At 29.6% G+C, this 72,089-nt stretch overlaps 3 protein-coding genes and 1 pseudogene across 3 annotated transcripts in view; all 4 read left to right on the top strand.

Moving 5' to 3' along the window:
- Positions 1-14,399: 14,399 nt before the first annotated feature.
- On the top strand, positions 14,400-21,157 carry LOC111301209 (MLO-like protein 6). Its single transcript, XM_089744685.1, has 15 exons — positions 14,400-14,658; positions 14,748-14,805; positions 14,941-15,176; positions 15,886-16,002; positions 16,212-16,272; positions 16,756-16,844; positions 18,717-18,791; positions 18,925-19,019; positions 19,222-19,271; positions 19,367-19,407; positions 19,516-19,689; positions 19,764-19,799; positions 20,124-20,191; positions 20,289-20,349; positions 20,522-21,157. Exons 1-15 carry the CDS (start codon positions 14,536-14,538, stop codon positions 20,963-20,965), a joined length of 1,728 nt encoding a protein of 575 aa, XP_089600811.1. The 5' UTR covers positions 14,400-14,535; the 3' UTR covers positions 20,966-21,157.
- Positions 21,158-21,398: 241 nt separating this feature from the next.
- LOC111302040 (protein transport protein Sec61 subunit beta-like) lies at positions 21,399-22,382 on the top strand. The gene has a single exon (XM_022897977.2). The coding sequence runs from the start codon at positions 21,681-21,683 to the stop codon at positions 22,002-22,004; it is 324 nt and encodes a 107-aa protein (XP_022753712.2). The 5' UTR covers positions 21,399-21,680; the 3' UTR covers positions 22,005-22,382.
- Positions 22,383-24,413: 2,031 nt separating this feature from the next.
- On the top strand, positions 24,414-27,447 carry LOC111302038 (syntaxin-72-like; annotated as a pseudogene).
- A 41,394-nt stretch (positions 27,448-68,841) lies between these two features.
- Positions 68,842-72,089, top strand: part of LOC149514742 (uncharacterized) — a 16,142-nt gene continuing 12,894 nt past the window's right edge. Inside the window, 3 exon segments of the mRNA XM_089744246.1 lie at positions 68,842-69,354; positions 69,356-70,291; positions 70,919-71,773. Of these exon segments, the coding sequence (XP_089600372.1) occupies positions 68,842-69,354; positions 69,356-70,291; positions 70,919-71,773 (2,304 nt within the window).

Here is a 72,089-nt window from a genome sequence, read left to right as displayed (position 1 = left end):
TATCTTTTTATGATAATCCTTAGTTTTTGGAATTCAAATGATTTGAAATTTTTTCGATTTTGGTCTTATAAATAGACTTGCAATCGACAGAACAAGGATACAAAAAATAAAAAAGGAATCAAAAGAGGAGAATCGAGTAGAAAATCAGGAAGTAGTCTCTAAATGGTAGTTGAAAGTAAAAATAATAGAGAATTTCGAATTTGGCTGAAATTTTATTCTAAAAGGTAGTTTTTTTAAAAAATTTGAACATTTTGATTTGATTCGAGGGGAAAAGAGTGAAAAATACTTTTGGAGATCGAACTTTGTTAAAAAGATTTTTTTTGTAATTTTTTGAAAATTGTTTTGGAGAATTCCTAGTTGCTATTTGAATTTTTTGATGAAAAGTTTTTTGGCCAGATTTCGACAAAGTTTCTAGAATATGGTTAACTTTTTGACAACTAAGTGTAGATCCTGACCAACTTTCTAGCATAGAACCCATATTTTGGCCAAAATTTTGAAATCCAATGAACTCGCCAATGAACTTTGAAGATTCAGGATATCAAATTTTGGGAAAGTAAGATAAGGGAAAGAGAATTCTAAAGAAAAAAGAAAGAAGAGAGAGAAGGAAAAGAAATTTTCTGAAAGGAAAAGAAGATTTGGCCTTTTATACAAATGTAAAACAACATCGTTTCGAGGTGTTTAAACTTGATAGAGTTTGTGTGCTGCTACATAGCCAAAGTCGACATGTGCCACATGACCTAATAACTCGCATCCTCTACTAAAATTGAAGCTCGACCGTTTGCATAAATGAACCAATTAGCCAAGCTGAATGTTGTATTTGCTGCTAAGCTATTTTCTAGCCAAGTCAAGCCAACTCCCTTTTTTGTGTTTATTTTATTTTATTTATTTTAATTGATTTTTTTAATTTTTTAAAATAAACTCATGATTCCTACTAAATTATTGAAATATTTTGTAGATTAAAAATTATTTCAAAATTATGAATTCTACCAAAGTATTAGAGAATTTTATAAAAAAATAAAATCAATCTTACCAAATTATTTTAGGATTTATAATTTTGAATTAAGTCTTACTAAACTATGAAGACTTAATTAGCTTTTATAAAAAAATAAAATTTTCAATCCTAATAAACTATTGGAGGATTTAAATCTTAGAATTAAATCTTATCAAACTATTAGAAAATTTAATAATTCTTCTAAATAATTTTTTTAATAAAAATCCCACTAAACTATTAAAGGATATGGATAAAATAAAATCTTATCAAACTATTGAAGAATTTTATTAATTATTTTAAATAATTAATTTCTTAAAAAGTGTGTTAACGAATCCAATGATGGATTCTTTTCAGAGTGGAACACTAGGTTTATGAATACTTCAAAAGTGAAAAATTCTCTAAATTACTATCAAATTATTGGAGTAATTTTAAAATTAATTTTCATCATTAAATTTATCAGGTAAAAATGCAAATATGTTTTAAAGGCTTAGATAACTCAAAATCAATTGATATCATTCTTTGAATAGGCGTTATGAGAGTGCTATAATTTTTTTTATACGTAACTACACTTTTAAACTTAGTCGTAGTTTTATAGACTAGAATCTACATTTTAAAGATACTTGAGTTAAGCTTGAAATATCTTTTTAAAATTGGATAGATTTAGTTAGGTGATCAATCGCACTTAAACAAACAAGATAGTTGGCAACTCCTAAGTCATATATAGTGATAGGTCAACGGATCTATACGTTATGACATATATTTTAAAATTAATTAAAACCAATTAAAAAGATAGTTTTTTTGTTTGTGAAAACAATTTGGGTTCAAGAGTAAGATTATACGTAAGGAATGATTAACACCTTTATAATGACCATTTTAAAAATAATACCAATTAACTATGTGTTATCATTTGATCTTAATATCATAACGTATAGATCCGTAAACCTACCGCTAGACATAAACTAAAGGAGTCACCACTAATCTTTTTTATTAAAATATGATTAGTCATTTGATAGAATCTGTTCCATTTAAAGAAGAATCTCAAGTTAACTTAGGTATTTTTAAATAGTAGATTCTTGTTCATGAAACTAAAATTTAGGTTCAAGAGTACGGTTATATGTAAAGAAGGTTATAGCACCCTCACAGCACCTATCTAAAAGATAATACTAGTCTGATTTCAAGTTATCTAAGCCTTAAAACATATTTAAAATTTAACAAATTATTTAATATTAGAAATTTTTCTTAAATTACTCTAATATATTAGTAATAATTTAAGAATATTTTCTCACATTAGGAGTATTCAAAGAAAATATTTGTCACGTTTTGAAGGCTCGATCGTCGAATTTACTTAATTTTACTTCAAAAAATAAATACCTATAAACTGCCTTATAATAAAAAATATCTTCTAATATGTTGGTAAGACTTTCTGTTAAAATTATTCTTTGATCCGTTGGTAGGATTTTATACAAAAAGATTAGAAATATTATTTTATTATTTTATTATTTCTAAAACTTCAATTTTTTTAAAAAATTATAAGACTTTTCAATATGTTGGTAAAACTTTATTTTGAAAATAAAATATTGGCCTTCCAATCTGTTAGTAGTGTTTTTTATTTTTATTTTTTTTTAAAAAAAAGATTATAAGATTTTTCAATATATTGGTAAAATCCTATTTAAAAAAAAAATGATTACCTTCCAATATATTGGTAAAGCTTTTATTTAAATATGTTTTTATGAAAATATATTTAAAGAATAATAAATAATTAAATAAATAAAATAATTAAATAAATAAAGTTAAAACTAAAAAAATACCTGAAGTCGGCTCAGCTAAACGGTTGAGCTACGCGAGTTATTATAATCAAACTTCACAATTCTAGATTTTGCAAAGAATTAAAAAAAAAAAAATCTACGGCAAAAAATTGTATCTTGTTTTTGAATGATTTTTCTCTCTTTTTTTTCTCAAGAGTTTTCGTATAATCTTTTTTTCCATCATTGTTCTTTCTCTGCCTTAGAACAATTTATATGGATTTTTTAGTAAAAAAATTTAGGGTTTCATTAATTGGCAAGGATTTTTAAAGATTTTTTAAATCCCTTTAATTTAGGTAAAATCAATTTAACAGAAATCTTAGCTTTGATGCTCTATGATCCTTTTTTATTTGATTTCCTATTTCATAGAGGTTAAAAAAAATCTTAAAAATTTCTCTTTACTTGATTCTTATAGAGGATTTTTAAAAAATTCTATTTGATTTTCTTTTCTTTCTTTTTTTATTTATTTAGTTTTTATTAATAATAAACAAACAAACAAAAATAAAATATTTGTTGGGGTAAAACCCACATCAAAGTAACATAAATTGGGCTCAAAGCTCGAGAAATTCAAAATGGAGAATTTGGATACACGCCCAAGACAAAATGGGGTGTCTGCAATTGCCTTTTTTTTGCACATTTCTGTGAAATAGAAATGATGCAAAGACATAGACAACCATTGAGTCTAGTTCAACTTAAGCAATTTTAAAAGGATGCGATTTTTAAAAAATTTTAAAAAGTTCCTTTAAACAAAGGCATAAAGCTTAAAAACTCTGATAACTCTTTAAAATAGGGGTTTAACAAATTAAACTCCTCTATATAGAGGCAAAGAAATTTAAATTAAAAACTGAGCTCCTTTATATAAAGGTTAAACAACTTTAAAATAAGAAATGGGCTTTTCTATAGTGAGGCTAAATAACTTAAAAATAGGAAATGAGCTCATTTATATAGAGCCTAAACAACTTTAAAATAAGAAATATGTTTCTTTATATAGAGGCTAAACAACTTTAAAATTAAGAAATGAGTTCTTCTAAACAGAGGCTAAATAACTTTAAAATAAGAAATGGGCTTATCTATACAAAGGCTAAACCACTTTAAAATAAGAAATAAACTCCTCTATACAGAGGCTAAATAATTTTAAAATTAAAAAATGAATTCCTTTATATAAAGGGTAAACACCTTTAAAATTAAGAAATAAACTCTTCTATTTAGAGGCTAAACAATTTTAAAAATTTTAAATAAGGGATGTCAAAAGACATCCATTCACCCAAGTTTAAAAAAATTTTAGCTTGAAATCCATAGATTCAAATTTTGGAAATTTAAGGGTCCATAAACTGCAAAGATTCATAAAGTTCTATAACAAAAATTGAAAATTTCCAATACTCCAACATTCACAAAAAATTTGTGATAATTTCAAAATTTACTAGAAGTTAAGATTTGCTAAAGTTAGTATGAATTTCAAGTTTTGCAAAGATTTCAAAAGTTTGTAAATGATTCAAGATTCTTAAAGGTTCCAAATTCACAAAGATTGAAAGTTTCACAGAGATTCCAGATTCGAAAGAATTTCAGTTTCATAAGAATCCAAAGATTCATAGGAATTCAAATTCATAAGAATTTTTAGATTCATAAGAATTCATACTCACAGACTTTCAAATTCACAAGGATCTAAGTTTCATAAGAACTTCAAATTCGTAAGAACTTTAGGTTGCAAAAGCCTCAGGTTTTTAAGAATTTCAAATTCGTAAAAATTTGAGGTTCACAAGAATTTTTAAATTTACAAGAATTCAACTTTGTTGTAAAGATTCGCAAACTGTAATGCAAGATTCAAAGATTCATATTCAGAAGATTTTTGTTGGTGATTCACATCCAAATTTTAAAATTTGATATTTGAAAAATTTACGAATTCACATCAAAAGGTTTCAAGTCTTACCTCTAGAATTCAAAGATTTTCATTTGAAAAATTATAGGAATTCCCATCCAAAATTTCAAAGATTTTCATTCAAAAAATTTTAGATATTCATATCCAAAGTTTCAAAGGTCCTTTTTAAAAAACTTTATGGCTTCACATTTAAAATTTTAAAATTCTTATTTAAAAAGATTTTTAGGTCTCACATCCAAAATTTCAAAAATTCAAAAATTCTAATTCGAAAAGCTCATTTAAAGAAAAGGCTATATATTTAAAAAGTTTGAAAAGTTTTTCTTGTAAAATTTTCTTCAATAAAAGTTAAATTTTGTATGCAATAAATGTCAATGCAAATGGTTGCAATAAATGTCAATGCAAATGCCTTCTACATGTTGCAAATGTAACAACCCATATTCTCACTAAATGACATGTATTAAACAATAATGTAAATGGTCTACTATGATTCAAATATTTTATATATGATGCAAATGTATGCCCTAACCATTATACAATTATAATTACCAAGATTTAAATACAATATAAATACAATGTATGTAATGCATATGTCACTACATCAATGCTATGAAATTTCAGTTGTGGTAACAAGGTTCTTAAGTCTCTACCATTGCTTCTTAACTTCTCAGTACTAACCATTTTAGAAAATATTTTATCACCTGATCCATATTATTTTTCTCATTTGGTCATGACTCACAGGTTTTATCAATCAATCCATCATTAGGTCACCTTATTTTTCATTTTCAAATCATTTTCTCAAGCTTTTTTCACTTTTTTCATCTTGGATTTCTCTTAAAAAAATGAAAAAATCTTTTACGAACATTGTCATTCATTTATTTATCATCATTCTAATTCATGACAAAGATGTCGCATTTTCTCAATTTATTCAAGGGATGCAAACTTCGTAAAGAACAAGAAAAATGAGTCTTCATTAAAGGAAATTTTGTTAGGAACAAATCAAAGAGAAACAAAAGCAAAATACTATGAAAATGTGATATTAACATCCAGAATAATGACTGTTCATATAATTTTAAATTATAATTTAAAATTCTTTCTAAAAAACACATTTTATCGATATTCTCAATCTTTGAGTCAATTATCATCCATATTCCTGGGATCTTCAAATGAAGCTATTTTTTCGAATCTCTATTTTTACTTAAACCTCCCTTTTGGGTTTTCAGTTTAAGTTTTTCTTTTTTCTTTGTTTTTTTTCTGTTTTTACTTTTTTTTTGCACATCTTTTTCTTATCTTTTCTTCTCATTTTTTTTTTTCTTTTATCTATCAGTGACACTTTTATCAAAATTTTAAATAATACAATGGCAAACCTGCTTTGGTTAAATTCATGATTCTCCAAATCGAGTATTCATATTCAATCAAAATGGACTTTTAAAGAATGTAATGTAGGCTAAGTAAGGGGTTATGAAAGAAATGGATAAAATAGGCCTAAAATATAATTTAAAGGTAATCAAACCAATAATGATCCCCGATTAAGGTTCCTTGAAAAAAAATTTTAACAAGCTCAAATGGGATAGTAAGAGATAATTTTACTCTTTTGTGAAAGATAAAAGAAATATGGTCATTTTCTATCTCAAGTATGAATACTTTCAATGAATAACATTCATTAACCATAAACAAAGGTTGCGTTCTGCATTAACTTCACCTTTCAGTGAGCAAAATTTTTTATCAAATTTATTTTTTTTTACTCAGCAATACTAATGAATCAATAATTTCAATTTATCAACGTGAGTGATGTTCTCAAAATCGAATCTTGAATTGTTGTCATGATTGTCTAAACCTTTAATAATTTAGAATTTAGGAATAGATATAGAAAAAGACATAAAAAAGTAAAAGCATATGATAGTGATTCACACAAAAGAAAAGGTGTCATGAAAGTGCATAATATCTTTCGCTTTTATTAAAATGATAAAAAATAAAATGAAATTCAAAATATATAAAAGAAATCCATTATTCTAAAGAAATCTTAGAATAACAAACAATTCAAATCAACCTTTCCATAATTATGCCCCTGGGTGATTAGGTAAAGGGCTTTTATTGACATTCACTCCCTTGATTTATTGAAGCTTATCGAGCCTACTCAGACCCAACTTTGTACCTTATATTTCAAAGCATGATACGTTTTAATAGAGTGACCTATATTTCCATTATGATAATCATATGACTGTCATAACGTCTAGATCTAGGGATCTAGATGTTATGACAGTTTGACGACTCCGCTGGGGAGTTGGCGTGGCTCGGCTCTAGATGCAGAAAAACTAGAATGACTCAAAAAGTGATTTCGCTTTGCTCAGCTTGAGACAAAGACTAAAAAAATCATCGAAATATGGGATCTACGTGATTTGAGAATCCAGATGATTGCACTTCCATTACAAGAACAAGTAACAATATTGTCCTAACAGAACCGAGAATTTTAAAATTTGAAACATTGTCCTCCTTTGCAATATCAGACATTGAGAATCTTAAAGGTACAGCGCATCCACTAAATTAAACGTAGTTAACATCATTTTTATGGCCAGCCAAAACATCCAGTTCATGAACTGGTTGTTGTGAATCATGTGTACTGGGCTTACAGGCACTCTAGACCTTGAGGAAGGTCCATTATTAGATGGAAAATTGCTCCTCCCGATAGCAGTAGCTTCAGAAGGCTTCAGCAGGTACATACGTGGGTTATAATATGAATATCTGGCATCCCATATTCGGTAAGTCCCATCATTAGATAACGATAAAAGCTAGAAAGTAAAGGCAGGGCCTAAGATTAAATGTAATGGCAGTTATAGCTCCAGTATGCCATCGTAAAATTGAAACTGCCAACCCATCTGGCAAGTGTCAAACTCGAATCACAAAATCATTTGATGCAGATGCCATCAAAATATTGTTTGAACTAATAGCCAATTACGTCACCTTCATATCTACGATAGCTAGCCAAGCAAAATGCAGTTTTCATAGACCTAATTTTAACAAGATGATCATCTGAACTAGTAATAACATATCTCCCGGAACGATCAAGTATGGCATAATAGGCAACATTTCGACATCCCCTCAACTTCGTTCTATTTTGCATTTTTTTGCACCATGGTAGATGGTTTAACAATAGCATAGCATGCAGACCGCACAGAAAGAGATCGCTGATGCTTCCAAAACCTTTCCTCAATTTTTCTTACACTTAGCCCCCGAACTTGATCAGCTTACATATGAGGCCAATGCAGATAGATAGGTATAGGCTTCCCTTGCCTATTTTTTATACTCTTTTTAAAATTCAAAATTGAAAAGAAACCAGATACCAACAGTGTAGGGACGTTAGCAGCATTTTTGGTAAGAGAGCAGATGAGCCAATTGTATCTATAGGAAGCCTTGTCATTGCCCACATGTCCACCACAGCATGCGTCACTGCCCTCTACAACGCTTCAATGCTCACGACTTTGGCTATACTTTCACGTTCTCAGTCTTGATGCAAAGCACACATTCAGTTTCTTTACTTTTCATCGAAACAGAGTCATCAGTGATGTCAGATACGAGAATGGTAAAGCCAGCAAGCTTAAGCTGAACAGAGAGGATATGAAGCTCCTGCTCAGCCTTGCACTTGGGATAAAAAGTACAGCCATTAATGACAGCGTGGAATACGATCTTGTAGAATTGCATTGCATCAACTACCTTTAGTGTTTCCACCATCAAATGTGGCTTCATTGTCGTGAACTCCATCGCCTCTGCCTTCTCGGCTCCTCCATTCTGGGCCTCTTGCTACGTCATTGGTGAAAATAAACAAAACTCTTAACAAGAATGGGAATTGAAGCTTGTGAGCACGCGGGTTTTTGAACTAAAATCTCTCAAAAATCAATTTGTTGGCTTTATAAAATCTTTATACTTTTTTGGTTTGCTTCTCTCTTTCTTAGACTTTCAGTCAAGGCACTTCTTTCTTTGCTTCTTTCCACCATCTGGTGACTCTACACGATGGTCTACTGCATGTTGCTGCTCTAAACACAAGCTATGCCAATTTCTCTATTTCACTACTGATTTTCTTGCGTGTTTTTGATCTTTGGATTTTTTTCTGTGATTCATTTTTGATCTCTCTCTGTTCTCTCCCATTGATTCTTCTATTGATTTATAGGACTAAACTTAGGAGAATTTTAAAACAATTGTGATTTTGTTTGCGTTATCAAAGAAAACTGAAATTTATCTTTAACAAGATGAATCCTACTCCAACCCTGTCACTCACTTCTTTCCATTAAGTCCAACCTTAAAAAAAAAAAAGCAATCAGATAATGATGAAATTAAACTAGAACTAAATAACATAAATAAATAAATATGATAAATACAAAATAAAATTTAAAATAAATAAAATTCTACAATTGAGCTTGTATCGAACTTCTCATTGATGAAAACTCCAAACAAAATGGGGTGTCTACAATGACATTATAACATTTACGATATGGTGGCTTTAATAGTTTTAAAAGAACTAGAGATACCAAGTCATTCTTAATTAATTTTGGGAATAACTTAGTGTATGTTACGAGGATAACATCAATGTGAGCTCTTTTTTAATTGTTTTTGGATCTTCTTAAACCATTCGCTTCATTGTTAGGCCTTAAAACTGATATACCGACAAAACTAGACCCATATACAAGTGCTTGAAAAGTTGATTGATAAGTGCTTGGAGAGATGTTATTCATGGTTAGGTAATGAGGTTGGTAAGGGAGTTATGTGATATTATTGATTGTAGGATATTAAGTAAAATGAACATATGGTGGATATAACCTTTGAATGTTGCCATTCAAAACTCACAGCTTGGGTTTCAGCTTTTTCTTTTAGGCATTCCCTTTTTTTTGGTACTACTAGCTTCTCCTTCTTCAAGCTTACCACTCTTGATGACATTTTCAATAATCTTTCTTGAGGTTACCAGGTTAGCAAAGTTTTTTATTGCATTTCTTATCATCTTCTCATAATAGGATGCCTTAAGGGTGGTAATGAACGATACTATCATTTTCTTTTCACTTAAAGGAGGTTGAACTTAAGTAGTTATAAACTTTCATCAATGAGCATATTCTTTGAAGGATTATGTTGCCTTCTTCTCCATACTTTGTAAAGAAATATGATTGGAGGCCAAGTCAATGATGTGACGATATTGGTTGATAAATGCCCAAGCCAGCTTATTCCAAAAACAGATGCAATTTCAATCTAACTGAACATATCACCTTACAATTAAGTTAATAAGGCTATCTTGAAATACATGCATCAATAGCTTTTTATCATTAGTGTAGGTAGCCATTTTTCAATAGTACATGATGACATGAGTTATTGGACACTTAGTACCATTGTACTTTTTAAACTCTAAAACTTTAAAATTTAAAGGAATCATAATATCTGGAATCAAACAAGGTCGACAGTATCTATGGAGCCATAAAAATCTATCCCTTCAATAGCTCACAACCTTAACTTGAGCTTGTTCATCTTGTAATCAACTTTTAAATTTTTTAAAGCCTCAACCATTTTCAATTTTTTTTTTAGGATGTCCAAATTAGTTAGGAACTTAGACCAATTCAATTACCTTTTCAGCAAGGGCATGGTTGTTGTAATTTTAGGCATTCTCTTTGTTAGGTGTAAGCGACATTTCTAAGTAAATATAGCTTATAAAAAATGTAAACTATTGTGATGAAAAGCTTGGAGTGGATTGAGCCTGATAGGGATCATAACTCGGAGGATATAAAAGATCAACAACGTCATGTAAAACATCTTTTTTTATTGCCTTTCCTTTATTCAACTTACCCAATGCCTTAAGGATTTTGTTCAACTCTCATTTAATCTCATCTTGGGCCTTTTCTAATTTCTCAACATGGCTTGCATTATCTTGTTCCATTATTCTAGCTTAAGCTTGGGTGTTATACTGGTGATAAGCTATCCTTGAACCTTGATTTCCTATAATTAGGGTGTAAATTTAGAATAATATTTATGGAACCATCAGATTATGCATGAGAATGAATGCAAAAAATGTATGAATGCAATAAGAAGGATTTAATGTGTGAATGCACGCATATACAATAAAAGAAAAGGGTTAAAAAACATGATATATACAAAGAACAATATAAAAAAAGTAACCTAAATAGTTAGTATGCAAATAATATATACAAAGAAATATATAAATTTACAAGCAAAATAAATGTCACATTATATCTCCTATTTAGGATTTTCTAACACAAGCAAATGTATGGCTCTAACTTAGGTTCAGACCCTTAGGGTTTATTTACGTGCTAGGTTTAAAAGTTTGATAGTCTAATTGTTCTCAAATTATTTCTTATATCATTATCCATTACAGACTAGTAAGGTACCTTAATCCTCACCCATTATAGGTTACAAGTGAAAGTGGTTCAATTTGAATGGGAGATTTTTGTTAACCCATGTAGAGACATGAAATCTTATGAAAACATAGGTACTTGACCCCTCTTAAAAGATAAAGCTTGGGTATAGAGCTCATGTTATGCATGTGCAAATGAATGACAGATATATAAAATGAATAAATAAATAAAACATATAAAACACAAGTAAGAAAGAAAAAGAAATCTTAAATTTATTAGGTTAAGCTTGGATAGTAAGAAATTATTTTTTGGCCTGACTCTCGATGTCCTCAGTAGAGTTGCCAAACTATCATAACGTATATATTTGTGGACCAATCGCTAGATATAGATTAAAGAAGTCACCACAAATATTTTTGTTAAGATATGATTAGTCACTTGATAAAATCTGTCTCAATTAATAAGGAGTCTCAATATTAACTTAAGCATCTATAAATAGTAAATTCTTGTATACAAAACCAAAATTTAGGTCTGAGAGTATGGTTATGTGTAAGAAAAGTTATAGCACCCTTACAGCACCCATTCAAAAGATGATACCAGTCTGATTTCAAGTTATCCAAGCTTTAAAATATATTTAAAATTTATCAAATAATTTAATATTAGAAAATTTACTTAAATTACTCCAATATATTGATAATAATTTAAGAATATTTTCTCACCTCAAGAATATTCAAGGAGACTATTTGTTACGTTTTGAAGAGATTTCGTCCTCGGATTCACTTAATTTTGCTTTCAAAAATAAATATCTATAAGCTAGGTTTATAGTTAGAAATATCTTTCAATTTGTTAGTAAGACTTTTGGTTGAAAAGTTATCCTCCAATCTGTTTGTAAGATTTTATGTAAAAAGATAGAAAATATTATTTTATTATTTTATTTTTTTAAAAAATTATAAGGCTTTTCAATATGTTGGTAAAATTTTATTTTGGAGATAAAATAATGGTTCTCCAATCTATTGGTAATACTTTTTATTTTTATTTTTTTGAAATAAAAAAGGTCATAAGGTTTTTAAATATATTGGTAAAATCTTATTTTAAAAAAATGATTTCCTTCCAATTTGTTGGTAAGACTTTTATTTCAATATAATTTTGTGAAAATATATTTAAAAAATAATAGATAATCAAATAAATAAATAAAATAGTTAAATAAATAAAATTAAAATTAAAAAATACTTGAAGTCAGCTCAGTTAAGCGGTTAGGCTGCATGGCTTACTAGAATAAATCTTCATAATTCTAGATTCTAAAAAACATTTCAAAAAAAAAAATATTGCCAGAAATCGTATCTTTTTTTTAAAATGATTTTCCTCTCTTTTTTTCTCAAGAGTTTTTATATAATCTTTTTCTATATCCTTATTCTTTGTTTGCCTTAAAATAATTTATAAAAATTTTCTAATCAAAAATTGTAGGGTTCCATTGATTGTCAAAGATTTTTTAAGATTTTTTTAATCCCTTTAATTTATGTAAAATCAATTTAACAAAAACCCTATCTTTGATGCTATGTGATCCTTGTTTATTTGATTTCTTATTTTATGTAGGTTAAGAAAAATCTCTAAAATTTCTCTTTACCTAATTCTTGTACAGGATTTCCAAAAAATTCTCTTTGATTTTCTTTTCTTATTTATTTATTTAGGTTTTATTAAATAATAAACAAACAAATAAAAAATATTTGTAGGAATAAAGCTCACATCAAAGTAACATACATGGGCTTAAAGGTTGATAATTTTGACAAAATCGAAACTGAGAATTTGGATGCACACCTTGGACAATACAAGTTGTCTACACTTAACAAAAAAAAATCTTAATTTTAACATTTGAAATTAATTTCCTTGACTCGCTTTCTTTATCATAATTTTGATTTTTTGATTTTGTTTTTTCACAAAATTTTATTTTTTCCCTTTTTTATGCAAATTATTATTTCATTTTTATTTAGAAAAAATAAATTAAAACTTTGTTATTGAAAAACTCTTAAAATGTTTTAGTCTATTTATTACATTGAAAGAATTTTTTTCACTCAAATATTTTTTTGAAATCATTATTTGGATTTCTTCTGAATTTCAACCTTAGAGGTTCATTTTTTTAATTAATTAATTAATACAAAAAAATATTCATACATTATTATATGTAACTTTATTTAAAAAGAAAAACTCTTTTATTTTATTTTTCTTCCATTTTTAATTAAAAAATAATTTTGGTGAAGATCAATTTTGATGGATCTTTCGGTCACCAAGGACGAAAAGGAGTTGCAGGAATTATTATCAGTGATCAACACATGGTGTAGTCCTTGGAGCGGCAACACTTCGCATAAATGGAGTGAATGACCCCTTCCAGGCTTAAGCAAGAGCAGCGGTATGTGCTTTAAAATTAGCACAAGAAATGGGCTTCTCAAAAATTATGCTAGAAGGAGACTATTTAATAATGATCAATAAATTGGAGGTGACGGAGTACGACCTTTCGCCTATAGGCACCATCATAAAGAAAGCCACATGGAGGATGTCTAGGTTTCATGATTGCCATGTATTGTGCGATCTAATATGGTAGAACATCAGCTTCCATGTTACTGTTTACATATAGCTAATGATGAGTGTTGGTTAGAAGACTACCCTGATGCAATAGCCAAAGCTTTGCATGGAGACTATAACCAAGGTTGAGTAATGAAATCCATTCCATTTAAAAAAAAATTATGATTTCTATTAATAATAAATAATTCATTATATCGTAAAAAAATCATATTACATAAATGAAATCACTCTGCCCCGAGTCAAATCAATATATATCCGGCTGAATGAACTAAGTATGCAACTGTCTCTTAAAAAACAAAAAAAAGAAAGCAAAAAAACTAGGCATGCAAATGTGAATGTCTGACTTTACCGTTGGATTGAAAATCGAAGGGTAGAAAATGAAAAGGGTACAAATATTTTTGACATAAAAGAAAAAAATTAAGGAAAAACCAGGAAGGTTGACTCAGGCGAGTGATCAACGGTGATTACATAATGATACAAATAAATAAACCAGTATTTTCAATTTAGTCCAAGAAATCTGTTGGTTTGAACTTTGGGATATTTGATCATGTCATCGATTATTGTTTTTATCCTTATTCTTCTTTTCGCTATTTCCGTCGCTTCATACATCTCTTACGCGTTCCCAAAGTCAAAGTCAAAAACTTGTCCCTTATACGCTTCTTTACTTCATTTGCAGCTTCCTTTGATTTCTTTCTTCTTTTTTTTTTTTTTTTTTTTTTAAACAAGGAGAGAAATAAACAACTCCTTCTCTCTACATATATGGAGGTATTTATATTTGCTTCTTTCTTTCCAAATATGTTCCTATATAAACTTCATTCTACCGGCTTAAACTGATCATCCGGTATTCAATCTGGCTGGGTGACAAATTTTTTTTTCTTTTTACAATTGAAGTAATTTTTTGCTTATTTTGATCAAAGGGTTGAGAAGTTTAAAGTTGGAAAAGAAAATATGGCTGGAGGAAGTGGAGGAAGGTCTTTGGAGGAAACACCGACATGGGCTGTTGCTGTAGTTTGTTTTGTTTTGGTTTTGATTTCAATAATCATTGAACACATAATCCATATAATAGGAAAGGTATGATCTATAGTTTTTCTGTTAAACCTGATTTTCAGAATCAAAGTTTAAGCTCCAAAATTAATCATTTCTTTGCACCTTGTTTCCAGTGGTTAATGAAGAAACATAAAAGAGCACTTTATGAAGCTCTTGAAAAGATCAAATCAGGTAAAATTTACCTAACTGATATCAAATTATATGTCATTCATTTTTTTTTGGTACTTGAGGTTACCAGAGTCGAACCCTCATCACTCAAATTAAGATGATGAAAGCTGATATTTTATGGTTTTTTTTCGGTGGTAGAGCTGATGTTGATGGGATTTATATCCTTGCTCCTAACAATAGGACAAGGTTTAATATTAAGTATATGCGTATCGGAGAAAGTTGAATCTACTTGGCATCCATGCAATAAGAAACAGGAAGAGAAAAGGGGAGAAACTGTGCCTTCCGGGCATCGCCGCAGACTTCTGGCAATATCTGATTCCGGTGAAGTTTTCCGGCGTTCATTGGCCGGAGTGTCAGAGGACAAATGTGCAGAGGTATGTATATATTCCATCTCTTGAAATCTTTCTTCTCCTACGTTCCAAAAATATTAGAACCGTCCATCTTGCACGACCTTACACAAATTGACCCAAAAATCATTCTGAGATTGGAAAAAGTCCATGTCGTGTCACATGATTCGATAATTGTCTTAACTTATTAGATAAGCTTCTTGCTTGCTAGAAATATGGAGTATATAGTAGCATTAATTTGTGAGATTTGAAATTCATGCATGGCATAGAAATTATCCATAAAATTATAGCATATATATAAACTAATCTTGATTATTATTGAAAAAGTCTATAATTAAATAAATCTATTAATAAATTCATATATATATATCATGCAGGCATTTGATTTTCAAATCTTGAACATTATAATACAAATTATAGTTTTTGCAAATTAATGAAGGAATAATAAAAAAAAAAAAACACATAATTTAGTCCAAATGGTTCATGTAATTACTTTTAAAAAATGACATTTTTAAAATTTAAATCTGAACACTTACACTACCTTCCTCTATTCTCATATTATAATTAATCTCTTTGTATAAAAAAAAATGTTACTATAACTCTATGCCATGAGAAAGCACTAAATTGTTAGTACGTGTATTAGTTCACGCATAATTAAGAGCGGGGGAAATCCTGAGACCAGGGATTGGCTCAATTACTAAATTTGTTAATTATACTTATGTATAAATATTTGCAGGGTAAAGTACCATTTGTTTCCGCGGATGGTATTCACCAACTCCACATTTTCATCTTCGTGTTAGCTCTTTTTCATGTCCTTTATTGTATTCTTACAATGGCATTGGGCAGAGCTAAGGTATTCTCAAAATACTTGTCCTATAGTATTTCTATTTATATTACTCGCTCTTTTACTTTATATTTTTTTAAAAAAAAAATTAAGATTTGAATTCAACCTGTTAAATTGAGAAATACATACATTTGTTTTACTGATCAGTAAAAGATCAGGTACGGTCTCTTTCTATATCAATAATGTATATAATTTTGGATTCGTGTTTCTGATTGTAGATGAGAAGTTGGAATAGGTGGGAAAAGGAAACTAGAACAGTTGAATACCAGTTCTCACACGGTTAGTAAAATTAATTACAACCAAGTTTTATATATCTATATATATATATATATATATATATATATATATGAAGTTTATTAAAAACGTTATTTAAATTTTGAGTTTAGATTTCAAATTACGACCTGTTTTATAAATAAAAAATTTGTGCCAGCCCTTTCAGGGTCAGGTAAATTATACATTATGAGGAGTTAAAGAAAGGAAGAGAAATTAATTAGTAGAATTTATTATTCATTTTAAAATTAATTTATTTCATTTTTTTAGGAAAAAAGAAAGATACATATGAAAATGTGAGAGGTTTTTTTTTTTTTTAAGGGCGGATTAAGTTTAAAATAAACTAAATGATTAATATGTCGATAATTTGAAATGACTAGCTTGTTATTATGTTATTAAAATTTTTGATAAATTTGGTTAGGAATTGATCAATTCAAACTTTCATTGATTATTATTTATTAATGATGATGATGGCGTACGGTTTTTGAACAGATCCTGAGCGGTTCAGATTTGCAAGGGAAACATCTTTCGGAAGAAGGCATTTGAGCTTTTGGACTAAAACCCCCTTCCTTATGTGGATTGTAAGAATCTTTCAACTGGCCCTCTCTTTTAGTGTCTTCTTTTACTCTATTTTTTTTAATGAAATATATCATAATTTAGATATAGAAAAAGAGATTACAAATTCGAAACTTAAAATTTAAATTTATTAAATATTATTTTTTAAGAATAATTGAATGAATTAAAATAATTTTTATTGTCATCTAAAAATGCTATTCTAAAACAAAATGTTTCTGGCCACAATTTCTTTTCTTTTTGTCCTTTAAAACTATGAAGACTTTTTGAGACTTGATTTGTACGTCAGAGGTAAAATTTTTTATTTCAAGAACAACTCGAATTTTCCTTAAAAGCCTTACTGAGAGCATTCCTCAGTTTTGAGTTCGTACTATATAGCACATAAACATTAGAAATAGTGGTCAAAATACAATTTAATTTCGCCAAACAAATTTTAAGGTTTTTTTTTTTTTTTTTTTTTTTTTTTTTTTTACTTTCAAATTATTTAAAGAAATAACAGCAAAACTTTTTGAGGAAAAAATTACTCTATTCTATTTTTATAACTTGAATTTCTTTTAGAGTTTTTATTTCTTATTTTTGTCTTAGCCTCTTCGGCTATTTGACCATATAAGATTTTATTATCCATGCGAAGAAGTTGATTTTTTTCATTTATTTATATTATTATTTTTTTAAAATCACAACATAAAAATAAAAAATATTATAGATTTTGAAATTTGCATAGTAAATTTAATAGATGTCATTTTGTCAAGTTACACTTTGTATTCGATATTATTGCTTAAATGATAATAATATTATATCCTTAACCCTATTGTCTTGACCTTAGTTTCCAATCACATTAAAAATATTTGCGAGTCTTCCGCTCGGAAAAAATATGTATGAAAAAGGTAACGGTCGCCATTAGCTGCCTTTCTATACAAGGACCACAGCCAACTAACTCCATGGCCAACACAATTTTATTTTCCAACTTCCACCGCCGCTTTGACTTTGTTTAAACAGCTGTGCTCTATGAAATTAATGCTTTTGACTTTGATTGCCCCATTTTTTTTTTACTAATTCTTTAACCTCATTCAGCATGAAATTAAATATATGTGTATAAATAATACTCAGTCTGTCTTATTTATTTATTTATTTATTTTGATATTTTAAAATTATATTTTATTTTTTAAAAATATCTGAAAATTTTAAGTTTTATATTTTAAAATTTTTTATTTTTTGACATAAAAAATCATAAAAATTTAATTTTATAAAAAAGTTTAAATTTATTATTAAATATATTAAAGTTAATTTTTTTAAATTTCATAAAAAATAAATACATGACAAACAATATGGGACAAAGAGAGTATTATAATTTGACTTTTAAATGTGTATTTGCTCAATCAAACTATTCCTAACCCAACTTGATCTATGCTACCAAATAATATAATACGGCTTATTATGTAACTTTCTAATTTAACAATTAGTACAATTATTTCATGCTTCAAAATAGTTACTAACTAAGATTTATTCATGTATAGTAATTTAAAAAGCCATTTAGTTTGTGTACAAAAAAAGCTATTATATATGGACTCAAGATTTAATTTAATTAGTTCATTAAATTATTTTAAAAATTATGTGACATTCAACAAATTTAAAATTGAAATTTTATTTCTCCAAATTGCAACTTCTTTTTTTTTTTTTAAAGCTATTATATATACCTCATCTTTGGAACTTTATTCAATTTCCATTTTTAGTATACTATCTTTAATAAACAAAAAAATATATACCAATGGCATCCCTATTTCTTTTAAATGCAAAATTTATATATTTATATACATATATATACATAGATATGATTTTCATAATGTTTCCAATCTCACACTTTGTCACTTGTTTTTTTCCAGGTTTGTTTCTTTAGACAATTTGTTAGGTCAGTCCCTAAAGTTGATTACTTGACCCTCCGACATGGATTTATCATGGTAATGCCCAATTCCTTCCTCTTCCCCCCTTCTTATACATATATTAAAAGCCTAAATTTTTCTAAATATTTTAAAACATTCCACTAATTAAGTAATTATATATGTAACCATCAAATTTTATATATCTTCCCAGGCACACTTGGCACCCCAAAGCCACTCCAAATTTGATTTCCAAAAATACATAAATCGATCATTGGAAGAAGATTTCAAAGTCGTGGTGGGCATCAGGTAATTAATTTCAGGATTTTTTATTAGAAAATAAAAGAAGAAATTTTTTGGATTTAGAATTGAATCCCAATTGTTTTTTTTTTTTTTTTTTTTTTTATCTATCTTAATGGGTTTTTTTTATTTTATACTCCTATTTCTCTTTTTCTTTTCTTGTCAATTTACAATATTATAGATTGAACCTTTTTTTAAATCAATTTTCCAGTCCTCCAATGTGGCTTTTTGCTGTAGTCTTCCTTCTCTTTAACACTCATGGTGAGTAAATTAATTATGTTCTTTTTAATATTAATATTATTTTAATATTTTCATTTGACTCAAGTAATATTAATTCAATTATATTTTGTGGACAGGATGGCATTCTTATCTGTGGCTGCCATTTATCCCTTTGATTGTAAGCATAATCTCTCTAGATCTTCAATCTCAGTTTCTTACAGCATAATCTGTTACCAATTATTAGGTAGAAGAGATTAACGGCTCTGATTTGGGGATAAACCCGCAGATCATCCTGCTAGTGGGGACAAAGCTACAGGTGATCATAACCAAAATGGGGCTAAGAATTCAGGAGAGAGGAGAGGTGGTGAAAGGAGTGCCGGTCGTTCAGCCTGGCGATGACCTTTTCTGGTTCAACCGCCCCAGACTCCTTCTTCATCTTATCAACTTCGTTCTTTTCCAGGTATAACTATCTTTATGAAATCTTTCAAAATTATATACTCCTTTATTAAATTTCTGTTTTTTTCTTTGTTGCAGAATGCCTTCCAGCTTGCATTCTTTGCATGGAGTTGGGTACATTTCTTGCCCTTTTTCTCTCCTGTTCGTAGTTATCACGTTTGTTAGGGTTTGATTTTTTGTAAACTTAAAATTTATGTATTTGTATTTTATTTATTTTGTGTTAAATATGTATAAAATATAAAAATTATTAAATTAATTTCATTAAATACAAAATATATTTTTAATTTTTATTAAACTCACTTTTAATAAAATTTTAAAAATGATCGCTTATGTACATTTATATTATTTTCGTATCGAATTTAAAATTATAAAATTTAATTTTTATGTGAACAAGTATGAATTTCTAATAAAATTTCTTGTTTTTGGTTCTGGGTACAGCGTGAATTTGGATTCAAATCTTGCTTCCATGAGAAGGTGGAAGATATAGTCATCAGAATTTCAATGGGGTAAAAACTCAAACTATCTCATCAGCCATCCATGTCAATAGAAATTTTTAGAATTAATGCTTCTGGAATTCTAACATCGTATATTATTTTTTTATAGGGTTCTCATTCAAATTCTTTGCAGCTATGTCACTCTTCCCCTTTACGCCCTTGTTACACAGGTAAATAAAAAAACATACATTGAGAGGGGTGACTGGTTGGTTCGATTTTGAAAAACAAAAAATAGAATTATCCGATCCCTATTCATTGACTATAAACTATATTTTCAACTTTCCAAGTAATAAAATTTTAATGGGAATTGTTCGCCATTTAATTAATTTTTGCTATGATCAGATGGGTTCGAACATGAAACCAACCATATTCAACGAAAGAGTGGCCAGGGCTCTAAGGAGTTGGCACAATACGGCTAAGAAAAATGTCAAACAGAACAAGGGCTCGGTGACCCCTTTCTCCAGCAGACCAAACACCCCATCACACCATGCCTCCCCGGTTCACCTCTTGAGAAACTACCGGCCGAGCGAAATGGACAGCCTCCATACTTCTCCAAGGAGATCGAATTTCAATATCGAGCAATGGGACATGGATTCGCCGTCCTCCTCCCATCCCAATTACGGTGATGGTTCATCATCTCACGATCATAATATAATGGAAAACATTCAAAAAAACGATGATAGAGATATAACCGATCCGAGTTCAAGTGAAAAACGTAAACCTGTGCAGCACCAAATTAACATAGGGCCAAAAGAATTTTCATTTGATAGAAGAATGAGTATGTAAACGTACATTTGGGATCTAAATTAGATGGTATGTATATACCATGATCAGATGGCTGATGGCACGAGTTAGACTTGGCCAAGGGAGAAATGAGGCCAAATGATCATTCTGAATCATCCTGTGAAGCATAATATTTTTTTTTTGGACTCTTTTGGTAAAAGAATGAAGCTTAATTCAAGGATAAACTTTTCATTATCTTTGCATAATTTGTTTTTGTATAAACAGCTGCGTACAGACAATTTTTAACCTCTTATCCTATTTATTTAACTCACATGAGATGCACAATAATTTCCGCATCACATATCCTGCCATAGAAGCTAATGTTTAGTTGGTGGTTAATTATATTAAATTAAATTAAAAGTTTTTAAATAAAAATTAAAAATATTTTTGTTAATAGGAATTAGAAACATATAAAATTAATAGAAAAATTGGATAAAATATTAAAAAATTTTGTAAAACAATATAATTTTTATAATTATTAAATTATATTAAAAAAGTAAAATGAAAACACCAAACTAAACCAAACCAAACCGCCTCATTGCCCGAACCTACCCGATCTCCTCGTTTCATAACGAAACCCCCTTACGGTCGACGCTCATAATTAGTCAATGCTTAACAATCCCTGATCGTCCAAATTATTACCCATTTACCTCCGCAGTTCACTCCTTAAAAAAAAAAAAAAAAGGGAAAAAACATTCCCATTTCCTTCTCCCAAACCATGGCAAGAGGTTCCTCTCAGTCGCAGTCCGCCGCTTCCTCCACCACATCCCGTCCAGGCGTCATGGCTCCCCGCGGCTCAGCTGCTGCAACAGCCGGCATGCGCCGCCGCAGGCTTGTCGCAGGCTCCTCCTCTGCCTCCGCCTCGGACTCCGTGGGCTCCGGTTCTGCAAGCAACATGCTCCGATTCTACACCGACGATGCTCCGGGCTTGAAGATCTCCCCCACCGTTGTCCTAGTCATGAGTCTTTGTTTCATTGGCTTCGTCACCGCTCTCCACGTTTTCGGCAAGCTCTATCGCGCCAAAGCCGGATCTGGGCCCTGAGTCATGACCCGAACCCGATCTTCTTTTCCGGATTTGTGACCGGTTCATGAATCTATAACTGAATTCTACTCTTCCTTTTTCTTTTTTTAAATTCGGGTTGTGGTTTCGTTTGAGCAATTTTGGTTTTAGCTCTGTAAATGATGGATGGCATGCTCGTTATCTAGTGTTTTTTGATGCTGTGAATTTCTAATTTCGTTCATTTTATTACTTTTCCGACAAAATGAATCTCTTTTTTTTCCCTTCCACCCTCTTCTATAATGTTGCGGAAGTGGGCATTGCTCATCCTTTTACTAATTTTAATTGTTTCTGTACAATGGGATTTAAAAGGTTACATTTTCAGGGAAAGAAAAGGCAATTGTTTCTACATTTTTTTCTTAAGCTCTGATTGTGACAGAAAGTGTCATTTATGATATATGAAAAAACTATAGAAGAATTTATTAATTTTGTTGATGAAAAAATTTTTTAAAGATCTCCATGAACATGTTAATCCAAAGGGTAGATCTACCTTTGATCCCTATGCGTCTTATGTTGATAGAGGCAGCCAGATGAGGGTGTAAATTTATTAATCTTGTTTCGTTGAGTAAAATTTTGTAACTACTTTATCTTAAGACACACCAAATTCTCATTTGGCTTTGTGTAAATAATACTTCCAACTATGGTAAATTATCTAATGCAGTAATACTATCTAGAGTGTTTATTTAGTTAGGTTAATTAATTTTGAATTGAGTTATTTAAAATTGAATTAATCAAATTATATTATATTATTTTTATTAATTTAATTGAATTTAAAATCGAATTTAATTCAATTGGTTCAGTTAATTTTTTCGGTTAATTGAATAATAAATATATTTAAAATAAATTATACTTTAAACTTTTAAATATTCATATTTTAAATAAATTAAATAAAATTATTCAATAAAATATTTAAATACTAAATTATTATGTTAAAAACTCTAATAAGTTATGAAATTAAATGATCGATTTTATATATTTTTTATTTTATCTTTATATTATGTTATATTTTAGTTAAAATTTTGATTAATTTGATTTTTGAATCAAACTAACCAAAAACCAAAATTTTTCTAAAATAATTTTCGTTAATTGATCAAAATTAATTTAATGATTGACCGATTGATTGATTAACCGAATTAAATTGATTCGATCGATTAATTCAATTAAAATCAAATTATGAAAACACCTACTATAGTCTCATTCTAGAATATAGGAAATTATCCAATTCTATTAGTAAAGTGTGTGTTTGGGGTGTATAAGATATGATAGAATAGATAAAATAATATTATGGTTAGCATTAGATTAAATAATGTTATACTATCTTGTGTTTGATGTATACAAAGATTAAAAAAAAATTATTTATTGATAAAAATTATTTTTTCTTAAAATTATACAATTTAAATTATTAATGTCATTTTTAAGGGTATAAAAAAACATATAAATTCAATTTCATAAATTAAAAATAATTCTCTTTACTTTGAGAATATTAAATTATCTTATAGCAAGAGAATAATTAATTTTTCTTACAATCTTTTTTTTTTTTAAGATACAAACCAAAAATAATATATGATAGATTATCATTTTATTTTATTCATCATCTTATTTATCAAATATTACTAAAGAGCGCTAGATTATGGAGTTGGGGGTATTTCTGGATTGGTAAGAAAAAAGTTGAGCTAGTGAACCAGTTGGACCTGATAGAAGAAGGAGGTTAGGTGGTGTTGGAGTTAAGTTTCACCCTAAATCAGTGAAGAATTTAAAAAGAGAGAAAGCAAGTTAATGAAGAGGAATATAGAGCAGTAAAGAAAAGAAAAATAGAGCAGTAAAGATGGTGGTTGCATGCTTGATAAGGCTATTACTTACTTCCTTTTTATTTTTTATAAGTGGTGATATAATTGTTTGTACAAATAATTTTTTTTTCTTCAAATCATATGTAAATCCACTGATAACAATGATATATATATATATATATATATTTATATTATCCAAGAGAGGAAGCAGATTAACGGAAAGAAAATAGAATAGTAGAGAGAGTGGTTGCACGTCTAAGAAGGTTCTCATTTACTTTCATATTTAACAGAAGATGGTGTGACGGTCTGCACAAATAACTTTTAATCTTGAAAGTAAATCCACTAATAACAATGATGAAAGGAAATTCGAATCTTGAACTTTGTTTTTAGTACATCGAATCTTGCACTTAATTTACTTAAGAAAGTGGTAATAATTATTAGAGCAAACCTTAGGCGGTGCGGTGTTTCAGCTCCCATACCAAGGTGTTAGAAACAACACCGAAATACGAAAGCCATGGAACTGGAATCAAGCCGAGAGAAAAAAAAAAAGATCCAAGATTCTTTTTCTCCTTTCCCTTTTGCCACTTTCCAAAACCAAAATTAAAAAATGACAGTGATCGACTTCCTCTTCCGAGTCGAGGAAATCTGCAAGAAATAAGAAAAGTACGAGCCCTAAAAGCAACGCGAACTCAATGCCTTTGGCGACGACGACTTCTCTCGCCTTTATGCTCTTGTCGACACCGATAATGCTATCAATGTTCGCTTCCTTTCCTCACCCCTTTTTTTCTTTTTGTTTTCTTGTTTTCTTTTCAAGCGTTAATATTTTTTTAAAAATATTATTGGAATAAATGAAGAAACCTGAGATGGTTCCGATGCAGAAGAATAGAGCTGCGGCGATGGAAATGAGCGCTGAGGTTCGTCGGATAAAGGCCTGATTGATGGAGGAAGTCCCTAAGCTACAAATTTTGGCTAAAAAGAAGGTCCAATTCTGTTTACTAAGCCTTTTTTATAAGCTCCAAAAGATAATTACCTTCATCCTTTTGTGTAGTCAATAAAATTTGGATTTTCTACTACCAGTCAAAGACAAAAAGTTTGTGTATTTTAATTTGTTAAAATTTTATCTTTCACTTTAAAAATGATTTATTTCATTGAAAAATTATTTTCTGACATGCATTAATTTCTTAATCTGATATATGAAGTTAAAACATTATACTTATATTGTATCAAAAGCGAACTCAATTTCAATTCTATATTTAGCACTAAATTTTTTTTTTCAAAAAAAAAAAGTCAGTAAGCGTGAGTTAGAGTGACACTACTGGTAACTAAAAGAAAGTCAGGCATTGATTTGTCTATGTTCGTAAAATTCAGCATTTTATTGCTTAGGCCAACTCAAGAACACAGAAGATTGACAGTGGATTTCTATTAAAATGCAATTGATATCTAATTACTGGTCAAGTGAATTTCCAAAGAGGATCAAGAAACTCATTTTGATCTTTTTCTTGTGCTACGCGACAGGATTAAAGCCATGCCAGATGGGTCTACAACTGCTACGAACCAAACCTGTGGACGAGGGTTGCTTCATTATCTAACAAAAATATCAAATTTGACTGATCAGGTAATTGAGGTGCTAGTAATTCTCTTATTTCTCCCTCGAGTTACTGTTATCTTAAATGCATTTTTATATTGATTTTTACTTCATACTTTCCCCACCCTTTATTGAACCTTCAGAGGAGCGTTTTGATAGTGATTTTTACCAACAAACTGAAGAGTCAAATCAATTTAGACAAGAATATGAAATGGAAAAAATGAAACAGGCATGTGAGTTTCCTGATATTTCATTTTTTTGGTAGTCGCCGCATCTTTATGCACTATCATTTGATTGGATTTATCATGTGTGCAGGATGAAGGTCTTGATATTATATCAGAAGGATTGGATACACTGAAAAATATGGCTATTGACATGAATGAGGTTTAGTATTTTACGCATAATTTTGGTTTGGTCATGATATTATACACACTAAATTTGTTTGGATAGACTGAATTGAGCCTCGATTTTAAATTCTTCGGATCTTATTGAATTCTTAGATTGAAGTTCGATTTCAATTTATTTGATTCAGAGCTCAATTTCTTTTTTTTTACCCTAAACCTATTGTTTTATTTTTACTTTTATTTTTATTTTATTATTTAGTTTTATAATTAAATATTAAAATAAAATAATATTAAATAATAGATTGATTATGGATTTTTAAAAAGTTTTCAGTACAATAAATATCTTCCTTTTTTTTTCTACAAAATAAAATAAAAATTAACTAAAAATTATTAATAAAAATAATAAAATAACTAAAATTATTAATAAAAATAATAAAAATGAGGGAAAAAAATTTTGCCCAATGATAGGATTTTAAGGTATTTTGAGTAATAATGCTTCAAGAATTCTCTAGGGGAGAAGATTTTTTAAAATACTATCAGTATATTGAAGTATTTATAAAAATTTTTAATATGATAAAATTTCTCTTTTCTTCCAAAAAAATTAATAATAAAAAGACTAATAAAATTTTTTAAGAGAAAATTAAATGTGTACATTAATATATTGTCATTTGCATTGCATGCATGGTCCTATTTTTATTAAAAATAAATACAAGCCTCCAAGGATGAGATTTTAAAGTATTCTGAGAAGCAATGCCTAAAAAATCTCTGGGTGAAGAAAAGTGCTTTTAATGTTACCAACGTATTAGAATATTTTAATAATTATTTCAATAAAAAGATTCTAATTTATTTTTATTGAATGTTGAAAAAATAATAAACAATAATAAAAAGAATTAAAAACTAAAATTTTGATAAATAAAGGAAATAAAGGAAATTATTTTTGTAAATATCGAAACTAAGATCGTTTTTGTCAAGATTAAAGGATAACAATTAATTAATTGGTATTGTTTTAAACTGACGTTAATGGGGTATTAATCTATCCTTATACATAATCGACTCCCAGACCCAAATTATTTCGTAAATCCTAAAATTATTTTTTAATAAATTTTAAATTAATTTTAAGATTTTATTAAAAAGATATATTTTAATAGGTGACCAATTGCACTTAATCAAAAAAGATTAGTGATGACTTTTTTTTTTGTTATTTTCAAATTCGTCGAACGGTTTCAAAATTATTACGACAATTAAGAGCAACAAAAGATTACTTATTTGTTTAAACATGTTTAGGAAATGGATAGACAAGTTCCTTTAATGGATGAAATTGATAAAAAGTGGGAATTTTGTTACTTTTCATGTCTTTAACTTTGGCCTTAGAATCAAACAACTGTTAACAAGATTCATTAATGCGTCACTTAAATGTTACTATGTTGATTTTACAGGTAGACAAGGCCACATCTAATATTCGAATGACTAATGTTAGACTCAAGAAAACTGTTACCCAGGTAATTCATACAAAATGATTGTTTCAATTACCAAATTCGTCCTATATAATTTGCTAGGATTCATTACACGTTTTTTTTTCCAGAAAGGTCAAAGGGTACATATAAATATCTTTTTTTTTTCTTTTGTTGCAAATAAGATCCAGCAGAAACTTTTGCATTGGCATTATTCTGTTGTGTGTAATTCTAGGAATTGCTTCTTATATATACAAGTAAGCCTTACGATCATGTTTATAGATGACAATATTAAATGCTTTTGCCACCATTTCGTCTTTAGTTTTTTCATCACAAATAGTATTATATTATATTTTTTGATGAATTATGAAACTGTTGAACCTACTTTCTATTTATTAGCTTCCATAGTCAAGGTATGAAGTTGTAGTCCAAAACCATCAGCTAGGAAAGATGATTAAGTTTAGCATCGCTATTGGGTAACTAGAAATTGAAGCTGAATGTGGTGAATAATGTGATTAGCTAGATCATTCTTTGGGAACTGCACATAGAAATATAAAATGACAAAAAAAAAATCAGCATCTTATGAGAATCCCTTATCTTGTTTTCAATTTTTTTGCTGGTTTAAGGAACTAAATCCAAAATCTTTCCTTATATTATATCAATTCAATTTTTAGTCTCCATAAGCTCTTTTTGGTTTCTTCAATATTCCTTATTCTTATGAGATTAAAGTCAGTTTAAAACACTTTGGATTTGAGATAAAAGTTTTCCCTTTATGCTTTTCTTGTATTTCCTAGTTTAGGTGGTCAGAATTACTGTTTTCACATTACGTGTAGTAAGCTCTGTGCACTGAATCGATTAGACTAGCTTTTATGGTATTGTCATAATGGATTTTGGGATTATTAGATGAAAAAATTTTAAAATTGAGAAAAACAAGAAAGTCATTTTTTGTTAGGTGCGTTTAATCATCTAAAAGGTTTATTCTTTTAATAAAATAATAAAACAAATTTAAAGTTTATCAAAAAAAAATTTTAATCTACGAAAATAAAATTGGATTTGAAAATCAATTATATGTGAGGAAAATTTAGAACCCTCATAATGCTTAAAAAAATTGGTACCCATTAATCATGCCTTATTTTCAAGGTTGGATAAAATGGTTTGAACTTGAAATTTAATAATAATTTCCTTCATTTTTCAAAAAAGAAAATCAATGTTATTAGTCTTTTATTTAGGAATATTGCAAAAAAATTTTAGATTAAAGAATTACCTTAAAATCTTCCAACATTTAGATAGAATTTAATGATAATTCTTTTCGCCTAAGATTTATTATAACATTTCTTAAAAATGAAAATAACATTTTTTGTAAAAGATAATTGTTAATGACTTTTCAATATCTAGTTAGAGTACTAAGAATTATTTCTTTTAGAATACTATTTTTGTTTTATTTTATAATTCTTCATTTTTAAACTACATTTAAAAAAATATATTTTTATGCAAAAAAACTAATGATGGTACAATTAGCTAGGAAATGATAATTAAAGGTGTACACATGTGAAACGAGTATAAACAATAATGAATAGATGCATGTATACCAATGGATGTTATGCATGATGATGAAATGCAATTTTGAAATTAGGTCCTTAGATATAATGAAACCATCATGACTCCTCAACATTTAAGCAAAGTATATGTGCTACTATTTTTATTTAAGATTTCATTTTTAGTGATATATATTTTTTACTCATTTGTTTAATCTCATTATTATTGCAAGTTAATGATTTGTACGAAAAAAACTTAATAAAATAAAATTTTCTAAATATCCCATCTTCTAAGTGACATTTGGGAATAAATTACTTCATATAAGATTTTCATGCTTATCTTTAGAATTTTGGGATATTTTTGGGTGTGGGCTTAGGTCTAGGTTTTTAGGGCTTGGATGATTTTTTTTGGGTGATGATTTAGGGTTACGAGTCAAATTTAAGGTTTAGGTTAAATTTAAGATCTTGGTGAATTTTTAGGATTTAAAGTCTCATTTTAAAGTTTCAAGATTTTAGTGTTTCAGGGTTTTAGGGTTTTATGGTTTCAAAAAATTTTTTTATGAGAAAAATGAGAATTAATGATAACTCAAACTTTCTCAATTATCTTAAACATCTAAAAGGATTTTTGAAGTTTGGTTTTCGTAAATCTCTTTTTTCCTTAGTAGTTTTATATTAATGCAACATGAAGCAAATAAATTATGCAATTCAAAGCTAAAAATTAGAACAACTAATTTAATTAATTTTTTATATGTATTTTATTCCCATTTACTTATTATCATCTGTTTTTTAAAAATAAAGAGTGAAATAAATTTTATTTATCATTTAATTTAGTTATGAAAATTTTACTTTATATTTTTATTTTTAATTATTTATTTCCTCAACATCTAAGTGAAATTAAAATTTTCAAAATATAGTTTACCTCAAACATCTACGCAAAGTTTTCAAAGTCACTGCATTTCATTAAAATAAAACTATTATTTCATTTTAATTTTTAAAACTCTCTTTTTAAAAAAACAATTTTAATTTTAAATTATCCTTTCTTTTTTTCAAAGATAAACATTTGCTTGCAAGCAATTCATAATAATATTATAATATCAAACATTCATAAACAAATTAACAAGAATAAAAATTTCAAAGCTATGATAAAATAAATGAACAAAAAAAACTATACCTCAAAGTGAAGTTTTGGATTAGAGCCCAAAATGAAATGCACTGTCTAAAAGATCTCTGAACCGGTTAGGTCACTAGCAGGATTGATCTGCTTCTTTTTTTTTTTTAAATTCAAAGCACACTTTTTTTTTACTTTTCAAAGTTTACTTTTTTTTTTTTTGTTTTTGACTTTTCAAGGCCTTTTTCTTTTCACTTTTAAAAGTTGCCTTTCCCTTTTTTTTTTTCTTTTTTTTAATGTTTCAAAGTTTTTTTTTTTACTTTTCAAAGATTTTTTTTTCAAAATTTTTTTGTTTTGACTTTTCAAACCTACCTTCCTTATTTTTTAGTGTTTCAAAGCTTGTCCTTTTTTTTTTTTTTAAAATTCCTCCATTGACTTTTCAAACTTTTTTTCTCTCTTTCTTTTCTTCTTTTTCTTTTTTTGCTATTTCATTCCTTTATTTTTTTTTCTTTTTATTACTTTTTTTTCTCCTTCTCCACTTTTCAAGCTCGATGCCCATTTTTTTTCTTCTTTTTCTTCCTCTTTTTTTTTTCTCATTCTCCTACCCTAAAAGATCTTTAAAAGAAAAAAAAACCCTTTTACTAAAAAATAATCCCTATTCCTATCTTCAATTCTCTTTTTTTTTTTTTTTTTTTTTTTGTTATTGTGGCTATTGTTCATTTGACTTGTGTTGATTGGGATTTTACAGGAAAAAAAAAATGAGAGGGTTTCTTTGATTTAAGAATTTTTTGGTGATGGTTGATTTTCCTACTATAGGGAACTGGGGTGTAAGGGTGATGGTGGCTTAGTGTTGGTGAGTGATAGCCTTTCGTATTATAGGGTTTTTGGTGCTAATGGCAATGAAAGAGTAGTTCAGAATGGGGATTTTATGAGTTTTTTTTTTTTAAATAATGCTGAAGCTGTAGGTGATGACCTCAAGGTAGGTAAAGAACTACTATGGCAATGATGGTGGTAATAAGCACTATTTCGATGGTGGACAGTAGGGATGGGTGGTATTTTCAGTTGGGATGGTTTTTTTATTATGATGGTGGGTTAGGAATTTTTAATAGATGATGGTCGAAAGTTGTGACGATGAGGGGGTGGTGAGTAACAAATGGTCTGCCAAAATTGTAATGGTTCTTCCTTTTGTATCATGTAAAAGAAATTATGGGTTTTTGCAACACACTTCTCAAGTGACTGACATAGCAATTTAAAATTTTTAGAGTGTTGCAACTAGGGTTGCTACATCTGGGAAGATGGAGTATTTGATGAATTTGTGCTTGGAGTCAGTAAGGGTAAAACATCAAGTGAAAAATAAAAAGCTGCAAGCGGGGAGGCAATTTGGGGTTTGTAACTTATGATGGATTTGTGTTTTAGGTAAATTAGGGTAAAATATGGATAACAATAGGGATAACACAAAATAGGAATTATGGAGTTCTATTTTTTAGTTTAGAGAGAAAGTTAAGGGGAAAACTGGCAACCATATTTTCAACAATTTTGACATTACATTTTTTTTAAAAAAATTAAAATCTAACAAAATAGATATGGGCTTGAAAAAAATTAATTTGGACTTTTATTGGGCTTTTTAGGCCCAAATAACTGGAATTGGGCCATAAGTAAAATAAAACTAGATTGAAACTTAAAAAAATTGAGTTTTGACTCATGATTAAACTTTGGATTTTTTAATTGGGCTCTCAAATCTTAATAAAAAATTGGCCCAATAATAAAATTGAATTAGACTTAGGCATATGCAAAATATCCAAAAATAATTAATTCGAAACAAAGTCCAATCAAGTTCAATTCAATTAAAACCTTTTAACCAACCTAACTCAAAGCATTCAAATCAAGTATAAAATCAAATACACTCGAATAGATCCGAAAAAAATTAAATGTCTATAGCGATCTCTCTTTGCATATTTATAAGAATCAAGAATAAGGCAAAGACATGACAACAATTTTGTCCAATGTCAACAAATTCATGAATTTTTTTTAAAAGTCTTTTTTCTTTTCTTTTTTTTTTAGATTTTGATTTTTCAAAACTATTTATTATTTATCTATTATTATTATTATTATTATTATTATTATTATTATTATTATTATTATTATATTTTTTAGGTATCTAAAGCTGAAGATGATTTTAACTAAAATGTGATTTGAAAAATAGAATGATTGGGATTAAACTATGAGTTAGAAGTTGAAAACAACCAGGATTGAACTGTAAGTCAAAAAATGAAAATGATAGGGATTAAACTACAAGTTAGGGAAAAGAAATAATCGGGATTGAACCATAGGTTGAAAAATAAAGACGATCGAGACTAACTTGTAAGTCAAAAAATGAAAACGACTGAGACTAAATTGCAAGTCAAAAAATAAAAACAATCGAGATTGAACCACAAGTTAGAAAATAAAGATGACTGTGACTAAACTGTAAGTCGAAGGATAAAGTGATTGAGACTGAGCCACAAGTCGGGAAATAAAAATGATTAAGATTAAATCACAAGTCAAGAAATAAAAACGACAAGGACTAAATCACAAGTCAGAGACTAAAAACAATCAGGATTGAATCATAAGTTGGAAAATAAAGGATTGAACTGCAAGTTAGAGAATAAAAACAATCAGGATTGAATCGTAAGTTGAAAAATAAGGATGACTAAGATTAAACTGCAATTTAAAGGATAAAGATGATCGAGATTGAATTGTGAGTCAGGAAATAAAAAAATATCGAGATTGAATCGCAAGTCGAGAAATAAAAATGACTAGGACTTAATTGTAAGTCAAAGGGTAAAGATGATCGGGACTAAGTCTCAAGTCCAAAAATAAAAATGACCAGGATTGAATCACAAGTTGATAAATAAAATTATCGAGACCAAGTTAGAGAATAAAAGCAATCAAGATTGAATCATAAGTTAGAAATAAAGATGATTGGGACTAAATCGTAAGTCAAAGGATAAAGATGATTGGGACTAAATTGCATGTCGAGAAATGATTAGGTGCTCCATAAATTAATAGTCAAGGTTTCAAAGATTACGCTAGGGGCCAGGATTGAATCGTAAGAGAATAAAAATAATCGAGATTAAATCATAAGTTGGAAAATAAAGGATTGAACTGTAAGTTAAAGAATTAAAACAATCAGGATTGAAATATAAGTTGGAAAACAAAGATGACCAAGACTAAACTGCAAGTCAAAGGATAAAGATGACCGAGACTAAATTGCTAGTCAGGAAATAAAAAAATGATCGAGATTAAACTGTAAGTTGGGATAAAAATGATCGAGATTGAATCACAAGTTGAGAAATAAAAATGACCAGGACTTAATTGTAACTTAAAGGGTAAAGATGATCGGGACTGAATCTCAAGTTCAAAAATAAAAATGACCAGGATTGAATCACAAGTTGATAAATTAACAATCAAGACCAAGTTAGCGAATTAAAGCAATTAGGATTGAATCATAAGTTAGAAATAAAAACGATCGGGACTAAACCGTAAGTCAAAGGATAAAGATGATTGGGACTAAACTGCATGTCGAGAAATGACTAGGTGCTTTATAAATCAATAGTCAAGGTTTCAAAGATTATGCTAGGGGCCAGGATTGAACCACAAGTCAGAGAACAATCGGGATTGAATCATAAGTTAGAAAATAAAGGATTGAACTGCAAGTTAGATAATAAAAACAATCGAGATTGAATTGTAAGTTGGAAAATAAAGATGACTAGGACTAAAATGCAAGTCAAAGGATAAAGATGACCGAGACTGATTTGCTAGTAGGGAAATAAAAAAATGATCAATATTGAATTGCAAGTTAGGATAAAAATGATTGGGACTAAGTTATGAGTCGGGAAATAAAAATGATTGAGATTGAATCACAAGTGGATAAATAAAACGATAGAGACCAAGTTAGAGAATAGAAGCAATCAGGATTGAATTGTAAGTTAGAAATAAAAATGATCAAGACTAAACTGTAAGTCGAATGATGAAGATGATTGGGACTAAACTATACATCAAGAAATGATTAGGTGCTCCATAAATCAAATGCTCCATAAATCAATAGTCAAGGTTTCAAAGATTGTGCTAGGGGTAACCTTTCCTTTTTAGGGTTAGTTTTCTCAATCAAACCATCATCATTGTTTTGAAAAAAAACACATCCTAATTCTTTTTGACGTCTCATAAAGAGACCATTAATACAATTTATCATAAAAATATATGTGATGCATACAACGATCATAATGAATTAAAAAAATGAAGATGTAATGAATGATTATATTTTTGAGATTTGTTTCATTATTTTAGACTTTTGAAGCTGCTTCCAATTTTTCATCCTTTTAAATCTTTCATTTTTCATCCATGTGTTTCTCTTTCCTCTTATTTTAGGATTTTAGACTCTTGATGAACTTGTGTGACTTTTGCTTATCTTGAAGTCTCCTCTGAGTTCTCTCTCTATCTTTTTTTTGGTAATAAATTAATTTTTTATTTATTTTTATGTTTTTAGACCATGCATTTTTATTTTTCGTCATCCTTACACCTTTTTTTTTTCGAGTGACGTGTTAGTCTATTATGAACATTATTAGTCATTATCTTAATTTCAAATGATAAATGCAATGATTCCATGTTTAAAGTTGAAAATGAGATTCAATTAACATTAGGGTATTTATTTTAATTTAGAAAGAGAAAGATGAGCTTTTTACAACACAAAGAACATGTAATTCAAAAACATCAAGGGAATCAAATGTCAGTTCTTTAAATAATGAACATTTGAATGACCTTGACCTCTTCAAACTAGATCTTTTCCAAAAGCTCGTTACATTTGCGATCTTGCTATATTTGATTTCATATAACTAATCTTTGCCCTACAATTGCAATCAATGAAAATTTGCCTTTAAAAGTCATTTCCTTTAACTCTGACGTAAATTCATCTAGCTATGTGCCATCTTTTCACTTCTCAAAGGGTTTCCTCCTAGCTCTACCTTCATTTAAGCTACCTTGTTAGGTTTTCAACTTAAAAGACTTTCTTTTTAGTTTAGACCTCCATTTTCATGTTTTTAGTCTGAATTACCTCTTTTTATTGTTTTGTTGTTTTTGTTTTGTTTTATTTGTGTTTTGTTTTTATTTTTTTTTCTTTCTTTTTTTTAAGCAAAATAATTCTTAATAGTGTTAGAATTCATAGGATTTGGCAATTCATCACCTTTCATTTCTGCAAGGATCAAAATTTCACTAAAGAATTTCTTCTTCACCATATGTGGACCTTTCAATAGGGCATACATTTTCTTATATTGTCTTGTTGATTTGGCAAGGTCCTTTTCAAAATCAGTTCACCTTCATAAAAACACCGAGGTCGTATTTTCTTGTCATATGCTCACATGATCCTTTTTAGGTACATCTGTCCATGGTTGGGTGCTAAAAGCCTTTTTTCTTCAATGAGATTTAGTTGTTCAAAATGGTTTCAAACCCAATCTACCTTATCCAATTTTACCTTTATTAAAACTTTTAGGGAAGAAATTTTCACTTCAATCGGTAATATAACCTCTATCCCGTATACTAGTGAAAATAGGGTGACCCATGCTGAAGTTCAAATTAATGTTCTATAAATAAGTAGAGCAAGATAATATCTCATACTAATCTTTATATGTATCAGTCATCTTTTCCAATATTCTTTTGATATTCTTGTTCGTAGCCTCTACTGCACCATTCATTTTTTGGTGATATGGTGCTAAATGATAATGCTTTATCTTGAGCTACGCACATACCTCTTTCATTATTTTACTATTCAAATTACTAGTATTATTAGAGATGATCCTTTCTACGAGCCCATATTGGTATATTATCTCTCTTTTTATGAATCGATATACCACTGATAGCATAATACTAGTATAATAAATTGTTTCCACCCATTCGGTGAAGTAATCAATTATTACTAAAATAAAACGATGCCCATTCAAAGCTTTTAGGGTTATAGGACTGATCACATGTATTCCCCACATACAAAATGGTTATGATGGTGCCAAGACATGTAGTGGGATTGGAAGAAAATGAATCTTATTCATGTAAATTTAGCACTTATGGCACTTTCTGGTGTAACTGATGTAATCATTTTTCAATGTAGACTAATAGTAACCCACTCTTATAATCTGTCTGGCCATCTTATGTCTATTGGCATGCATTCCACAAATCTCCTCATGTACTTCTTCAAATATCTTTTTTGCTTTAATAGCATCTATACATTTTAGTAATATTTGGTCTCGACTTTTCTTATATAAGATTTATCTATCAGCACAAACCTCCCTATTAATATTTGAATAATCCTTTTGTAATTCTCTGAGGCCTGCTCGAGGTAGTTTTGGCACTTGTATATTGTACAATGTTATAATACCATGGTCATCAATCTATCTCTTTTTCCACATTTGAATAGTGGGTCGATGAGTCTCTCATTTGTATTATAATGGGTTGGATTCTCATATTGTCATTTAAGTTGAACATTACTGTCAAAGTAGCTAACGCATCAGTGATTCAATTTTTCTTTTAAGCAACATGTTGAAAAAAGATCTTTTTAAACTATTTTATTAAGTTAGTTATGTGCATTTGATATAACATCAATTTTAGGTCTTTGGTCTCCTATTTGCCTTTTAGTTGGTAAATTACCAAAACTGAATTGTCATGTACTTTTAGCATATTAATCTTCTTTTCAATGGCTATTTGCAAACCCATGGCACATGTTTCATATTCAGTAATATTATTTGTGCAATTGAAATCCAACTTTGCAGTACATGGGTAATAATTTTCTTCCAGAGATATTAGCACCACCTAATGCCATAACCATTATATTAGATGCCCCGTCAAAAAACATCTTTCATAATTTTCTTACAGGTTCTTCATCTTTATCTTATAAGATTGTCATTAAGTATTCATCTGGGAATTCAAACTTTAAAGGTTCATAATCTTTTGTAGTTCGATCAAAAAGAAAATTAGCTATAGCTATCACACACACAATATCATATTTCAAAAGCATAACCTGTCATCTAGCTATCTTGCCTAATAGAGAGGTTTCTAAAAAATGTACTTAAGAGGATCAAACTTTGATAAAAGCAAACTCGTATGATAAAGCATGTACTGTCTAAGCTTACGGGTAGTCCAAGTTAGGACATTGTATATATTTTTTTATTTTAAGAATACCTAGCCTCATACTCTGTAAACTTTTTACTTAAATAGTAAATAGCATGTTCTTTCTTACTAGTTTCATAATTTTGCCCTAATACATATCCCATCAATTTTTCTTGCACCGTTAGATACAAAATCAATAGCCTTCCTATAACTGGTGGTACTAAAATTGATGGGCTTGGAAAATACTCATTAATTTTTTCAAAGGTATTTTGGCATTCTTTATCCCATTTACTCAAATTATTTTTATGAAGTAGCTTAAAGATCGGATCACCCCAAAAAGCCTTTCACTTCTTTTGGTATACGTAATGCTGACAACTTTTGAATGGCTCGAATCTTATCATGGTCTACTTTTATACCTTTTTCACTAACTATAAACCCTAGCAATTTTTCAAATTTGACACCGAATGTGCATTTGACCAGATTTAGCTTGAGCTGGTATCTCTGGAACCTTTCAAATAGTGTTTTAAGATTCGTAACATGATCTTCACCTTTCTAAGACTTCGCTATCATGTCATCAACATACACTTTTATCTATTTCTGCATCATATCATGAAAACGAGTGACCATCGTTCTTTGATATGTAGTGCTAGCATTCTTTAACCCAAATGGCATGACTTTATAGCAAAATGTGCACCACATTATCATGAATATGATTTTCTCCATATCTTTTGAGCCATTTTAATCTGGTTATAGCTGAAAAACCCATTTATGAACAAAAAGGTAGAGTGTCTAGCAGTGTTATCCACAATGATATCGATATGAGGCAATGAGATATTATATTTTAGGTTGGCATTATTTAAGTCTTGATAATCTACACACATTCTAATCTTTACATCTTTTTTAAGAATTTAGACTATATTGGCTAACCATTTAAGGTACTTGGCTACTTCTAAAAAACTTACATCAAACTACTTTTTTACTTCTTCTTTTATCTTTAGCAACATTTCTAGCTTCATATATCTCAATTTTTGTTGTATTGGTCAATATTTTGGTTTTAAAGGTAGTTTATGTTCAACAACATTTATGCTAAGCCCAAATATATCCTGATAAGACCATGCAAATACATACACATATTCTTACAACAAATCCATCAATTTTTGTTTCTCAATTGACGATAGTGAAGTACTGATCCTAACTTATTTCTTATTCTCACAATCTCTCAAATTTAACAAGTCAATAGATTTCTGATAGGGTTCTATAATTTTTTTCTCTTGCTCCATCCATTTTAATAGATCATGAGGCAAATCATACTTTTTTGAGTCAACATTATTATCAAGCTTGCAAATGTGAATTGAATTTTTAAAATCAAATCCAATGTTATTGTCTTGGTCATCCATAATGTTCATTATTAAAAGATCTAAAAATAGGTACAATCACAAGAAAATATAGATTGATTTTGGCAAAGATAAGAAAAATATGAGTAACAATGAAAAAGGAAAAAATGAAGAAAATGGTGTATGTGAAATGCATTGCATTTATCATTTTATTAGAATAATAAAAGTAAACCTATACATTTAACCTCTGTATGCTCTTGGGCAAAAGCAATGAAAATTTTCAAGTTTAAACGATTCAAGGATAATGAAAATAATACACCATTCTTGGATTTCCTAACCTAAAAAAAAAAAAATCTTTTCATATTGCATAACTTCTTCATCTGCATCGATTTGAACTTAAGAGAAAGCTTCCTCTAATCCCATTTTTGGTTCAACCTTTTCAACCCCTGACGATCCAAGATGGACATATCCACTAGAGCAAAATGTCTCGTACGAATAATGGAATACCATTTTTTCATTAACTGACTCATACCTTTTAAGGCATGCCATTCTCTTCACTTTCTTCTTTAGCATCATGTTTTTTCTATCAATGGTAGTAGGCTTATAACTTAAGCCCCATTTTTTTTATTCTCAGTCATGCTTTGTGCCTTCTTGATTCCTCATAAACTCTTTTCAAACATTGTCTTGCTTGCTAATTTTTACCAATAATCTATTTAATCATTATATTTGTAGTCTTTGACAATTAAAGGATTGATATCTTTGACCCTTCTCTGACATAAGTAGTATTCACTACCTTAAAAGCTCTAAATAAGTATTTAGTCACCTTTTTGATAGTTTCATAATAAATAGTGGTCAAGGTTTTGGTTACTAATAAGTTTTCTTCTCTATCTAAACAAATGTGTTTCCCTTTAACAATGAATTTTACCTTCTGGTGTAAAGATAAAGGTATAGCTCTAGTTGTATGAATCTCAAGTCTTTCAACTAAATAACTATATGTAGGTGTTATATCCATCACCTGAAATAAGATATTAAAGGTACATAGACCAATCTATAATAAAATCTTTATATCATCGATCATATTTTTTTGCACTCCATTAAAAGCCCTTACTACATGTGACTATTTCTCATGTAGGAGGGGTCTATTAGAAGCTTTGACAACATAGTTATAGGTATTACATTGATAAATGACCCATTATTAATCAACACTTTGGTCATAGTGTGGGTTTTGCACTTAACAGTAATACATAGGGCCTTAACACTATCTTGTCCCTTTAGGGGCATTTCATCATCATTAAAATTAATGAAATTAGGGGCTATGATATTTCCAACCATGTGATTTACTTTTTCAAAAAAAATATTATGTTCAATATAAGCCCGATTAAGCACTCTCAACAAAGTATTCTTGTGTGGCTCTGAGCTTAATAATAGTGATAATAAAAAAATACTAGCTGGTAGTTTTTCAATTGGTCAACCCACTGTAGTCATTGTGCTTGATAATTTTTAGGAATTCACAAGCTTTTTTCTTTGATACCAGAGCTTTAATTTGTACTTCTAGTTTACTATTGATTAAGTACCTTGACTTTCCCTTATATCTTCTTTCCCACTTTACTTTTCCCTTTTCTAGCCCTTTTTGACATCTCAAAAGTGTAACATTGACCATTCGAGTTATTTTTCTTATGCCTATTATGTTTAGAATATTCCCTATACCTGGATCATTCGAGGTCGTATCGGGTCCTCAAACCACAACATCATAGTCAAACTTCTATGGGATTGCTTTATCATTTTGGTATGGAATTGGACTAAGAACATAAATTATCATTATCACCCTAGGAAAAAAGATAGTTTTTTTTAGCTGCAACCTTTGGTTTCTCATCATAAAATACCATTAGAGGTTTAGGGATAAAAGATTTACCAGATGGCTCATCATCTATCATATTCACATTATCTTCATCAAACTCATCATAAAAACTTTATTATAATCGGTCATCAGACTTTGTAATATTTGCCAAAAAACTTCACATCTTTGGAATGAATGTTTGACCATTCCTCAATGATACTTGCAAACTTGGTTATGGTCTTCATGTCTTCCATTGTCAACAAAAGATATCGGCTAAATCATGCCTGCCTTAATTAAATAGTCATCACCTATTCAAAAAGGGTCCTCAATTCATTCATGTATCTTTTGATCCTCACTTTTCTTTTATTACCCAAAACATTAATTTTCCCTTTAGTTTGGTTTGGTAAACGGTTTCCACTAACAATCAACTTGAATTTGGTAAAAAAAAAAGCTATTTTTTATTAGACATTATACCTTATGTTTAAGTGTTGTGAAATTTTTTGTGGAATATTCTGTCACACGATAATGGTAGTGGCACTTGGCATTAGGGTCATACCAACTCGGGTGAGGTGGCTTTAATGGTGCCACATAGATAAGGTTAATAAGGTGGCTTCTCATCAAATAGGGGTATTTATCAATGTAATACATGGGAATTGGGTCAAACTAAGGCTTTTCTCAATTGTTGTTGTTTTATAGGGTTTTTTTGGTTATTGGTTCGATAGGTTAGTTGGGAAAATTGATTGAGTTGGTGATACATAGGTGTAATTGGATGGTTAAAGACTAAAGCTTGGCTTGTGCGTTAGTTGTTGGGTTGCTTGGTAATAATATGGCTACTAGGAGATTTGGTTAGTAGTAAGGTAATAAGAAATATATGATGGGTTTAGATTGTATGGACTGAAAGAATGGCAAAAGGAATTTTTGTAAGTGATTGCATGTGTTTCATGCTTTTTTTTCTTTGGATTTATTATTTTTTTGTGCCTTTTAATTTTGTCACTCTTGATGACATTTTCTATCATTTCTCTTGAAATCACGTTAAAGAAATTCTTTGTTGCATTTCTAACCAGTTTATCATAGTATAAGGCTTTTAATGTGTTGATAAATAGCACAGTGACTTTTTTTTTTCAATTAGTGGTAATTGGACTAGGGCCATTGTATCTTTCCACCGATGCCCATATTCTTTAAAGGTTTTTATTGACTTTTTCTTCATGTTTTGTAATGATAGCCTGTCAGGGATCGTATCAAATATGCTTGTACTGGGCAATGAACACCTTGGCCAAGTTCTTTCACAAATAGAGTTGGCTTTGATCTAGATATACGTGCCATCTTGTGGTTGATCCAATTAAACTATCTTGGAAAAAATGTATTAGGAGCTTATCATTTTAGGTATGACCCATCATCTTTTGACAGAACATGGTAATATGAGCAGAGGAAATTTTGTTCCATTGTATTTCTAAAAATCAAGGGTTTTAGATTTTATTGGAATGACTAAATCAGGCACCAAACTGAGTTCGTTAGCATCAATAGTCCTATAGATGTCGCTACTCTCTACTGCTTTGAACTTTTTCTCAAGTTGGTCATACTTGTTTCATATTTTGGAGTTAACAACTAGCTTTGACATGTTATGTGATTTTTTTTATTTGATAGGGTCATCTAGATTAAGTACTAAGATAGAGTCAATAAGGGTTGATCCCAGGTTAACATTCAAGTGAATCTAAGGTTGACTAGCAAAATGACTAATATAAAGGTAAAGTCGTACATTTGGTGGCTGCACATTTATGCCACGAGAAGTTTGAGCTTGAAGTGGGGTGAACCTTGAAGGGTATAATGGTTCTTTCATATTAACCCTTTTTTATGGTCTTGATGTACTAACAACACCATGAGTCGAGCTTGAGAATGAGTGTTATATCTGTATGAGACTGATTAATTTGGATTTTATGGCTTTGTTATCCTTGAACCTTCGTTTATTAACTATTAATTAGAGTGCATGATACAATATCATTGTTATTATTGTTAATCTTTGTCTTTATTAAATTACATGCATGGAATGAATGTAATACAAATTGGGGTATTGTTTTAGATCAATTCAAACAAAAAAACTTTCATTAACTATAGGAATTCTTGTAAATCATCCGATCATGCTTATGTTAAAATCATAAAAACCTTTAACTTAAGCATATTGCTTCCTAGCCTCACATAGAAAGTCTAACAACCATTGGCTATAACCTTGGGTTGGTATAATCTCCCGTTCAAGTTCTTTCATTTTCTTGACCAATTAGCTAGCCTTCTCGATAGCCTTGTAAATTTAAGAAGTCAAGTGTTCTATGTACTACTACCTTCCTAAGCTTTCCATTCTCCATATCTCTCGAGATTCTACTTTCATATGCAGATGTAAACCCATCATCTTCTCTTTCTTGCCACTTTGTCAGAATCTTATCCATATGGTTCTAATTCTCGACCAGTTGGTGTTCTAGCCTTATCACTTTTGTTTCAACATCTATTGCATAATGGAAATCTTCTTTTTTCTTCCTTTAATATGATCTTTAATTACTTTTTTTTTTGGCAACTCCAAAAAACTTGTCCTTTTATGTCTACTGATCCTGAGTGAGAATGACAATAGCTTCCTTGTTCTTTTTGGCTCTACCTTTTCAATACTTCATCATTTTTCTTAAATCTTTGATTTCCCTCTTGGATCCTTTTGAAGGCCCAACATCCATTCTTAGCCTTTTGTTTTCTTGATGAAGATATTTCAAATCTCTTTTCAACACATTTTGTTTCTTGGCCAGCTTTTGCAATATATTGTCTTTCATCATCAAGTCATAGCTTAATTATTTAACCTATTCTAACATTGCCATATTTTTTTTCTCCATTTTCTTCTTTTTTACCTCAAATTCTTGTTGGGCAATTTTGAGGGCTATCAACACTGGCTTTGATGTAGGGGTGTGCAACTATTTTGAAACATCTTTTGACAATGGCCTAACTTTATGGATTATTTTTGCTCTCCATAAAAAATATCCTTCTGTCACATTGTTCGCATACCTAGTCGGATTTATTTGATTTACCTGTTTTTAGGCTTTGATGACTTCCCAAACTTCCTTTATATAATTGAGTGCACTATAATCAAATTTAAGTAGGTTGAATCCTTGAGTCATATGTGTAGACACCCATCTGTGTATGGGGTCAATCGAACCCATTTTTATTGATGTTATTATTATTTTTACTATTATTATTTATATGTTATATCATATTATTGTTATTATTATATTATACTAGGCTATATTATTGTTATTATTATTATTATTATTATTATTATTATTATTTATTTTCCTTCTTTTCCTTTTTCTTTGACAGGTGATCTAGGGAACTGAAATTAAGGGATTCAACTCAATCAAAAGATTTGTTGCATAATCGGGGTTACAAATTCAACCCACAAAATCAGCAAGGAACTTAGACTTAATTTGGGTTTCGAACAGAATCTAATTTCAGGATTCAAGCCTGGGATTGATTCTATCTGTTTTCTAAATTTGTTCTAAGGCTACTTATAAATTGCACTAACATCATAGAAAAAACACATAGTGAATGGATTTAGGGAAACGATTGATTTTTTGGGAGAATTGGTGTTTTGGAAAATTTTTAGGCAGTATGAGTTTCTGGGATTTTGATCTTAAGAATCTTAGGTTTGATTTGAAGTTTTTGGATTAGATTTGGGTTTTAAAGATTGGATTAGGGTTCTGGAGAGTTTTTGAAGAAATCAAGACAAATTTGGAAAATTTTGGGATTTTTCTAGAAAAATCTAGGTTTTTAGGAAGAATATGAATTTTTTGATGAATTTTTGGTGACCAATTGAATTTTTCGATCACGTTCTAGCCAGTTTTCCATAAACCGATGGGTTTTTTAGTTTTTGATTGAATTTTTTTGTGACTTTTTTAGAAATCGATGGGATTTTCAATTTTCAATTAAAGTTTTTGACAAGTTTCTTGGAGAATTTTAGAAAGAAGTCAGAGCTTCTCGATCTAAAGAGATAGTAGAAGGGATTCTAAGAAAAAAACATTGGGACTTGGCTTATATAACGACCCAAAATTATAGCTTTTTAGAGAATTTAATTATGCGGGTGACCCGACAAGGATTCGTATGTTGACCTTGGTGTCGACCCAACCCAATCGCAGGTTTCCTTTTTTTCATTGTCATTTTATTTTTTGATTTGATTTTCTTTTATTTTTATTTTTTAAGTTTTATTTTTATTTTTTTTAGTTTTTATTTAATTTTATTGGTTTTTTTAAAAAAATCTTTTTTGGAAAACGAAAAAGCAAGGAAAAAAATCTTTTCAAATAAAAAAAAAGAAAAAAAAATCTTTTCAAATAAGTTTAAGAAAAGAAGAAACAAAAAAAAAAGAAAAAATCTTTTTAAATAGTTTATGGAATCCACCAAACTATTGAGAAATTTCATAACTTAATTTAAAAAAAAAAAAAATTTATCTTTTAAACTATTGGAAGATTGCTTCAAATTAAGTCATACCATACTATTAAGAGACTTAATGAAATTCTCAAAATTTTTTACAAATATTTTTATTATAAAATCTCATCAAAATATTGAGAGATTTATTTCAAAGTAAGTCCTACCAAACTATTGGGAGACTTTACTAATTTTTTTAAATAAAATAAATTAATAAATTTGATGATAGAGCTTATTCATGTAGGACACTAATCTTTATGAATACTCTTGAAGTGAGAGAATTATCTTAAAATGCTACCAAACTATTGGGATAATTTTAAGACTAATTTTTAATATTTAATATTTTGGTACAAGCATATACATTTTTTAAGGCTTAGATAATTTAGAATCAAACTGGTACCATATTGTAGATGGGCGCTGTGGGGCTACATAACATTTCCCACTCATACCCATACTCTCGAACCTAAACTCTGATTTTGTAGATCAAAATTTACTATTTAAAAATATCTTAGTCAATCTTAAGACTTTTTTTTAAATAAGACGGATTCAATCAGGTGATCAATCACACCTAAACAAAAAAGATTGGTGGCAATTCCTTTTATCTATGTCTAGTAGTAGGCCTACGGATCTATACGTTATGATAGTTTGGTAACTCCGCTAGGGATATCGAGAGTCAAACGAGTCAATGATTGCTTATTATCCAAGCCTTGCTTAATAATTTCAAGATTATTTTTTGTCTTTCCTATTTATTTTTTTTCATTGCTTATACTTTCTTAATTATTTATTTATTTCTTTTTCATTGCTTATGCTTGTTTATTTATTTATTTATTTATTGTATATATTTGTTATTCATTTGCATATGCCTAACATAAGCTCTCCACCCGAGCTCTATCTTTAGGAGAGAGTGAAGTACTTATGCCCTTGTGAGATTTCATATCTCCGCGTGAGCCTGCGAAACACTCTTACTTAAATTGAACCCTTTTTACTTATAACCTATGATGGGTGAGGATCGAGGTGCCTTACTAGTTTGTGATGGACTATCATGTAAGGAACAATTTGAGAACCTTAAGAAGTAATCCAAACCGCATATAGTTAACTTTAAGAGCCTAACCATATATAGAGCTATGTGCTTTCCACCCTTTATGGTTAAACCCAAAATTTAGGGTCATATTGCTATTTTACTTACTTTATAGTGTTTATTCTTTATTTTCTTATTGAGGTGGCTAACCAATTTTCTTGTCTTCTTTTTATTTCTTTTTTTCTTATGCATATTCATAGACATACATGCAGATTGCATATTATGCTTACTAACCTTTTTTTTTTTATTTTGTATGCATGTATTCATGTATCACTATATTCATTCTCATGCATAATCTGATGGTTCCATAAACATCGTCCTAAATTTGCACCATGATTGTTGAAATTAAGGTTCAAGGATATCTCAACACTAGTATTACACTCGAGCTATAGCCAGAAAAAAAAAGCAAGATAATGCAAGTCATCTCGAGAGGATAAAAAAGGCCTAGAAAATACTTGAAGAAAAATTAAACAAGATCTTCAAAGCTTTAAAAAAGACAAATAAAAGGAAAGCAGTAGAAGAAGACATTTCACATTGAGATAATGAGCTACTGTATCTTTCAAGTTTCACTTCACATCAAGCTCGAGCCACTCCAAGCTTTCATCAACAATAGATCACGTTTTCAAATTTTAATCAAGGGAATGTTCAAAGGTATACCAATCATGTCTTCACTAAAAAGACAGAGGAGCCCATCTAAATACCCAAAATGGATGAAAGTAAAGAAGAAGTGAAGTTATAGATAGCTGTGTCTCCAGATACTCTAAGACCAATCAAGCTATGAGCATGATTGAGGAAAGATTATAGGTTATAGAAGGCATTGATTTCTATGGATCCATAGATGTTGCCAACCTTTGTCTGGTTCCAGATATTGTAATTCTTTCAAAATTCAAGGTACCAAAATTTGAGAAGTATAATGATACTAAGTGCCCCATTACACACATCACAATATACTATCATAAGATGGTAGCATATGTCAACAATGAGAAACTACTAATGTATGTGTTCTAAGATAGCTTAATTGGTTTACTGCAATGTGGTATTTTTAATTGGATAAAACACACATTAAGTCGTGAAAAGATTTGACTCGATCATTCATCAACTAATACTGTCACATTATAGATATGACCTTAAATCACTTTTCATTATAAGGAATGGAGAAGAAAACATTTGAGTCTTTTAAAGAATATGCCCAAATGTGATGAGATATAACTACTCAAGTCTAACCACCCTTAATTAAAAAGAAAATGATGGTTTTGTTTATGAGTACTTTAAAGTCACCTTATTATGAAAGATGCTAAAGAATGCAACAAAGAACTTTGCTGATATAGTGATCTCAAGGGAGATTATTGAAAATACCATCAAGAGTGGCAAGTTTGAGAAGGGAAAAATCGACAGTGCCAAGAAATATGGAATGCCTAAGAAAAAAAAAGATAAAGCCCAAGCGATGAGTTTTAAGAAGTAGCAATCCAGAAGTTATGCTTCATATTCATCATATGTTCATCCTGCTTAGTACTCAATGACTAATAATATTACACAAGTTCTTTACCAACCTTATTTCCTAACCATGAACAACATCGCTATAAGTCCTCATCAACCTACATATGGGCCTAATCCTATTACCACACCATTTCAAGGTCTAACAATCAAGTGAATGGTTTAAGAAGATTTAAGGACAATCAAGATAGAGCTCATATTGATCCTATCCCCATAACCTATACTGAGCTATTTTTAGAATTGGTTAAGAATGACATAGTATCTCCAGTTTTGTTGGAACTATTGAAGCCACCTTATCCTAAATGGTACAATATTAATGCCACATGTGACTACCATAATGGGAATGTGGGTCATTTTATAGAAACCTACCTAGCTTTTAAGCATAAAGTGCAAAATTTGATTCGAGCAGGCTTGATAAGCTTCACTGAATCAAGGGAGCTGAATATTCATAAAAATTCTTTGCCCAATCATCTAAGGGCACGACTTTAGGAAGGCTAATTAAAACTGATTATCATCTTAAGATTCTTTGAGAATATGGATTTCTTTTACGAACTTGGATTTCATCTTATTTTTCATTATTTTAATAAAACTGACAGATATGATGCATTTTCATAACATTCCTCTTTTGTGTGAATCACCATTATTTACTTTTACCTTCTCATACCTTTTGCCATATCCATTCTTTACTTTCAAATAATGAATGTTCAAACAGTCATAATAATAATTCAAGATTCAATTTTGAAATCGTCATTCCTGATGATCCATTTGGTAAATTAAGAATGTTGATTTATTAGGACTACTAAATAAAAAAAAAGATAAATCTGGTAAAAAGTTTCGAAAGTGATGTAACACATGTTCTTTGTAATTGTTCATTCACAAGTCTACTATTGTCAATAAAGATTCTCTATTAAGACTATTCATGTTTGAAATGAGAAATGACCATCTTTTTTCTACCTTCCTAAAATAAAATTATCCTTTACTATCCCATTTAAGCCTGTTGAAAATTTTTTTTGAGGAACCCTAACCAAGGATCACCCCACACTGACGGGCAAAGTTTGAAGATCTTGTGAGGGCAAAAGCCCTTTTGTGATCAAATTTTCTTGACAAATGAAAAAATCAAAAAGGGAAAAAAAATCAAAAAGACATTAATGGAGCAAAATGCCAATGTACTCCCAAAAAAAAAGAGTAAAAATGAAAAAAATAACAAAAATTGATGGGATAAAATGTCAAAATACTCCACATAAAGAAATTATCCGTGGTTTGATTAACCTTCAAATATAATTTGGGCATGTTTTATCCTCTTTTTTTTGGCACCTTTTACCTTAGTCTACATTACGTCCTTTAAAAGTCCATTTGATCAAATGTGAATACTTGAATTAGAGAATCATGAATTGAATAGGGGCAGATTTGCCATTGAATTATGTGAAGCTTTGATCAAAGTGTCATTGATGAATAAAAAAGAAAAGAGAAGTGCGAAAAAGGTGTGCAAAAAAAAGAAGAAAAAAAAGTAAAAAAAAGTAAACGAAAAAAAAAAAAGAGAAAAAAGAAAGACTTAAACTAAAAACCCGAAAAGGCAGTTTAAGTAAAGATAAAAACTTAAAAAAATAACTTAATGTAAAGGTCTCAAGAATAAGGATGATGATTAGTTTAAAGAAGATATTAATGGAATGTGTTTTTGAAAGAGAATTCTGAGTTTGAATTCAAAATTATCTGAATAATCATTGTTTTGGATATCAATGTCCCATTTGAATAAATCATAACATTTTGCCTTTGTTCACCCTCAAGTTGTTCTTAACCTTGCCTTTTGTCTTTTCAATAATAAAAACCCATTCCTCTTATCCTTTACCAAATGAACATTCTTTGAATAAACTAAGAAAATGTATCATGTCTGTCATAGATTTGAATGATGGAAAATAAATAAATGACATATTTCATAAAGAGTTTTTCATTTTTTTAAAAGAATTCCAAGATGAGATAAGTGAAAAAGCATTAGAAAATGATTTATAAGAGGGCAAAAAATAATATATAATTCATTGATAGATTGGTTAACATGACCTATGAATTGTGATCAGACGAGAAGAATGACATAAATCAACTGATAAAATTTGCTCTAAGATTATTAATACCAAAAAGCTAAGAACTAATGGAGTCTTGAGAACCTTGTCACGATAATTGAAATTTCATAACATCAGCATTATATACATTGTGTTTACATTTGCATCCTAGATAGGACATGTATTTACAATGTCACATTATCACTTATTACTCATTCCAATCTTGGTTTAGTCTAGATCATTTTTTTGACTCACAGCATCATCCCAGTCACTTGATCTTGGCTCAAGCTAGATTATTTTTTAGACTTGTGGCATCGTCCCGATCATTCATTTATGACCTTGACTCAATCTTGGTCATTTTTAGACTTATAACATCATCTCGATCATTCATCTATGACTTCAACTCGATCTTGGCCACTTTTAAACTAGTGATATTACCCAGTCATCTAGTCTCAATTTAGGCCAGATCATTTTTAGACTCGCGACATCGTCTCGATTATTCATCTCTGACCTTAACTCGATCTTGGTCACTTTCAGACTTACGGCATCGTCCCTGTCGTTCAACTTCAACCTTGACTTGATTTTGGTCACTTTATTTTCTTAACTCTTGGTTCAATCTCGGTAACTCATTTTGATCTTGGTTCAGTCCAGATCATTTTTCTAACCTTTGTGAAACTTAAAATCTTGTAAATCTTTCATCCTTACAAACCTGAACTCTTTATGAATTAAGAACCTTTACGAAACTTGAAATCTTAAGAATCTTTCATCCTTATGAACCAAGAATCTTTGTGAAACTAGAACCTTTGCGAAACTTGAAATCTTGCGAATATTTCTTTCTTATGAATCTAAAAGTCCTAGCAAACCTAAAATCTTTACGAATCTAGAACCTTTGCGAAACTTGAAGTCTTGTAAATCTTTTTTTCTTACGAATCTGAAAGTCCTTGCTAACCTGAGATCTTTGCGAATCTAGAATCTCTGTGAAACTTGAAATCTTATGAAGCTTTCGTGCTTGAGAATTTGAAAACCTTTGCAAATTTTGAATCTTTGTGATTTTGTTGAACTTAGGATATGGGAATCTTTCAACTTTTGTTATGGAACCTCACAAATCTTTCGAATGTCCAAATTCTGAATCTTTTGATTTAGAGTGAATTTTTAACTTTATTTTTTTTACTTGCAGTGCAACTCGATCACTCATTTTAATCTTGGCTCAGTCCAAATTGTTTCTTAACTTACGACCTTGACTTAATCCTAGTCATTTTATCTTTTACTTGAGATTTTGTCTCGGTCATATAATCTCGATTCTGTTCAGATCATTTCCTGACTCACAGTTCCATCTTGGTTAACCATTTTTAACCTCAACTCAATCTTGGTCACTTTATCTTTTTGACTCATGGTTTTATCTCAGTCATTCTATCTTTATTCTGTCCAGATCATTTTCTAACTCGTAATTCCATCCTGATCAACCATCTTTGACCTTAACTCGATCTTGGTCACTTTATCTTTTCAACTCGCGATTTCGTCCTGATCATTCAATCTTGGTTCTGTCTAGATCATTTCCTAGCTAATGATTCCATCACGATCAGCCATCTTCAACCTTGACTCGGTCCTAGCCGCTTTTATCTTTTGGACTCACAATTTTATCTTGATCATTCAATCTCGGCTCAATCCAGATTATTTCATTTTTGACTTGCAACTCAGTCTCAATCATTTTCGCTTATTGATTTGATTCTTGAAACAAAATGGGTGTCTAGGTCTTTGCATCATCTCTGTCTAATAGAGATATACAAAGATGGGAAGCTGTAAACACCCATATGTGTCTAAGATTGATCGGACTGATTTTTATTGTTGTTTTTTTTTTTACTATTATTATTTATATGTTATATCATAATATTGTTATTATTATATTATACTAGGGTATAGCATTATTATTATTATTATTATTATTATTTTATTTTATTTTTTATGTTTTATTTTTTCTTTTTTTCCTTTTTCTTTGATCGATGATCCAGGGAACTGAAATTAAGGGATTCAACTCAGTCAAAGGATTTATTGCATAATCAAGGTTACAAATTCAACCCACAAAATTAGTAAAGAACCTAAACCTAATTTAAGGTTCGGGTATAATCTAATCCTATGATTCAAGCCTAGATTGATTCTGTTTGATTCCTAAATTTGTTTTAAGGCTGCTTATAAATTGCACTAACATCATAGAAAACACACACGATGAATGGATTCGGGGAAACGACTAATTTTTTAGAAAAACTAATGTTCTGAAAATTTTTTTAGCAGTAGTGGTTTTTGAGATTTTGATTTCGAGTCCTAGGTTTGATCTAAAGTTTCTAGGTTAGATTTGGGTTTCTAAAGGTTGGATTAGGGTTCTGGAGAGTTTTTGAAGAAATCAAGATAAATCTGGGAAAATTTAAGATTTTTTTGGAAAAATTTAGGTTTTTGGGAAGAACATGAATTTTTCGATGAATTTTCAACGATCAGTTGAATTTTTCAATCACATTACGGCCAATTTTCTAGAAACTGGTGGGTTTTTTAATTTTGGTTAAATTTCTTAATGACTTTTTCAAAAATCAGTGGAATTTCCAATTTTCGGTTAAAGTTCTCAATGGGTTTCTTAAGAAATTCTAGAGAGAAGTTAGAGCTTCTCGATATAAAAAAAGAGAATAGAGAGGGTTCAGAGAAAAAACACTAGGACTTAGCTTATATACCTACCTAAAATGGTCGTTTGGAAAACCTAGTTATGCAGGTGACACAACAAGGCCACGCGTTGACCCTGGTGCCAACCCGACTCGACTCGATCGTAACTTTCTTTTTTTTCCATTTTCATTTTATTTTTTGATTTTGTTTTATTTTATTTTTATTTTTTAAGTTTTTTATTTTATTTTACTGGTGTTTAAAAAAAAATTTTGAAAAACAGGAGAAGTAAGGAAAAAAATATTTTCTAATAAAAAAGAAAGAAAAAAATCTTTTCAAATAAGTTTGAACAAAAAAACAAAAAAAAGAAAAAATATTTTTAAATTGTTTATGGAATCCACCAAACTATTGAAAAATTTCATAACTCAGTTTTAAAAAAAATAAAAAATAAAAATAATTTTTATCCTCTAAACTATTTGAAGATTGCTTCAAATTAAGTCTTACCAAACTATTGGGAGACTTAATAAAATTTTAAAAAAAATTTTACAAATCTTTTTACAATAAAATCTCACCAAAACATTAGATATCTGCTTCAATGTAAGTCCTACCAAGCTATTGGGAGATTTTATTAATTTTTTTAAATAAAATAAATTAATAAATCTGACGACTAAACCTCTTCAGAGTGGGACACGAATCTCTATGAATATTTTTGATGTGAAAAAATTATCTTAAATTGCTACCAAACTATTAGGACAATTTTAAGACTAATTTTCAATATTTAATATTTTGGTAAAAGCATAAACATTTTTTAAAGCTTGGATAATTTAGAATCAAACTAGTACCATCATGTGGATGGGCACTATAGGTGTGCTATAACCTTCCCCATATGTAACCATACTTTCGAACCTAAACTTTGGTTTCATATATTAGAATCCATTATTTAAAAGATACCTAAGTCAATCTTGAGACTCTTCTTTAAATAAGACAGATTCAATCAGGTGGCCAATCATACCTAAATAAAAAAGATTGACGGTAACTCCTCTTATCTGTGTCTAGCAGTAGGTCTACGGATCTATACGTTATGATAAAATGAATAAACTATTAGGAATCGTATTGGCTCGAGACCATAAAAGATGCGTAGTTAACCATCCTCCGTATCCCTAACAACGGAACCCATGGTTTGTCTCCATAACTATATAATATGGCTGAAAAAAAACATCCATGGTGCTCTCCACATTATGGCCTTGCTCATGAGATTTAGAAAATATGACATCCAATGCTTTTTGTCTAATCTATCCACCATTCTTTAGTAACAAACTTTTTGATCGGAACAAAGTGAGTAAAGAAAGGTCAAAATGATAAATTTTCTTCTCTTTAAAAAAGACTTTTGAATCCAAATGTAGAGTAGCTAAACGTATCCTATGAATCAACCTTCACCTTTCCTTTGATAATAATTTAATGATCTAATGGTTTCAACTAAGATAGTAGAAAAGAGATTTATGCCTTTACCTAATTACTTGAAAAAATCAACCACCGATACTTTTACATGCCCCAATATTTTAAGAAATATTACCAACCCATAGAGTATCAAAGCAAATATGTCTTGCCCGCAATCATCATTTAGATGTTTCCTTATGCGTTCTAACAAAAAAGTTAAAAGAATTAACTTGATTCAATTCTTTTTTTTCTTATGTTTATCAATTTCCTCGCTCTTAACTTCCATGATCCTAACCAACTTCTTCCTAAACCTAATCATCTTTTGCTCTTTCCAGTAGATCATATCCTAACCAATGGATTTTATTTGAAACAATGATGTATACTCCTCAATCGTAGGGGTCAAAATTTCTTAGTTGAATAAAATAGATCCCAAAATTACACTGCAGCTCTAATTAGCTATTCATCAATTTTTATTGACATAAGAAGTGTCATATCCCTGTATTTCTTGAAAAAGGATTCATTCTTCTTTATATCCCATTGTTTCTAGATAACCTTTAATTTTGACATGTCGCTCTAACTCATATCTACCTATATTGACTATGAAAGCGTTAAGATATGACCATCTCCTAAACAGACCTCTTCTTTTTTTTAGGTACTTTTTGATAGGCTCTTAACTTCTAAATAGTTCATACATATAGATGGTACCACTGTAGGCTTTATAGGAGCTTTTTTAGTTGAAGATTGACCTAAAATAATACCCCTTTAAAAAATATGATGTTAATATTATGCACGCAACAAAAGTAAAGGCAACAAAAGAATTAAGTCAGTAATGTTAGTAAAATAAACAAATAAATAATCAAGTATAGCATATAATAGAATAGAATATACATAGTGTATTAGGTTTAGGTAATTTTCCTAAGAAGGATGGCATGGCTCTATCCTAGGCTAGCTTTTTATGGCTTACGATATGCTGGGTTAGGATTTATATGTCTAAAGGTTTCCAAACTATTCCTCACATTATCGTCCATTATAGATTAGTAAGGCACTCTAATTCTCACATATTATAGGCTACTAACGAAAATGGTTTAATCTAAGTGAAGTATTTTGCTAGTAAATGTGGAGGTTATCCTCACACAATAGCATAGTTACTTTACTTCCTCCTAAAAGAATATTTCTCAAGTATAGATCTCATGCATACGAGTGAATATGCAGAGTGTGTGTAAAAAGACATATTAATTAAACAATATAAGAGACAAACGAATGACAAAATCAAGGTAGGATAATAACATGCAATGTTTTCTTTTGAAAGAATTAAAATGAAGGGAGTTAAAATTAAATACAAACTAAAATCATAAAATCTAATAATTCGGATAATGCATGATTAATTTTTGGCTTGACTCTAAAAAAAATCCCTAATGGAGTTGTCAACCTGTCATAACAGTTTTGAGACATTAGATGAAAAAAATTTTAAAATCGTGAAAAATAGGAGGGTTACAATCAATCTTTTTTATTAGGTGCAATTGACCACCTAAAAAGTATATCTTTTTAAATAAACAATAAAATGAGTTAAAGTTTATTAAAAAGATAATTTTAGTCTATGAAAACAAATTTGAGTTCAGAAGTCGATTACGAGTGGGGAAGACTTAGTACCTTATAATGCTCATGAAAATTTGTACCAATTAATTATGCCTTATCTTCAGGGATGGATAAAATGGTTTCAATTTAAAACTTAATAATAATTTCCTTTATTTTTTGAAAAAAAAAATCAATGTTATTAGTCCTTTATTTAGGCATATTGCAAAAAATCTTTAGGTTAAAGAATTAACTTAAAATCTTCCAACATTTAAGCAGAATTTAAATTTAATTTTTTTCGCCAAAGATTTATTCTAACATTTTTTAAAAATGAAAATAATATTCTTTGTAAAAGATAATTGTTGGTGACTCTCCAACATCTAAGAAGAGTACCAAGAATTATTTCTTTCGAAATGTTATTTTCATTTTATTTTATAATTCCACATTTTTAAACTACATTTAAAAAAACATTTTTATGTGAAAAAACAAATGATGGTACAATTAGCTAACAAACAATAATTAAAGGTATAAACATGCGAAACGAGTACAAACAATAATGAATAGATGCATGTATGGCAATGGATACTATGCATGATGATAAAATACAATTTTGAAATCAAGTCCTTAGATATAATGAGACCACCCTGACTCCTCAATATTTAAGTAGAGCAAAGGTGTGACTATTTGTATTTAAAGTCTCATTTTTGGTGATATTTTTTTTTTACTTTTTTGTTTAATCTCATTATTATTGCGAGTTAAAGACTCATAGGAAAAAATTTAAAGAAATAAAATTTCTTAAATACCACATCTTCTAGGTAATATTTGGGAACAAATTACTTCATATAAGATTTTCATACGTATCTTTAGAATTTTATGATGATTTTGGGTGTGGACTTAGGTTAAAGTTTTTAGGGTTTGGATTTTTTTAGCTGATGATTTAGGGTTAAGAGTCGAATTTAAGGTTTGTGTTAAATTTAAAGTCTTGGTGGATTTTTTGGGATTTAGGGTCTCATTTAGAGTTTCAAGGTTTTATGGTTTAGTGTTTTAGGGTTTTGAATTTTTTTTCTTATGAGAAAAATGGGAATTAATGATAACTCGAACTTTCTCAATTATCCCTAATATCTAGGTAGATTTTCAAAACAAGTTAGGTTTTCGTAACTATTCTTTTTCCTTCATGTTGCATCCTTCATAGTTTTATATTGATGCAACATGAAGCAAATAATTATGCAAATGAAAGCCAAAAATTAGAACAACCAATTTAATCAATTTTATATATATATTTTTATTCCTATTTACTTATTATCATTTCCTTTTTAAAAATTAAAAGTCAAATAAATTTTATTTGTCATTTAATTTACTTATGAAAATTTACTTTATATTTTAAAATTTAATTTAACTTAATTAATTTTTTTTAGTTTTAATTCTTTAATTCTCTAACATTTAGGTAGAATTAAAATTTTCAAAACACGATTTGAATTCCCTTCAATATCTAGGCAGAGTTTTCAAAGTCATTGTATTTCATTAAAAAAACTATTATTCCATTTTAATTTCTAAAATCCTCTTTCTAAAAAAGCATTTTTAAATTGAAATTATCCTTTCTTTTTTTCAAAAATAAGCATTTGTTTGCAAGTAATTCGTAATAATATCATAATATCAAACATTCATAAACAAATTAACAAAAATAAAAATATCAAAACTATGATAAAATAAACGAACAAAAAAAAAAGTACCTCCAAGTGAAGTTTTAGATTAGAGCCCAAAATGATATACATTGTCTAAAAGCCCTTTGAATTGGTTGGGCTGCTAATAGGATTGATCTATTTTTTTTTTTTTTTTGAAATTCAAAGCACACATTTCTTTTTTACTAATCAAACCCATTTTCTTTGACTTTTTAAAGCTTTCTATCTTTTTTTTTTTTTTACTTTTCAAGGCCCTTTTTTTTTTCATTTTTAAAAGTTGTCTTTTGTTTTTTTTTTTTTAACATTTCAAAGCTTTTTTTTTTTTTTTTGCTTTTCAAAGTTTTTTTATCAAAACTTTTTTTTTTTGTTTTAACTTTTCAAACCTATTTTTCCTTTTTTTTTATGTTTCAAACCTGTTTTTTTTTTTTATAAAAAAAAATTCCTCCTTTGACTTTTTAAATTTTTTCTCTTTTTTTCTTCTTCTTTTCTCTCTTCTTTGTCATTCATTTTTTCTTCTTCTTCTTTATTTTTTTCTTCCTTACTTTTTCAGACCCGATGCCTACTCTTTTTTTTTTTTACTTTTTTTTTTTTCGTAACTTTTTTTGCTCTTTCTTTTTTCTTTCTTCTTTCTCCTTATTCTTCCCCAAAAGAGCTTTAATAAAATAAACCCTTTTTACCCAAAAATAATCCCCATTCCCATATTCAATTTTTTTTTTTTTGTTATTATGGCTATTGTTTTTATGGGTGAGGTTGATTGAATTTTTTGTAGGAAAGAAAAAATGGTTTTGATTTGGGAATCTTTTGGTGATAGGTGATTTTCTTATTGTGGGAAGCCAAGGTATGAGGGTGATGGTGGCTTGGCGATGGTGAGTCATGGCCTTCAGTATTTCAAGATTTTTTATGGTAATGGCAGTAAGTGAGTAGTTTAGAATAGGGATTTTGTGAGTTTTTTTTATTTTTAATAATACTGAGTTGTGGGGGATGATCTCAGGCTAGGCAAAGAACTAGTATGGCAATGATAATGGTAATATGCACTATTTCGATGGCGAACATTGAGGATGGGTGACATTTTCAACTAGGATGGTTTTTTTATTATGATGGTGGGTTAGGAATTTTTTGTAGATAATGGTCGAAAGTTGTGAAGGTGAAGGGGTGGTGAGTAACAAATGGTCTGTCAAAATTGTAATGGTTTTTCCTTTTGTATCATGTAAAAGAATTTATGGGTTCTTGCAGCACACTTCTCAAGATATTGACATAGCAATTTAAAATTTTTAGAGTCTTGTAACTGAGGTTGTTGCATCTAAAAAAATGGAGTATTTGATGAATTTGTGCTTGGAGTCAGTAAGGGTCAAACATCAAGTGAAAAATGAAAAGCTGAAAATGGAGAGGCAATTTAGGGTTTGTAACTTATGATGGATTTGTGTTTTAGGCAAATGGGGGTAAATTTTGGATAAAAATAAGGATGATACAAAACGAAAATTATAGGGGTTTTGTTTTTCAATTTGGAGAGAAAGTGAGGGGGAAAACTGGCAACCAAATTTCCAACAATTTTTAGATTACATTTTAAAAAAAAAATTTTAAATCTAACAAAATGGATATGAGCTTTAAAAAAATTAATATGGACTTTCATTAGGATTTTTAGCGCAAATGACTAGAATTGTGTCATAAGTAAGATGGAACTGGAGTGGACCTTAAAAAAAGAAAAAATGAGTTTGGACTCATGATTAAACTTTGGATCTTTTAATTGGGCTCTCAAATCTTAATCGAAATTGACCCAATAACAAAATTGAATTAGACTTAGGCATATGCAAAAAATCTGAAAATGATTAATCCAAAACAAAGTCCAATCAAGTTCAATTCAATTAAAACCTTCTAACCGACCACATTCGAATCAAGCATAAAATCAAACACACTCAATCGATATGGACAAAATTAGATGTCTACAGGCTTACTTCACTTAAACCTACTTAATTGTTCTAGAAACAAATAACTTGAGAATTGTTTATATTATTTCTTTATCATCTTTCAATTTTCTATGCTTTTGACAGAATATTTTCTAGTGAGATCTTTCTCTGTTGCAACATAAATATATATTTAGATTAAGGAATTAAAATGCAATCCTGATCACATTTTCAGTCTTGTCGCATTTATTGTGGTTGCAGATGTAACAAATAAAATAGTAATAGTTACGCTCATTGCGATTAAGAATCTTTTTTTTTTTATTTTACACAATTTATCATAAAATGAACTAAATAATTATTATAATCATAATAACATTTATTTATGATATTTGAAGTAATTTATTACATTTTTATTCTTTCATTTGTATTTCAAAGTAAAATTTTTAGTTACAACTCAAATAAATAAATATATCCAACATGTTCATTAATATATTCATAAATTTTATTGATATGAATGTTATAAATACATAAATCTTATTAGGAAAAATGATGATGAAGATTAAAATTTTCTTTTATAAAATATGATTATTGGGGTAAGAGATAAAAATATAATTCCTTAAACATAGAAACTTGTATTTTACCATTAAACCAAATACACAAGTGCAACATTTTAAATAATTAATTAACAAAACTAATGTAATAGTTAGCAACATAACCATAACCAAACTTACAAAAAAATTCAATTAACAATAACAATAATAATGTCAAAATTATATACTAAAATTAATTCTTTTAAATTAAATGATTGTACATGAACTAAATAATAAAAAATTAAATTAAATAACTAATAGCTAACATTCCTATTAAAATTTCATTTAAATCACTAAAAATTTCCCAATTATCCATTTCCCATCTATATTTATTTTCCCTTCAATCATTTCACCTAAACCCAAAAAAAAAAAAAAATCAATTTTAATATTTTAAAACCACATGACATGTATCAGCCTTCATTTTATAAACCAATTTCTTCTCTTCTCGCCAATAATAGAGCATGCCAACATGGTTTTTAGCTTTCAAAATCCCCATCCCATTTTTCTTTGTTTCTCGTTCCGTCTTTATCTCTACTTTTCTTCCCCATTCTACAACAGAGTCAACAAACACAATTAACCACCCCTATGTCTTACTCATATCCTCACTACCTTTTTTTCAAAAGATTTTAAACAGCCATTTCTCTTTTATCTATCCCTCTCAATAGTTAAAATTAGAGAAGACAACATAGTACATAGCCTAAAGTCAAAAGGTATAAAGGTTATATGAGAGCTTTTTCTTCAAACCATCCACAACTTAAATTTTAAAAAATGGGTATTTATTTTTTTACCATGAATTATTTTTTTTTAGTTTGATTGAGGTTTAAATTTATGGATTTTGACGTAATTGTTTAAAGTTAGGGTGGCTTTTCTTCTCTAGTTTGATTTTGTTTATTGTGTGATTTGATTTTGAAATTATGAAAAACGATTTTAACGTCATGACATAACCACTATTAGTCGTTAAGTCACTATTTGTGGCTATAAAGCTTTACTGTGAGTTTGATTACTGTTCACAACCCTATTATTGGTGAATAGTGGTGGCGAAAAGTGTCGCTACCACTAAATAGCAACCACTACATTGCAATGCTGGCACTATTTGATACCCTGATATATATACTAGTTTTCGATTTTTATATCTAAAAATTCATTTCAATAAATAATTGTTTTGATATTATAATAATAATGATAAATACTAATAGTTTAATTTTGATTTTGGTATAATATAAGTAAAATTTGATAACTTTTTATATAATTTTGATTTTGATAATCTTTGATAAAATTTCGGTAATACTCGATACAATTTTGGTAACTTATGATATAATTTTGATACTCATTGATACAATTTTGGTAATTTTTTATAAAATTTTAATAACCTCTTAATGTAATTTTTGTAATCATTTAAGAACTTACTACATACATGTGGTAATTATTGATAAAATTTATGTTATCATATATTTAACAATGAATTCTTATAAAAAATGATGGGTTCAGTTCTAGTATAAGATAATTTTCTCTTTATACAATAACATTATTATTTTATTCAAATTTAAAATTTTTTCACTAAAATTTTTTATTATATAGGTTTCTGGTAGGTTTATCCTAGTTTCCTATGATAAAATTTCTAGCTCTATTTCTATTAGTAACCAAAATTCAATTTTTGACAACGTTAAGTATAAAAAAATATATATCATTGATTGACAATTAAGTTCTTATTAATTTATTATTATATTGTCAGCAATTTACTATTAAGCTATAAAATGATTTACTACTAAATTAGCTTTGATTTACTATTGATTTATTAATGATTTACTAATAAGTTATAACTAATTTACTACTATATTGTTGATAATTTATTACTAAGTTACTGATAATTTGTTATAAAATTATAACTGATTTATTATTAATTTATCAATAATTTATTGTAAAGTTATCAATAATTTATTTATTTATTACTAAATAATCACTGATTTACAACTAAATTATTAGTAATTTACTACTAAGTTATCAATAATTTATATCTAAATTGTCAATGATTTACTATTATGTTATCATGTATTTACTGTTATGTTATCATTGATTTACGATTCAATTTTCTATTATTTACTATAAAATCATCATAAATTTATTACAAACTTAATCATTATTCATTATTAAATTATTATTGATTTATATTAAATTATCTATAATTTACTATTAAGTTGTCATTGATTAATTATTAAGTTATTGATGATTAATTATTACTAAATTATATTACTTTATTTTTTAATTTTCAATGATTAATTACTAAATTATCATTGATTTTAATATTAATTATTTATTAGTTACTACTAAAATTTTCAATTAATTATTATTAAATTAAAACTAATTTAATAGTAAGTAATTACTAATTTACTGTTAAGTTATTATTGATTTATTATTAAATTATCAATTATTAATTACTAAGTTATCACTTATTTTTTTATTAACTTATCATTGATTTACTAATCTGTTGTTATGCATTTACAATTATAAACATGAAATTTCAAAGTCCATTAATAATATATGGGATAATTTTCTTTTTATATAATAACATTATTGATTTATTCAAATTTATAATTTTTTCACTATTTTTTATGAATATGTTCATCGTAAATTTATCCTAACCCCTAAAATGTAAGTTTTGATTTCAGTTTTGCTAATACCTAGGTTTAATCCCTAGCAACTTGAAATATAATAAAAGTTATCAATGATTGATAATTATCAATTATTTACTACCAAACTATCAATGATGTACTACTAATTTATGAATGATTTACTATTAATTTATGAATGATTTGTCATTAAGTTATGCATAATTTAATATTAAATTATTGATGATTTATCATTAAGTTATTAAATATTTATTATAAAGTTATAATTAATTTATTACTGATTTACCAATTATTTACTAAAAAGTTATTAATGATTAACTAATTTATTACTAAATTATCATTGTTTTACAAATAAATTATTAGTAATTTACTATTACATTATTAGTAATTTACTACTAAATTATTAGTAATTTGCTACTATATTTTTATATATTTATTATTATATTATCATTTATTTATTACTTAATTTTAATTATCTGTTATAAAATTATCACTGATTTATTACTAAATTATTTAAGATTCATTACAAAGTTATTATTGATTTATATTAAATTATGCATAATTTACTATTAAGTGGTCATTGATTAACTATTATGTTATCAATAATTTACTATTAAGTTTTAAATGAATAACTACTAAATTATTAATTATTTACTACTATTTTATAATTAATTTATATTAATTATATTACTAAATTATTATTGATTTATATTAAATTATGCATAATTTACTATTAAGTGGTCATTGATTAACTATTATGTTATCAATAATTTACTATTAAGTTTTAAATGAATAACTACTAAATTATTAATTATTTACTACTATTTTATAATTAATTTACTACTAAGTTTTTTTTATTTACTACTATTAATTAATTACTATTAAACTAAAACTGATTTACTATTAAATTATCAATAATTTACTATTAAATTATCATTAATTTATTACTAAGTTATCAATAATTAACTACTAAGTTATCAATTATTTTTTGGTAAATTATCCTTAATTTAGTATTATGCTATTATGCATTTATAATTATATTATAATTGATTTACTATTAAAATATTATGTATTTATTATTGTATTATTACTAATTTACTAAAAAATTATCAACTTTGACTACTAAATTATCATTCATTTATTATAAGTTATAATTAATTTACTACAAGTTATTAATGATTATTAGTATACACTAATTATATTTAAGTTTTTAATGATTAATTACTAAATTATTAATTATCTACTATTATGATATCATTTATTTATGTATATTCAAAAGGAAAGTAATCACCATGTATGCTAGATGATGTAATTCCCAATGTGGAGAAAGAAAGAAAGAAAAGTTCAAGTGTAAATGACTTGAAAAGTATGAGTAAATACCTTTAATTTACTATAAGTAGTTTAATGCGTAATAATAAGTTAAAACCATAACTTTTTATACTAATGCAAGAATTAAAATTAAATTAAATAAATATATACAATATATATTAAGTTAACATTTTTAAAATATTCTTCAAAATTTTTAGTTCATGATAAATAGTACATATTAAAAAAACCTTATTAATGATTTGATTAAATTATTAATGTATATGTTTTTATACTTGTTAACGAAGTACAATTGCATACAAAAGATTGAAAATTTTGAAATATTTTGTCATAAATGAAAGTAATAAACTTTGCTTTATGATTCTATTTTTAAATATATAATCTTGGGTAAAAAAAAAAAAATCTACAGAAACGAAAACAAAAACCAAAAAAATAACACAGTCCTCGCCGTAGGCGAGGAACCTCAGCGCCGAGCCACCTGCAAAAGCCAAGAAATCATCAGTTTCACCGAAAAAAAAAGAGAGAAGAAAAACCGAAAACTTCAAAACCCGATCTACGTGAATCAAGGCCGTTTTCGATGAAAAGGAGGTCAGATCTGTGCTCAGGGGGTCGAGAAGAGTTCGTGGGAGAATTTTGGGGTTTTTCCGACCATCGGAGACGACGACCGACGACCGGCGAACGACGACGGTACCGACGGCCGGCCGGCGTGCGGTTGAAGAAGAAGAGAGAAGAAAAAAAAGGGGCTTCTTTTTTTTTCTGAAGATCGAAAAAAATGACGAAAAAAAAATAATTTTGACTTTTATATAAATTATCATTGGCCAAAACGACGTCGTTTCAATAAAACCCAAAACGATGCCATTTTAACCAAAGAAGGATCCGCGCGTTGACCCGAACCCGACCCGAGATCCGCGCAACCCGACCCAACGACCCGTTCCAGCCAACCTTGAACCGGTTCATACGAACCGCAGTGGACCGGACTGAACCGGTCAGATCGCCCGGACCGCCGATCCGACCGCCGAACCGGTCATATAGCCCGAACCGCCGATCCAACCGTCGAACCGGTCAGACCGCCCGGACCAGCGTTGACCGGACCGTTGATCGGTCCGGTTTAGATAAAAAAAAAAATTTTTTTTCTAATTTTTTTTATTATTATTATTATTTTTTGTTATTTTAAATATATTTTTATATTTTTGCATGATAAATTTATAAATTTGTTAGAATAATTGTTTAATCGTTTTAATAATAATAAAATTAAAAACAAATAATAATTAAAATATATTAAAATGCTTTAAAATAATAATAATAATTTTCCCTGCCTAGATGTTGGAGAGAATAAAAATATTTTTCTAGAACAATAATTCTGCCTAGATGTTGGGGAATTATTGTTAATAATAAATAAACATAAGAAATTTTTAATTAATTTTCAAAAATTATTAAAATCGAACTTGCTTCAAAAATCCGCCTAGATGTTGGAGATTTTTAGAGATGTTCGTATTTTCTTAAAAATGAAACCTTAAGCGCTATTTCTTAATCCTAGGTTTTTAAAACCCTTAAAAATCCAAAATCCATTAAATCCAAAACCGCTCGAAATCCAAAATCCTTGAAGTCCAAAGTCCGAAAAATCCTAAGGACACGTGTGAAAATTCTATTTGAAGCAATTTGTTCCCGAATGCCGCCTAGATGATGGGGTATTTAGGAAATTTTACTTCATTAAGTCTTTTCACACGAGTTCATAATTCATATTAATAATAAGATTAATAAATAAAAAAAGTATAATAAAATTGGGATTTTAAATATAAACAGTCGCACCTAAGCTCTGCCTAGATGTTGGAGAGTCGGGGTGGTCTCATTATATTTAAGAATCCAACTCTTAAATTGCATTTTATTAAAAATAAGATTAATAAATAAAAAGTATAATAAAATTGGGATCTTAAATATAAACAGTCGCACCTAAGCTCTGCCTAGATGTTGGAGAGTCGGGGTGATCTCATTATATTTAAGAATCCCACTCTTAAATTGCATTTCATTTTACATGATATTCATTAGCATACATACGTTATCGTATTATCATCAATAATTGTCTGCATTATTCTCTCTTTAATTTACTCATGGTACTCTGCCTAGATGTTGGAGAGTCACCAACAATTTTCTGTAAAGAGTGTTATTTCATTTTAAGGATTGTTGTGTTAAATCTTAAGCAAAAATGGTTACTTTAAATTCTGCCTAGATGTTGGAGAATTTTAAGATAATTCTTTAACTTAAAGATTTTCTCAATATTCCTAAATAAAAATTTTAGCAAAAAAAAAAGAATATTTTTTTTAAATAAAGGAAATTAATGTTAAATTTCAAATTAAAACCATTTTTATCCGACATTGAAAATAGCACATAGTTGAATGGTACCAATTTATGGACGTTGTGGGGGTGCTAATCCTTCCCCACGCATAACCGACTCCCGGACCCAACCTGATTTTTCGTAGACCGAAATATATCTTTTTGATAAACTTTAAACAACCCGTTTTTATAGTTTTATTAAAAAGATAAACTTTTGGGTGGCCAATCACACCCTAATAAAGATTGGTGGCGACTCCTTCTTTTTTTTTTTTTTCTTTCTCAATTTTAAAACAACTCGTTTTTACGTCTGCGGTCTCAAAACCGTTACGACAGCTTGGCGACTCCACTGGGGACTTATTTGAGAGTCAGGCCAAAATTTTAATTATGCGCTATTGACAATGGTTGGATTTAATTGATTTTATTTGATATTTAATGTAATTTCTTTTATTTTAATTTTTTTTTCCTGAAAACAGTCATGTTAATAAATGAAATAAATTATGTGCTAGTTATTACTTCATTTTGATTTTGGTTTTTGATTTATTACCTTGCACACATTTTGCATATTCACTTGCATACATGAGCTCTATACCCGGGCTCCGTCCTTTTAGGAGGAAGTGAAGTAGCTACGCTCTCGTGAGGTGATAACCTCCGCATTTGCTAGCGAAACACTTTCACTCAGATTGAACCCGTTCCGTTAGTAGCCTGTAATGGGTGAGGATCGGGGAGCCTTACTAGTCTATAATGGACGATGATGTGAGGAATAGTCTGGGAACCTTTAGACATGCAAATCTTAACCCAGCATATAATGAGCCGTAAAGTCCAACTTTAGGATAGAGCCATACTGTCCCTTTTGTGAAAAGATTACCTAAATTAGGACACTATGTATATTCTGTTATGCTTGTTCATTCATTTACTCAGTTTTATTTATTTGTTTTATTTACATTATTGATTTGTTTTATTGTCTTCAATTTTGTTACATGCATCATATAGGTACCATTTTTAAAAAGGTATTGTTTTGGACCAATCAAAAAAAAAAAAACTTTCAAAAAACCTAAAGGATGTCATCTGTGTGTAAGAGCTACTTAGAGGTCAAGAGCCATTCAGAAGGTATTCAGAGGAAAGAAGGAGATTGCTTAGTTGAGGGTCACATATCGGTGCTACTACAGTCAGTACATGTGGATCTCAGTCAGAATAATATATCAGAATTGGAAGCCATTTGGAAGTAGTGGAGAATGGAGAAAAAAGAATCTTTTTCCAAGAAATACGGGGATGTGGCACTGCTTATGTCTGTGAAGGTTGATGAACAGCTAATGAGAGCCGCAATACAGTTCTGGGATCCATCTTATCGATGCTTTGTATTCAACCAAGAAGACTTGGCTCCCACGATCGAAGAATATTCTTCTTTACTCCGGATAGAGTCTACCAATCAAGACAAGATCTATTGGAAAGAGCATAAGACCACTGGATATAGAAAAAAATTAGCCAAGATCATGCAAGTGGAGGTTGAAGAGATAGACAAGCACAAGAAAGAGAAAAATAGGGTTGACATCATTCCATCAGCTTTTCTGCTCGAGTACATAAGAAAGTATATTGATACCGATCAGGGGTCGGATGTGTTTGCTTTGGCCATCTATGGATTGATGATATTCCCTAAGGTTTTAGGACATATAGAAGCATCAGTGGTTGATTTCTTTGAGCAATTAGATAAAGGTATTAACCCTTCACCAACTATTTTGGCAGAAACTATTAGATCACTTAATTTTTGTCGAAGAAAGGGTGAAGGACGATTTATGGGGTGTGCTCAGTTACTATTTATCTGGCTCAGAAGCCATTTTTAGGGAAAAGAGAAGACATCGTTTCGACCATTCTCCGTGCATTTCAGTCCTATCAAGGAGTTTATGACTAAAGAATGGAGAAAAGATTGGACAAAAAGTCAGTGGTTGGCATTCTTTTTAAAGCTCACTAGCGAAGATGTAACATGGAGGGCACCATGGATGCTTCCGATGGCTATCTTATATAGTTGTGGAGACGAGTCATGGGTACCTCTGTTAGGAATATGGGGGGCAGTGAGTTACGCGCCCCTTATGGTTCAAAGACAATATGATTCACGACAGTTCATCCCTATGACTCATAGGCTTGGTTCACTCGAGTTTGATTATGGAACACCCGGTTATATGAGAAGGGTTCGTGAAATCATCAAAGCATGGAAGCAGGTCAACCGAATGAGCCCAGCTAGACTCGCTGATAATGTTGCTGAAGGTTACCTTGCGTGGAGGATGAAAAGAGTTAACGAAATTAGGCCTCTACCAGCTGATGTTTCAGAGAAGTTGTTGGCTCCTGTTTCAGTATCGGTAATGTCGACTCTTGAGATCGCTCAACGAGAGTTTGAGATTGAAAAGAAAAGGTTAAAGAAAGAAAGGGTGGCTATGATGGATCAAGTTAACCAATTAAGATATGATTTGATGATGAAAAATGATGTAGTACAGAAGTTGACTAAAGAACGAAAAGTATTGAAAGAGGATCTGCAAGATTTGCATCAAGAAAATAAGAAATTAAGGTTGGATAGTAGACCTTTGAAGGGATCCAAGAAGGATGTGGAAGAACTACGAGACATGGTGGAATATTGGAAGAACAGAGCTCGAGAGAACAAAAAAATGATCTTCACACTCACCAAATAGCAACATGAATGGAAGGAAAAACTTTCAGGGGCTTCTGAAAAGGTAACAAGGCACCAAAGAGAAAGTGAAAAGCTAAAAGCTGAGCTAATGAGGGAACAAAGCAAGAACTCTGATTTACAAAGCAAGAAAAAAGCCTTAGAGCATGAATTAATGAGTTTGGAGCTTCAATTGACAAGCAATCAGAGGCACATAAATGAGATTTTGACTGAGTGGCAAGATAGAGAAGATTATTAGGCTCGCACTTGTAATATGAAGGTAGATGCTCGAGAGATGTGGAGAGCAGAAAGTTTAGGGAGGCAGCAATACATCGAACACCTGACTGCTCAAATCTACAAGGCTGTTCAAAAAGCAGGCAACATGGTTGAAAAGGCGAAAGCACTGGAACGAGAGATTGTACCAACCCAAGGCCACAGTCAAAGATTATTGCACTTTTTTCATGAAGCTAGGGAGCAATATGCTCAAATCAAATGTTTTTATGGCTTTAATGCAAGAATGATTGGATGATGTGTAAAGACTCCCATGGTTAATGAAAGTTTCTTTTTGTTTCGATCGATCCAAGATAATACCCTAATTTGCATTTCATTCATTTCATGCATGCATTTTTATACTAACAATAATATCAACGACATTATATCATGCGATCTAATTCGTGGTTGATAAACTAAGGTTCAAGGATAGCAAAGCCAAGGAACCACAACCCGTCAATTTCACATAGATATAATACTCGTTCCCAGACTCGAGCCATGGCAGAAGAGAATACAGCTAGGTTTGAAAGGGTCGAAAGGGTCGAAAGGGTACAGGAGGAGATACAAGAAAGAGTGATAGAAATACAATAAAGAATTGAAGCACAAATGGCTGAATTAAGACAACTGTTGATTAGATCAATGAAAGGAAAAAGAGTCGCTGGTGTATCTAGAACAGGAGATGAGGTTAATGTGGAAGAGCCATTATACCCTCCGGGATTCACTCCACCTCAAGTTCAGATTCAAGTTCCTCGGGGTATACACATACCACCACCAAGTGCGCAGCCGTACCCCTATGTCAATCATTCTGCAAATCAGCAGCCGACCCACTTGAATGCCAATTCGGGACCCATCCCAGTCGATCCCATCATGGTACCAAATCTTGACGACCCTGTTGAGCAAGAGAAGTCTCACGAAATGTCAGAACCTATTATAAATTCAAAAATTCAAGATAAATATGACCAGCTTGAAGAGAGGCTTAAAGCGGTTGAAGGTAATGACACTTATGGGGTTATTGACGCCAACGAGCTTAGCCTAGTGCCTGACTTGGTTATCCCACCAAAATTTAAGACCCCAGATTTTGAAAAATACGATGGGACAAAGTGTCCATCTGCTCATATCACCATGTTTTTGTAGAAAGATGACGGGTTATACCCATAATGACAAACTATTGATACACTGTTTTCAGGATAGTTTGACTGGTTCAACAGCTAAATGGTACGTGCAATTAGATCGAAATAAGATCAGTTCATGGAAAAACTTGGCCAAAGTTTTTCTTGCTCAGTATAAGCACGTCTTGGATACAGCCCCTGATAGACTGTCATTACAAAATATAGAGAAAAAGTTGACGGAAACCTTCAAAGAATACGCACATCGATGGAGAGATGCAGCAGCCCAAGTACAACCACCACTGACTGAAAAAGAGATAACCGTGCTATTCGTCAATACACTGAAGGCCCCGTATTATGACAGATTGGTGGGAAATGCCACGAAAAACTTCTCTGACATGGTAATTTCAGGGGAGATGATAGAAAATGCTATCAAAAGTGGTAAAATTGAAGGGTCTGAAAAGAAGATAGCTACATTAAGGAAGAAAGAGCAGGAGGCACATGTTGTCACTCACACAAATCCCCCACACCATCCTTTTGTTTCATATAACCCACACCCCCATTACTACTCTACCATAAACCAAATCTCTCAACAACCATACCATTACCGAGCCCCCCAACAATCGTTACCCAGATCAAGTTTTAGCCTTCAACCATCCAATTACACCCCAGCACCTCCAGCTCGACCATTTACTCGACCAACCTACCCAAACAGTAATCAAAGAAACTCACAGAATAATAACAATCGAGAAAGACCTCATTTTGACCCAATTCCCATGACGTACACAGATTTGTATCCTCGACTTGTTGAAAAACATCTGCTTGCTCCTGTTATTATTGAACCTTTGAAACCTTCGTTTCCCAAATGGTATGACCCCAATGCACATTGTGATTATCATTATGGGAATCCAGGTCATTCCACTGAGCATTGTATTGCTTTGAAGCATAAAGTGTAGGGGTTAATCAATGAAGGAGTATTAAATTTTGATACCAGCCAACAAGGGACTCCAAATGTCAATGGAAACCCTCTACCAAATCATACCAGACCATCAATAAATGCTTTGATTGATGGGCAAACAAGTTACGTGAAAAGAAGAATAGAAGAGGTCAAAACTCATATGGCTAAAGTGTTTGAAACCTTGGTCAAAGCTGACATGCTGAAGTCGATAGAACCTCAAAATTACTCTGAAACGGTTAACTCAACTGAAAGCTGCCATTATCACAGAGGTGCTCTGGGGCATTCTATTGAAAACTGTCACCAATTCCGTCAAGAAGTGCAAAAATTGATGGATGAAGGTCGAATAGAGTTTTACCAAGAGAGAGAAGAGTTGGTGAAAGTGTCTACCATTGATTCAAAGTATAAGTTTGGACGTAGACCAGTAACTATCTATTATGATGAAAAGCCAACATCGAAGCTAGAAAAACCTGTCTCTCGACCAGTGGTGACAATTAAAGTTTTTGGCCCTTTTTCATATCAGAATGATAAAGCAGTACCTTGGAAGTACGATTATAATGTCGTAGTCAACCCAGATACTGCCAACATAACGGGTGTAGGAGGCATAACTCGAAGTGGGAGGTGTTATACCCCAGAAGCTCTAGAAAAAGCTAGAAAGGAAAAAGCCAAGGTAGGAGAAGAAAATGAAAGTCATAGTGATCTTGACACAACCCTAGAAAAAGAATGGCAGAAGTCAGTATCTGAAAGTGAAGCAGGTGAATTTTTAAAGTTAATAAAACATAGCGAGTATAGCATGGTAGAACAGCTTAACAAGATGCCAGCTAGAATTTCGCTATTGTCATTATTGCTCAGTTCAGAGTCACACCGTAATGCTTTGCTGAAAGTGTTAAATCAAGCATATGTGTCTCACAATGCTTCTGTTGAATATGTGGAACAGCTTGTTGGCAATCTGACGATTTCAAACTATATCTCTTTCAGTGATGAAGAGATTCCTCCTGAAGGTAGAGGAAGTACCAGGGCTCTTCACATTACTGTGAAATGTAAAAGTCATATAATGGCTAAAGTTTTGATTGATAATGGCTCATCCATCAATGTTATACCTGCGACTACTCTGGCAAAACTCCCTGTTGATGGATCTTATATGAAACCTAGTCATATGATAGTGAGAGCCTTTGATGGAACCAGAAGAGAAGTGTTGGGAGATATAGAAGTGCCATTACAGATTGGCCCATGTACTTTCAACGTGAAATTTCAAGTTATGGACATCTCTCCTTCATATAGTTATTTATTGGGTAGACCGTGGATCCATATGGCAGGTGCTGTCCCATCCTCATTACATCAAAAAGTTAAATTTATTGTTGAAGGGAAGCTAACATGTGTGGCAGGAGAAGAAGATTTATTGGTAACTCAACCGATAAATACTCCTTATGTGGAATCAGCAGATGAAGCTTTAGAATGTTCTTATAGATCTTTCGAGATTGCCAATGTAACATATATAGCTGAAGGATCTAAATTATATTCACCACACTTATCTGCGACTACTAAAATGGTAGTCAAACAGCTTACCAAGATGGGATGACGACCTGAAGTCGGACTTGGGAAGAACCTGCAAGGAATTACGAAGCCATCGGCCATATATGAAAAGAGAGACAGGTTTGGCTTGGGATATAAGCCAACAAGAGGGGACAGAGTAAGAATGATGAATGAGAAAAGAGATAAGAGGATAGCTAATCTTAAGGGATATGAGCTGGAGTCAGAGCCGATAGTCATTCCTTACCTTTATGATTCTTTTC

Source organism: Durio zibethinus, chromosome 15 (assembly GCF_047325235.1).
Source record: "Durio zibethinus cultivar Kanyao isolate XHJ-2024 chromosome 15, ASM4732523v1, whole genome shotgun sequence".
Taxonomy (NCBI): Eukaryota; Viridiplantae; Streptophyta; class Magnoliopsida; order Malvales; family Malvaceae; genus Durio; species Durio zibethinus.
The sequence above is the reverse complement of the archived record's forward strand: the minus strand, read 5'-3'. Positions and strand labels throughout refer to the sequence as shown.

Bases quoted from the DNA above. Each gene is read 5' to 3' on its own strand.
- LOC111302040 (XM_022897977.2), top strand. From the start codon at position 21,681: ATGGCAAGAGGTTCCTCTCAGTCGCAGTCCGCCGCTTCCTCCACCACA.
- LOC111301209 (XM_089744685.1), top strand. From the start codon at position 14,536: ATGGCTGGAGGAAGTGGAGGAAGGTCTTTGGAGGAAACACCGACATGG. The intron at 16,003-16,211 runs GTATTCTCAAAA...TTCTGATTGTAG, and splicing joins TGGCATTGGGCAGAGCTAAG to ATGAGAAGTTGGAATAGGTG. The intron at 20,350-20,521 runs GTAAATAAAAAA...TGCTATGATCAG, and splicing joins TTTACGCCCTTGTTACACAG to ATGGGTTCGAACATGAAACC.